The sequence below is a fragment of the Bos grunniens genome, chromosome 19 (genome assembly GCF_055505025.1).
Source record: "Bos grunniens cultivar Pamir isolate PY7600 chromosome 19, Bosgru_T2T1.0, whole genome shotgun sequence".
Taxonomy (NCBI): Eukaryota; Metazoa; Chordata; class Mammalia; order Artiodactyla; family Bovidae; genus Bos; species Bos grunniens.
Genome location: NC_141183.1, coordinates 24,630,708 through 24,700,828, shown reverse-complemented (window position 1 = coordinate 24,700,828; position 70,121 = coordinate 24,630,708). Strand labels below are relative to the sequence as shown.

The 70,121-nt window shown below is 46.9% G+C and overlaps 2 protein-coding genes, 1 long non-coding RNA gene and 1 pseudogene across 15 annotated transcripts; 2 read left to right on the top strand and 2 right to left on the bottom strand.

Annotated features, from left to right (window-relative positions):
• Positions 1-1,477: 1,477 nt before the first annotated feature.
• Positions 1,478-19,143, bottom strand: TBKBP1 (TBK1 binding protein 1). 6 transcript variants are annotated; one of them, XM_086358006.1, is made up of 11 exons: positions 19,006-19,135; positions 17,511-17,641; positions 16,864-17,123; positions 16,359-16,481; positions 16,017-16,121; positions 14,815-14,995; positions 13,643-13,818; positions 13,387-13,448; positions 4,953-5,071; positions 4,032-4,777; positions 1,478-3,026 (listed from the first exon to the last, which is right to left on the bottom strand). In XM_086358006.1, the coding sequence occupies exons 3-11, from the start codon at positions 17,086-17,088 to the stop codon at positions 2,898-2,900; spliced, it is 1,866 nt and encodes a 621-aa protein (XP_086214132.1). In that variant the 5' UTR covers positions 17,089-17,123; positions 17,511-17,641; positions 19,006-19,135; the 3' UTR covers positions 1,478-2,897. The 6 variants fall into 6 exon arrangements, with proteins under 6 accessions (XP_086214132.1, XP_086214131.1, XP_086214133.1 ...); XM_086358005.1 differs by lacking the exon at positions 17,511-17,641 and having other exon boundaries at positions 19,006-19,143; XM_086358007.1 differs by lacking the exon at positions 17,511-17,641 and having other exon boundaries at positions 13,643-13,815; positions 19,006-19,143.
• A 6,844-nt stretch (positions 19,144-25,987) lies between these two features.
• KPNB1 (karyopherin subunit beta 1) lies at positions 25,988-49,589 on the bottom strand. Its single transcript, XM_086358003.1, has 22 exons — positions 49,227-49,589; positions 49,065-49,123; positions 46,814-46,996; positions 44,357-44,557; positions 43,154-43,306; positions 41,470-41,529; positions 40,820-40,909; positions 40,360-40,470; positions 39,270-39,371; positions 37,515-37,739; positions 36,434-36,625; positions 35,533-35,663; positions 34,839-34,986; positions 34,438-34,509; positions 33,105-33,249; positions 31,795-31,877; positions 31,203-31,310; positions 30,693-30,836; positions 30,476-30,581; positions 29,806-29,920; positions 29,145-29,306; positions 25,988-28,209 (listed from the first exon to the last, which is right to left on the bottom strand). Coding segments are annotated over exons 1-22 (2,631 nt in total). The 5' UTR covers positions 49,267-49,589; the 3' UTR covers positions 25,988-28,208.
• A 198-nt stretch (positions 49,590-49,787) lies between these two features.
• LOC147351767 (uncharacterized) lies at positions 49,788-60,619 on the top strand. 8 transcript variants are annotated; one of them, XR_015147672.1, is made up of 4 exons: positions 50,137-50,440; positions 57,308-57,361; positions 59,317-59,417; positions 60,209-60,619. It is a non-coding gene; the product is annotated as an uncharacterized LOC147351767 (long non-coding RNA). The 8 variants fall into 8 exon arrangements; XR_015147667.1 differs by lacking the exons at positions 50,137-50,440; positions 59,317-59,417 and adding an exon at positions 49,788-49,942; XR_015147673.1 differs by lacking the exons at positions 57,308-57,361; positions 59,317-59,417; positions 60,209-60,619 and adding exons at positions 53,066-53,209; positions 53,964-54,235 and having other exon boundaries at positions 50,012-50,440.
• Positions 60,620-64,794: 4,175 nt separating this feature from the next.
• LOC147351766 (large ribosomal subunit protein uL11 pseudogene) lies at positions 64,795-65,613 on the top strand (annotated as a pseudogene).
• The last annotated feature ends 4,508 nt before the right edge of the window (positions 65,614-70,121 follow it).

Genomic DNA, 70,121 nt, shown 5'->3' with positions numbered 1-70,121 from the left:
CGCAGCCCAGATCCCATTGGGAAGAGAAGTATGAGTGTTGGCAGGGCTCCCCAGCCCCTAGTCCTCTCCTTTGGGCAGCCATTAAGTTAAAGGCTGCACGTCTAGAGGAACTGGGCTGGGGAAACACTAGCTTTTTCTTCCTTCCTCCCCTTCCCTTCCAGCCTCAAGCAGCTTCCCGTCCTGCATCTGAGCCCTTTCCCACGTCCCTAGAGATGGAGGAGACATGTTGCTGGAATCCGCACCTGACGTTGCCATACTCACCCCCCGCCCCGTGACAGGAGTGTCCAGGTTGTGGGTAGCTGGGTTTCCTCACCCCTTCAGACATATGCCCAAGGACCAGGTGAGGTTACACAAGCCATGCCCCCACACAGCTCATTTCCAGGTCATCCTTTGCCCTTCTTTTCAATGGCTGGCATTTCTCTTTGCTTTGTGTCTTTTTACCACCCCTAATTTTCTCGTGTCCTTCTAGCAAATGCTTCCAGGGATCCAAACAAAACCCAGATACCTGGGTGCTGCCTTCATCCATGGCAGAAAGAAAACCTCTTCCATGAAGTGGGAGAAATCAGGGGAACTCATGTGCCAGAGATTCCAGAACCCTCTCTCACAGGGCTTGTAAGAAGCCATGTCCCATGGGGATGTCTGTTCTTGCCTTCCCTGGCAGTCAGGACTTGGCTGCAGATGAAATCAGGGTTGGATAAGCTTTTAGCAGCTATAGTTGTCAACTGCAACAGAGGAGCAGGGAAGTCTCCCTGTGGGGGCTGCACATTGGCACGGAACGGGGAGGGATGTAAACCCCAGGTCTGGAGCTGGACCTTGGGTCTTCAGTGAGCAATGGCTCCTGCCTTTTGCTTTCAAGTGAATCCTTGGCCAAAAAGTGTCACATGGAAATGAAAGGCACCAAGATTTGATGAGTAAGTAGCTCAGGCCCTTTCCGCAGACAAGAGGGCACGGCCCAAGCTGGGGCAGAAGTCACGGGTTCACGACCTGGCTCTGACCTCCCAGGCTATGGTACTTTTCAAGGCAGCCGCTGAGCCGCTCCCCGCTCTCTGACCCACAAGGACATGGAACCCAAATAAATGTTCCTTCCTTTTTGAGGCTCCAGTCTGGTTCCTGGCATGAGAAATCATTTGATGAAAAAGAAAAAAACAGTGCTACGGGTAAACGAATCCTCAGGCTACAGAACCTCTACCTGCCAGACCTGCTGGGAGGGAAAATTCACGAGTCCCTGACACCTGCTCAGGGCTGGTCACGAAGACGCCCTCTGCTGCTCCCCATCTGTTCCAAATAAAGTCCACATCACAAGTCACCTGTAGCCACTCGCATGCCTGCGTCTCCAGAACCACCTGGGAACATGAGGGCCCTAAGCATCCCCTACTTGCCCTCCTGTGGTTGTGGTTACTTGAGACAGTTTCCAAGACCTTCCGCCTATAAGGGTTCGTTCTCTCCCTCCCCCAGCCACAGAGAGCACAGACCAAGAGCAGATGGAACAGGTAAGTTTTATTTGGACTTTCAACTTGTTCAGAGAGCTCAGGGGCCCCACCTCCCCTTTCCAGTCCCCCTTCCCTGTTTCCCCTCCCTAGGGGGACACTCAAGGTACAATGCCATGTGTCCCTGGAGTCCTCGACCCCTTGCCCGCCCCGACACACCCCCACCCTCCCCTGCACTGAGGAGGAGGGGAGGGGTGTGAGGAGTTGGGGGACCTGGAAGCGTTGGATCAGAATGGTACATGCACTGACAGCAGCACCCACTGCCCCCGCCCGGGCTGAGGCCTGGGAGAGGCTTGCAGTGGAGGAGAGTGGATTCATCGTGGGGCAGCAGGCTCTTGCCTGGGAAGCTCCCCACCTCAGCCCTGGGGACCCCCTGGCCTCCTGCTTACCCGTCCTTCTGAGGGTACGACTCTGAGGTAGATTTCACAGAGGGAATGTGGGTCGCTGGGGTGTGGGAAGGGGGTTAGCTCTTTTGAAGTTGATCTCCACAGCACCCTGGGCCCATCCTCAGGTTCTGGCCTGGGAGGCTGGGCTGATGACATCCACCCAGCTATCAGAGGCTGAGTCACACCTGGGCTCCAGGGCACCTGTGGTGTCGGGGCTTGAGTGGGGTCAGGTTGGGGGGACGCATCTGCCTTAACAACCTGCGCCTTGATGCTGGGGGCTCCAGAAGAAGGGCATGGGCCTGGGAGGCAGACACAGATGGTTCACCGGCCTGAGGGTCATGGTGCCTCAGGGCAGACTCTTGGGGCCAGATGCTCCGAGTCCTTTAGGGTCCTCCCTCTCCTCTCCCACCCTCCCTATTCCCCAGGGTGGGCTGAGGGGGAAAACAGGGCTGGCCTGCAGGGAACGGCAAGAAACAAGATGCCTCCTTCCCCCATTGGGGGGGCCCATGCCACGAGCTCCAACCTGGCCAGGGGATGGAGGAACCGGCATCAGTGTGCAGGGCAGGCTCTGGGACCCCACAGGGAGGCACTCCCGGGACAGAGCACAGCCTGAGAAAGGTGGCCATCTGGGTAGGGGCTGGGGGAGCTTCTGGAGTCTTCTGATACCCTCCTCTCTCCCAGGCCCAAGCACTAGACACCTTCTTGGATTCAACTGTTTGAGAACAGAAAGGCAGAAGGAGAGGCTGGGTAGGATACGCCCCTCCCCATCCCAGCCCTTCCCACCTCCCCAGCAGTAGCCAGGGAGCTGGGGAGAGCCTTGGCTGACCTCCCAGGAAGAGTCAGGGCTGAGTGGTGCCTGGACCAGGGAAGACGGCACACACATTGACTCAGTAGCTAGTGGAGGTATCTGGGGGTCGCAAGGGGCAGGGGCCCCCCACGAGATTCATGCAGCATTCAAAGTGAGTGAGTGTTTGGGGGTGATGGGAGAAGGAGGAGAAACTGCCAGTGGGTGGGGGGAGGCACCCTAGATCTTGCTGTTCTCCAGGTGGGAGTCAATGTGTTTGATGAGGGCATCATCTGGGTACCCGACTGGGAAACCCAGCTGGCAGAGGGGGCAGCTGAGAATATCGGAGCCCACTGTCTCCATCAGCAGCTGTGGGGAGAGAAAGGAGTTGTTTATGGTCCACATCCATCCTTCACAGTCCCCACTTTCCAGCTTGCCCTTTCCTAGGACTCAAGACAGGGAGCGCTGTGGCATGAGAAGGCGTCTGGGCACTTCTCCTACATCACCCCCTTCCTCCCCCTCCCTAACCACTTTCCACCAGTTAAGCACCCACTCTCCCAATCCTGGGCATGGTGTCCCCAGGTGGTGCTGAACAGGGAGGTAGGTATGCTCAGCCTGCCAGGATATCTGCAGCAATGAGGGGAGCCAAGACCCAGACATGCCCTCAGAATTACTCGGACACAGCTCCCTGGTAACTCAGAGCAACGGATAACCCTAACAATGTACAGCCCCGAAATAATTTTGTCTGACTCTGGAATGTATTTTGGTCCTTCCAGGTGGCAAGGGTTGGCTCTGACATCCAGGAAACTCACTATTTCTGTGAAACGATACAGCCCTGAGAAACGGTTGTCTTCTAGACAGACAGAAAAGGGCAGGGGCTCTGAGGCCTGATAAACAGAACTGAATGAGCAGGGCTGTCCCTGTCGGGACCCAAGACCAGTGTCAGCATGGCCTCCACCACCAATTAATAGATGTTTACTATTGGGCCAGGCACTGTGCAGAGTGCTTTGGGTTCACCGCCTCCCTCTTGAGAATTCTCTAATGGAATCAGATAATAAGTCATTGTCCTCATTTTCCAGATGAGAAAACTGAGGGCCGAAGAAGATAAAGAAGCTGCCCGAGGTCCCAAAGCTATTAAGTGTTGAAGTCCAGAATCAAAGCAAGGACTGTTGCTCTAAAGACTGGATCTTTAACCATGAAACTGAACAAGTTTTAGAGTGTGGTCCCAATTCAAGCCAAGAAAACGCCACTGGAGAGAGAGGGGGACGCGCCGTCCGGGGGAGGAGCGTGGAGTCAAAGGAAGGTAGCCCCGCCCATCATTCGGTGCGAAGCCGAGGGCGGGGCTCCCGGGTCGACTGGCCAGAGTGCACTTACGTTAATGGACGGCCAGGACTGCGCGTGCTCGGCGTGGGCATAGGCGGTGGCGGCCGGTGACTCGGGGACCGGGAAGCCCGCGCAGAACGAGGCGCAGCGGATGGCGCCAGCCTCCGGGCTGGGCGGACTGGCGGGCACGGCCCACTCCTCCTCCTCCGACGGCTGCTTCTCGAAGCGCAGGCGGATGCCCTCGAAGGCGCGCCGCGGACTGAGGGGCCGGCCGGGGCCGTAGAGCTCGCCGCCGTAGGCCCGCGGCTTGGGCAGCGTGGCCGCCTCGGCTTGCAGCCAGGGCGGGGAGGCGCCCGCGTAGCCCGCGCCCTCCGCCATCTCTGAGTAGCTGCGCCGGCCCTGGAAGCCAGCCTTCACGTGGTGGCTGGGCGGCTTGGCGTAGGCTCGCTCGGCCAGCGTCCTCTCCCCGGGCGGCGGGGGCGGCGGAGGCCGGGGCTGCGGGGCCGGGCAGGTGGGGGGCCCGGGGGAGCGGCGCTGCGGGCTGGGGGACTGACACGGCGGCGGCACCGGCGAGCGCCGCTGCGGGACGGGCGACGGACAGGAGGGCGAGGCCGGAGAGCGGCGCTGCTGGGGCGAGGGGCAGGGGGGCCCAGGGGACCGGCGCTGGGGGACAGGGGACTGGCACGGGGGGCACGGGGGGCACGGGGGGCATGGGGGCGCCGCGCGGGCCGGCGGGGAGTGCGAGGGGCACTGGGGGGCCGGGGAGTGGCGCTGCGACAGCGGCGAGTGCCTCTGGCCTAGAAGAGAAGCGGAACACGTCAGGTGACAGGGGTGAGGATAGAGGACGTCAGGACTGGGGAGCCCAGGCCTTGCCAGCCACCAGTGCCCACCCACTCTCCTCCCGAGTGGAACAGGCCGGGGCACCGGGGAAGGAAGTGGAGGGCGGCCACTGCTGCCCTCTGGTCCTCTCACCGCCACTCCGGGCCTGCTCCTGCAGCAGCGTCCTCAGAATCCTCCCCTGCAGCGAACTCAGCTCCCGAAGCCGGCCCAGCTCCTCTGTCAGCTCCGTGTAAGCCAGCGCCAAATTCACCCTGAAGGACACCCAGTCACCCGGGTCAAGGCTTGACCACAGCCTGCCCTGACCCTGAGGTCAGAGGGCAGAGAGTGGGTAAGAGGAGAAGGGAAGTGGGTTTACTGTCACAGCTGTGGAGGAAGAACGGCCTCTGCCCTGGCATCTGGCCCTCCCCTCCCAGACCCTCCTACCCCCACTGCAGAAATTCTCTTGGGCATTAAGGGCCACCTCAAAGGGGAACCTCTTCCAGGGGGTTCCCTACACCTTACCTGGGGCTAGGGCAGTGGTTCCCAAGACAATGGGTGGGGGCTGGAGCGCTCAGTGATTTCAAGGGCTCCCTGAATCTGTGTATTCACTGAGCACTGTCTGTGGCCTGAACACATCTCATACAGGTATGTGTGAATGTGTTTCTAATCTGTGCAGAAACTGTGGTGACAAAACACAGATTCATCCAAAAGCTGCACTGAATTTATAGTAGCTTTTGTTGCTATGAGTTTTCTCAAAGTACTCATACTAATAGTGAAGTACAATCTGCGTATGGGGGCGGGGGCCAGAGGAGTTCTCACCTTTGGAAGATTAGAGACCGCTGTTGCACAGCCTATGAAGAGCCCCATTCTGTAAGTGAAGACATGGCCTCCTGGCTTGGCAGAGGTGCCGACTGATACACTTGAACCCAAGTACGCCTAGGTCCACTGCTTTGCTCCTTTCAGCCTTGCACCTCCCAGGACCACCAGGGAGCCCTTTACCTGGAGATCTCTGTGAACAGCTATTGTGCCCAGCACACCTCCAGGGGGCACCACTCACGTTAAGCACCTAACAAGTTGCCTTCTTCTGGAACTTCACTTGGAGTTCCTCAGACACAGAGATTATCATCACTGTGTTCGTATTCCCAGCATCTTGTCCAGGATCTGGTACCCGGTAGCTGTTCAGTAAGTCAATATTGAATTGAGCCTCTTTTATCATTTTTCTTTCTTGTTCCCTTTTTTTTTTTCCTCTTTTTTGCCAGGCCATGCAGCATACAAGATCTTAGTTCCCTGGCCAAGAATTGAACCTGTGCCTCTTACTGTGGAAGTGTGGAATCTTAACCACTGGACCACCAGGGAAGTCCCGCTTCCCTTTTTTCCCTCCCACTTCCTGCTCAGGCCTCCGGGGCACCCACCCTCATGGAGCTGGAACAGACTCAGCAAAGACTTCAACCACTTCCTTTTCTCTCCCTTTCTCTTTGGGTCCCTTTGACCCAGAATTGCTGAATGAAAGTTACCATTCTCAGCACTGCCCCTCCTCTCTCTCCCACCCTAGCCTGCACACCTCCAGGGAGCCCATCCTGACATCACAGGAGACTGTGCCATGGCCTTGGGTCACCGCCTTCATCTCTGATCTGGGCCTGGACAGAGCCTGGGAGGCAGGGGATATTGTTTCCCCAGATCTTGCCCCCTCACCCAATCCAGAAGGGACTCTGAACTTTGTGGAAGTTGGAGCTGGAGGGGAAATGGCAGAGAGAAGCTTGGCCACTCCAGAGGGATTTTGTCTCGGGGAGGCGGGGGGCGGGGGGGTTGCCCCAGTAGCTGGGAAGCAAGGAGAGGGCCGTGCTCTCATCTCATGGTAACGGGACATGTAAGAGAGGATACATGTGAATGGGAGGGAGCAAAGGGAGGTGTGAGACCAGTGTGATGAGTGAGGAACAGGGTGAGTGAGTGAGTGAGTGGGTGTGTGTGAGTGTGTGTGTGTGTGTCTGACCAACCCCGGAGAAGAGGACGGGAAGTCGTGAGGTTAGGGCTTCAGAGGGCAGGAAAAGCCGAGGTGCAGCGGATAGATGGTGACTGAACTCCCTCGCTCTCGCCTTGTTCTCTTACTAATCCTGGGGCAGAGCTGGGTGGAGGGGGAGCCCTCCCACAACAAAGCTATTTTTAACTCATCTGGGCCAAAGCCAAATTACTGCAAACAGGCTGGGATTCTGGGGAACAACCCCATTTCTTAGGGAGGGAGAGTGCCCTCTACCAGTCTGATGGTGGACAGGAACAGAGGGAAGGAGTCCTTTGGGGAGCCTTTGCCAAGGTGCTGCAGCCTCTGTCCCATCTTATCTCAGCCCTTGGGTGTCCTATGTCCCCCACCCTCCTCCTCTAGCACAGGTCTATGGGAAGGAATGGTATCACCTTCATCAGACTGAAAGGTCCAGTCTATGGCCCATAGTAAATTGGGGACTTCCCAGTGGAAGGCTCCCCACTTCAAACCAAGGGGATCTGAGGGTAAGAGCTGCATCTCTTCCCTCAGACTGGGGGCCTTCCAGACAATCATGCTAACCCCCCAGTGGTGAGGGCAGGAGGGGGCTCTGGGTAGGGCACAGATGGAACATCCCCTCTGACCGAGCAGCCAGTTTCTCTCCCCATCTGCTTTCACTGCGTATCTCAGGTGACAGATACAGGTCGTCGCCTTCACACCCTGCCTCAGAGATCTCACCTGCCACACTCAGTTGCCAGGCCCCATCTCTCCTCTTCCTGCCTTCCTCCCCTTGTCAGGAGCTACCCCAGTTTCCAGCCCCGAGTTCCTGGCACCCTCCTCGCAGCAAAATAGACAAGGCAGCAGGAAAAGGAAGGGAGAAGGCTCTAGCCCAGGACGCCCAGCCCCTCCTCCAGCTCTGCCCCCGCCCCTGCCCCGCTGCCCCGTGTCCTGCAGGAGCTCCAGGCAGCCCTCGAAACTGCCTCTGAGACCCTGGGCAAGGTTAGGGGGACCAGACCTGATGCTCCAAGGCGCTGTGAGACCTTCTTCCTGCATTGGGTGACTACCTACCTCAAGATTCGCAGGCCCGGGCTGCTAAGTACGCTAACGACCCGAATGACTCACGTTAGAAAACACTGCCAATTCAGTGGAAAAAAAATCTCAACTTCACAACACAACCAACAGTTGCATGCGTGCACCTGAATATACATTCCGCTTCCTGGCCCACACCTGAGTGCTATTTTCCACCATCACGGCTGTTTGGGAAGGCTGGGTCAGGTGAACAGCAGCAGATGCCTGCATCTGGGTGCTTCCTCATTGCTTAAATTATGGAGGAGAAGTTCCGTCTGAGTCTCTCAGAACTTGGGAAGCATCCAGAAAAGAATCATAATCTGTATGAGCCCTTATCAGAGGCCAGGCATTGTGCTAAGAACTTAATCTTCAGGACAACCCTGCAGTGTTGGCCGGCTTGTTACCTCCATGTTACAGATGAGAAAACCGAAGCTTACAGAGGTTAAGTCAGTTGACCAAAGTCATAAAGCCTAGTAATAGTGGAGTTGCTGGAATGGGAGCTCTGGTCTCCAGGACGCTGAAGTCGAGGCTACTGACTACTCAGCTATCAACTGCCTTCCAAAAGGATCAGGGAAGGGGGAAAGGATAGGTGGGAAGGCAGCAGAAGGCTAAGAGGAGGAGAAAGAGGCTGGGGACGTCCAAAGTGGCCTGGGATCCCTGAGCATCACCAGCCCTGCCCGGGGAGGGGAGAGCAAGGTGCTCGTCACGTGTGGAAGTGGAAGAACAGAGTTTATATTAAGAGGCCAGCTGAAGGTCACAGAGCAGCAGTGGCACAAAGCAGAGACTCAAACAGGCTCTTGGCACCTCAGCCTGCTGAGCTGGCACCTTTGGAGAAGCCAGAGTGCAAATGGCAGTGCTGGCAGGCAAGAGGGCTCCGAGCCCCTGTACACGATTCCACCCTCTGTTGGCTTATCCTTTCATTCTTTCTTTCCACAAATAATTCAGGGAGTTCAAAAACTCATGTGGAAACAATCATCTTCACTGTTATTGATAAAGCAACAGAGATGAGAAAGGTTAGAGACCTAAGCATCTGCCTCTGTAGAAGGCCTCTTTCTGCCCCAAACCAGCTGGGAGACACACGGGCTTCTGAGTGCAGTGTCTTCCTGGTTCACTGGGTGCCCTGTGATGCGCTGGAGCCTCCAGGAGGATGCAGATGTGGCAGGGTCAAGATTCAGGCTAGCACTGGGTCATGGGATTAGAACTAGGGATGGGCTCGAGGTCAGGATTAAGGCTGGAGTCAGGGTCTGATAAGATCATCTTCCGTCAGGACTAGAGACTGAGTTGGGGTCAGGATGAGGGATAGGGGTTACAGACAGGGATGGGATCAGGATCAGAGGTGGTCATGTGGTCAGAATCCCTGACTGACATAATCAGGAGGAAAACAGAAATTCAGCATTCCCAGCTCCTCCATCCTTGCCCACAGCTGCCCCCGCTGCCCCCCAGCCACCTCACCCTTGCGGGGGCATTTAAGGACCAAACTTTCCACTACCCACAGGCACACCCAGCACTAGTCTTCCCGCCTGGCCTGACCCTCAGGGAGGGGACCACAGGCACCGGGCCGTGGAGCGGACTTGAGGTTGCGGGCTGGGGGGAGGAGGAAGTCGCTTGCAACAACCCAGCGATCTACCACTTCCTTTCAGGCGCCTTGAGCCCCTTCACTCTCCTCGACCAGCTATGACTTGCGGTCCACAGAGCCCGGCTCTTCATGGCAGCCCCTGCCACGCTTCCAGCTCAGCCAGATCTTTGTGTCTAGAAAGCCTCCCCAGACGCAGCTAATGGAGCAGTTTCACAGCAGGGTTGGAATCAGAGTCCTCCTCCAGGCTGGGGGCCCACAGATCCCAGTTTGCCCAGGGCTGTCCTGGTTGACAGGAGTCACCTGGCAGAATTATTAATAGGCCCTCCTTTCACTTTCAAAAGTGATCAGTCAACAAATCGGGCTGCTCCTCGTGTAAGGACCTCCGACCTGTACAAGAATTTGAACCATAAAAATACCACAGAAGTGCTATTACCCCATCGTTTCAGGACCTGCTTGGTATTTGCACTTAGTTTCTCTGATTTGCTCAGGGGACAGCACTGTCACATGGTTTTTGGTGAGACTCAAATGAGATTTTACAGGTAAACTGCCTCGCACGGTGTCTGCTGGAATGAGGACTCGGGGAAACGCCTTGGAGATGGGAGGTGAAAAGGGGAAACCAGTTTTGATCCATTTAAGGAGATACCAGCTCAATGAGTTTGGTTTGAATGAGGGGAGGATGTGGTGTTCCTCATCGAGGGAGAGAGCGTGGGTAAGAGCTGCTCTCTGCCTCCCTGGCAGGGAGAGGGTCAGAGGTGGTTCAAAGCCCACCAACCCCTCAGACCACAGTTAGGTGGGCATGGTGGGCCCCCGACTTCAGAACCCCTCCCCACCCTTGGGGAGCCCCGAGGCTGCAAGTGCTCAGGGCTTCAGTCCTGTGGGCCGGGCGTCCGGGCTGAAGGAAATTTGAAAGAAAGGAAGTAGGGAGGGTGAGAAGCGTGAAGGGGGAGGCCCTGGGCCCGCTGGCTCTGGGGCATGAGACTGAGCTCAGGGTACACGGGGGTCTCCGACTTCCGTCCTGACCCCCCTACACTGCCCTTGACCTCTGTGCAGAGTTTCCATCCTCTCTCTCTGAGTTCACACTTCTCCCCTACCACTAACCGCAAGCCCACGCAGAGGCTTGTGGGCGGAGAGAGGGGTGGGGGGGGGTGGGCGGAAAAGCACCCAGGCTGCAAGCTTGAGCCCCCCATGTTGGGGAAAAAGGCCTGTAGTTTTCCCCCTCATCGCTCATACTGAACCCCCATCTTCTCACAGGTGCTCCCCTTGTGGATGAGCCCCCTCCTTCACTGGTCCTGCACCCCCTCACTGAGCCCCTTCTAGAAGCCCCCTCTCCACAGTCGCCCTTCCACCCTCAGTGCTAGCCACACCCCCAGGAAGGCCGCACTCAGGACCTGAGACCCTGAGTAGGCCAGAGGAGGGGCCATGGGTCTGCACTTCTCGCTTGGCTGGGACCCTTCTGGTCTCCGCTCCCATCTCTTCCTTCATTATTGCCTTTAGCCCGTGGTCACTGAAGGCGGGTCACCTTCAGTGGCCCTTCCCCTGGGCACTGACCACCAGACGCTGCGCTGACCAAATGGCCGGGAAATCTTGCCCCGAGGTCAGATTTGGAGGGTGGCGATCTGGTCTGGGTGCCCATTGTCAGAGGAACACTGACGATGGTCTTGTGAACCAGGGGTTGGGATAGGGGAGACTGGAAACCTTGGGGCTGGGCCTGCCTCCAGGCCTGGCCCCTCAGCACCGGGTGGCCTCACAGAGGGGAGCTAATAGAGGCAGCGGCAGTGCGGGGAAGGCTATGTGAACAGCCAGGACTCCCACGGTAAACGTGACGACCACCCTGGAGGCATCTACGCCAAGGAGGGGAGCACCTCTTGGGATACAATGAGTTCCCACGGAGGCGTGGGCTGGACTCAGGAACCTCGGTGGCCCTCTCTTCCACCTTCACACCTCCATCCAGATAACCCACCTCGGCTATCCTCTCCTGGAAGGCCCACATGTAAAATTCCCACGCACCTGAAGGGTCAGGCAGAAGTAGAAGGAGGGGCTGGCGCGGGGAAAGGAGCTCAGAGCACGTGACAGAGGCCTCCCCAGGTGGGAGGACAGGGGAGGGAGCACTCGGGAAGCAGCTTATTACTAAAAGGAGCTGAGCTTATAAGAAAATAAAACTACCGGGGGAGTGAGGACTTCCTCTGAGAATTAACTCTTGCCAAGCTGGGGCTGTCCAGAGATGCTTGGCCTGAAAGGAACTGTCAAGCTGGGCAGGCAGGGCCTGGCTGGCTCCAGGGGCAGACGTCCGGGAGGCCGTGAGGCAGAGTCCAAACCATGGAGACCCGGGGGAGGAGCTGGAGGTCACCTCTGGTAGGACCAGCCCGGAGCAGAGCCCAGCTCCCTCTGGCTAAGGGACAGGGTGAGCATAGGTGCCCTGTAGGGGGGAGGAACAGGGGCTGTTCTGGCCAGGATGAGTGGCATGGATGGCACGACCTCCAGAGGCATCTGTGGGAGGGAGTCTCTCTTTCCCACTCACTTGGCCCCTGGGGACGTGCCACCTCTTCTCGGCCTCCCCCACATCACCTTCCTCTCACATCCCTCAGCAGTGATGGACCGCTGAGCCTGTGAGGGAAACCTGGGGCCAGCGAGGTGAAATCAGCAGAGCTGAGCCACTCAGCATCCCAGGAGGGGTCCCTGAGATCCGAAGCCTGGAGTTCAGACTCCAGCCAAAAAAAAAATCCTCTCTCTGGGTTCAACCTATTGAGGGAGGCTTCTCTACTGGTCTTCTGGGAGGGAGGTGGATTCAGTGAGCCATAAAGGGAGCTACAGTGTGACTTTAGGGGCAAGCTAGGATTCTAGAACACGTGTGTGTATGTGTGTTTTCCGGGTCTGGGCATACAGGCTAGGACAGGCTCTGAGCGCCAGCCACAAGCTAGGGTGGACCCTCTCTGCAGAGGCCCCTAACAGTGAGGAGTCCCACCCATTAGTCCCACAAACTAGGTTCTCACTCCCCAGCTATCACAGCTCCACCCAGGTCCTCACCCCAGGGTGCAGGGGGAGGTGAGCGTACCCCTGACTGACCAGAAGCAGGGAGGAAGGTGAGGAGGCCCAGGGGGTCCCAGAGCCGGGTGTGTGTGTGCTGGAGGGTCGGCTCCTGCCCTCTCCAGGCCTCAGTCTTCCCCACCAATGAAAGGAGGGAGTCTGCATCATACTCCTCATCTTGTAGGGGGAAGGCTTAGGCGGAAGGAGGTTTGTGCTCTATTTCTCAGAAAGTGGGAGAGGAGGAGTTCGGGTGCGGATGTGAGAGGCACCAGGCTCACTGCTGCCAGGCTGCGTGCACCCTCTCCCTGGCTGCCCAGTGCTGCCCCAGAGGCCCCGCTACTCGGCGCCCTGCTGACACAGCGCCCTTCCCACCTACTGCTGCTTCTCTTTAATGGCAGGATCCCCAAGGATCACCCCAGCCTAATATGTTCTAATTCCTGAGTTGCTGCTGCAGGAACTCAAGGAAGTCTGTCCTCTCCTAAGTCTTAGCTTTATCTCTCCTGAGGTAGGAAACAAGATACCACAATCCTGAAAGAGACCATCATCTCCTTCCTCCTCGTCAGGGAGGAGCTGGTTAACCCAACTGGCTGGGCCTTGTTACTGGGATAGCAAATGAGTCCCAGAGAGACCAAAACTCACCAGAGGACACAACACAGCAGCAAAGCTGCCGAGAAAGTCTCTCTCAACCCGACACCTCGACAAGACACAGGCCTGGTGCCAGAGAAAGCAAAGGGAACCTCCTAGAACCTGAGCATGCCAGAACCTCGCCTCCTTCCCTGTGAAAGACGCAGAGCCACACAAGCAACCCAAAACACAGCCCTGACTGCTTGGAAGAGAGGTTCCCCCAAACAATGTGGAGGGGGAGGAGTGAACCAAAGAGGGAACCTGGAAAATGCCACCCCCTGGGTTGCAGAGGTTAAGAGGAAGAGGATTACAAAGCGACTTACTGATCATCCCCAACTCTTTTCACCCACGCCATGTCCCGCTCCGACTGGTTGGAGGCTAGATCCTAAGGGAAAGATGGAGCAGTCAGACCCCAACCTCACTGGCCTGGACCTCCCTTCTTTACCATTCCCAGGGCGGGTCTGTACTCAGTGAGGAAACCCCAGATCTCTGTAAGAGTTCTTTCCAGCAGCTCCCAGCACTCCACAGAGCTCCACAGGTGCCAGAGCAGGGGCCTGGGGTTGGTGCCCCCGCTTTTACCTGGGCCCGGGTCTCCTGCAGCTGCTTCAGCTCCCCCTGCAGCCGCTCACACTCGGCCTGGAGCTGCTCCTCCCGAAGCTGAGCCCCTCGGGCCTCTCCCTGGGCAGCCTCCAGAGCCTCTTCCAGCCGCCGCCGCTCCAGCTCACTCATACTCGGCGTGGCGCCTGGCCAGCCTGCTGCAGAGGAAAGGACAATGTCACGCTGGAACCAGCTGCTGGGTACCCTCCACCCACTCCCAGATTAACACAAAGTGAAACAGGTGAAAACTGCAGCATGAGGGTTCCAAGAGAGACAGCCAGACGGCAGCCACCCCAGGATGACAGATAAACCTCTACTGAGAGCAGAGGGCAACGATGGGCTGAGTTGCATTTTCTAACCTTCCTGGAGGTCAGGGGAGAGACAAAATGGGCTTTGGAAGAGTTTCCCTGGTCGGACTCTCGTCCGCAAGCATCCTTAGGGGCCTCTCCTAATCGCAACCGAAGACAAGCAGGGGGACTCTGGGTGGGGCCGCCCTCTGCTGGCATATATAGGAGTTGCAGGAGGAGGCTGTGAATGAAGGATTTAAGGGCGAGATGTCAGTTGGGAGAAGCTGGAGTAATAACGTGAGGTGAGGGCACAGTTGGTTAAGGAGGGATGAGGTGATTATGGGAGAAATTTAAGACAGTATAAGTTGAGCGCCGAAGAACTGATGCTTTTGAACTGTGGCGTTGGAGAAGATTCTTGAGAGAGTCCCTTGGACTCCAAGGAGCTCAAACCAGTCAATTTTAAAGGAAATCAGTCCTGAATATTCACTGGAAGGACTGATGCTGAAGCTGAAGCTCTAATACTTTGGCCACCTGATGCAAGAACGATTCATTGGAAAAGCCCCTCATGCTAGGAAAGACTGAAGGCAGGAGAAGAAGGGGACAACAAGAGGATGAGATGGTTGGATGGCATCACCAACTCGAAGGACATGAGTCTGAGCAAGCTCTGGGAGACGGTGAAGGACAGGGAAGCCTGGCATACTGTAGTCCATGGGGTCACAAAGAGTCGGACACAACTGAGTAACTGAACTGAATTGAATGCGGCGTTGACTAACAATCTGAAACCCTGGAGGTGTCCAATAGGGTTGAAATGGGGGGCTGGCTGAGGGGACTTTGGAGTATGGAAATCAGGGGTCACTGAGAGCTCACCGTGACTCAAGCTGGATCCCCCTCTCAGTGCCAAGTAGTGAAGGTCCAGATCAGCACAGGGCGGGGCAGGGGCGGGCGGGGGGCTCAGGCTGGGAAAGTCTACATCCCGGAGGCCTTGCTGCTGCCGCAGCTGCTGCTCCAAACCACAGATCTGCCGCAGGTGAGTCTCCACCAGGGCCCGCTATAGCGGGAGAAAAGAGGGTGAGGGTCTGCACGAGGCCAGGGCACCCCAATGGGCTCCCTAAACCCAGGACTTCCCCACGTCTGGGTATCCATCACCCCTCTAAACTGAGCGGAGGCCCCAGGTCACATATCCCAACTCCACTCTCCAAGTGGCCATGAGTACAAGGTCCCTCCCATCAACTGCAATGCAGATGTTTCTGCCCCTTGCAAGGTCACAGTTAATGCCTCTTCCCTGTCTCTAACACAGAGAAACACTTCTAAAAACACTCAGCCCCCTGTCTGTACACTGCCACCCCCTCAAGAGCATAAAAGCTTCCATGTGTATATGTGACGTAACTACTCTGGGCTTTGTGTACCTCATCTGTAATATGGGGCTAACCACACCTACCTCTGAGGTCAGTTTGTTACAAGGATTAAAATCAGTAAATATACCTGAAGAGATAAGAATTATGCCTGGCACACAGGTAAGTGCCATGTAAATACGGTTAAGTCAAAGCATTTTTACATGAATGTCCCATAACAGCTCAGCAAGGTTGTTATTATTTGCCCCACTTCTCAGAGGCAGGACAGAGGCTAAGTGACTTGACCCAGGTCATAGCTAGGAGTCAGTAAGAGACCACGTCTCCTGATTGACACCTGCCCACTTGCTCACCTGCATGGCCATACTGTGACGTAGAATCACACACAGGCCAAGGCCCATCCCAGCAGTCACAAACACCTCCAGTCCCCTCTGCCCTCACCCATACAGCCTTCCAGCACAGTGCTATAGGCAGAGGGTCAACCCAGCATGAGACCCAAACATACACACAGACTCACAGTGTTCTACAGGGCTACTCACATAGTCATCTTCTGTCACTGCATAGTCAGGATGTACACAGAGCTGCTCACAACTTGCATGACACCCACAACCCCACTCACCAGACGTGGACACTCACAGACAGACATGAACACGCGGAGTGCATACCACAAGCACACAGCCAAGGTCACACCCTCAAGCACCCAGGCTCCTTGGACCTCACCATCTCCCCCAGCTCCGTCTCCAGGTCACTCTTCTCTACGCAGAGCTTCTCGTAAGCCTGGATCATCTCCCCAAGCTGTTCTTCCTGCTCCTTGTTTTTCTGCAACTGGATGAGGCACAGAGAGGGTAGAGGGCAGCCAGAGTCAGGCCTACCTTGACTTGAGGGCAGAGCAGCACCCTGTGCCTCCCACCCCCACTGCCAGCACCCAGTGGAGGGGCAGGCGGACTTGAAGCTGGTACTGTGGAGGACCATGGCCATCTATGATCAAAGAGACGGAAGGCCAGAGGCTGGGGTTGGGGATTATCAGAGGTGGATTGGAACAAAGACTGGGGGAGGGCTCACCTCATGCTGGAACTGGTTGAGCCGTTGCTGCAGGCTGACTTTCTCCACCTCCAGCAGGGAACCATCCTTGATTTCATATAGAGAGAAACCGTGCTCCTCCCCAAAGTCACTGATCAGTGGGTACTGCAAATGAGGTAGGCCCTCAGAAGAGCTTCAGCCTAGCTGTGTCCCCATCCCATAACCTGACTCAGAGTTCTAGCCTCTCCCTCCCAGTTCCAGTGGGATCTGTTCATCCTAATTCCCATGGCCCAGGAAGCGGTTCCCACCAACCAGATCTTTTTTAGATCTAAGGTCTAGTGCTCCTAAGAGGATCCCTCCCGATCCCTTCCTGATTGGTGCTGGGCTCTCCGGAGTCCCCATCCATCTAGAGCAGCCACAACCCTCACGAGGGATCCTCGAGTGCCCAAGACCCCTCTTTCAGATCCCTGGAGTCTCTGCTGGATCTCCAGCAGCCCCCTCCCCTGCCACACATACAGTCAGACCCCCATCACACCCAGGTTCTGACCTTAATCTCGTAGACTTTGAGGCGGCGGCGGAGGGTGGCATTCTCCCTCTCCAGGCCCCCCAGCCTCTCCTTGATGTCTCCGTAGGCTGTGATCAGGGCAAAGTGGGAGGCAGAGCACATGTCCTCTCCCAGCGAGGGGTCTCCAGGGGCATCCAGCCACACCTCACTGGGCCCCAGGGCCTCCTGGGTCAGGATGCTGATGTCATCCTCAAACATGGACTCCATGGCAAGGGCCTGGGCCACAGCCCGCCCTGGGCCTCCTGGGAGAGCAGGAGCAACGGTGGGGAGGGGGCCCAGAGCTTGTCCCAACACCCCTTGTCCTGGCCTGAGGAGCTCTATGGCCAGCTGAGATGCAGCCTGGTCCTGCCCCTGTGTCTCACAGCTCCCTCCCAGACCCATCTTCTCTTCTCTGCTGCCCTGGGGAAGGGGCTGGGACCAGAAGCAAGTAAGACTTGCGGGGGACAGAGGGAGCGGTGACAAATAGGGACAAGTAAGCGAAGCCAGAAGCAGAGAAGGACTCTTTCTGGAACTCAGGGAGACCTGTGGACAGGAGAGCGCTGCCTTCCCAGCACAGGGGGCCCAGATGAGGCCTGCCTTGACTTGCTCCTCAGCCCCCTCCCCACCCCAGGCCTCACTTCCCCAAATACCTCTCTGACAAGCTCCTCATGCCAGGCCTCAGGCACCCCTGGCTCCTCCCTAAGGAAGGCCCGGTGCTTCTGGGAGGGTCAGCCCCACCACTGTCAGCACATCCTCTGCTGGGCCCCCGCCCAACTTCCTCCTGTAGGATCCCAGAGTTCAGGAAAAGGAAGCGCCTCCCCAACTCACACTGGGTTTGTGGCAACCCTCCAGGCCCTCCTCACCCCTGACCAGGGACCCACAGGAAGTCCTCGGCTGTGTCTGAGGGAACACAGAGGGGAAAGGGGCTCTGGGAGAGGCCTCGGGGCTCAGGTGAAGAGGGCAGACAAAGAACTCCTAAGCCCAGCCTGTGTGCCTGCACACAGGGAAGTGGGGAGCCCTGGGAGGGGACAGGAATGACTCAGGGCTCCCGAAAGAGTAGGCGAGGGGGGGCGTGTGTACTTCTCCTGGCCCTGTTTATGAATGTGTGTCTGTGGCTGGCATGTGTGGGGGGAGTGTGTGTGTCTGTGAATGAGTGTAGGTGTGTCATAGTCAATGAGCGCCTTAAGCGGGGATGCAGGCGGGGGTCGGATGTTGGGAGAAGTGACCGGGAGGCCGTGAGTGTTTGTGTGTGCACGCGTGCGTGAGCGTGTGTGAAGGGTGGGCACGTTCGGGGCCGTGTGTCACGTGAGGCACTATGGGAATGTCCGAGGTGTGCGCGCGCGCCGGAGCATGTGTGCGCGTAAGACAGGGGGCTCCCGAGGTGTGAATTGAGGCAGTGGGGTCCGCGACCTCCCAAAACCGGGCAGCAAAAGCCTTGGATGGAGAGGGCTCGGGCCCAGGCCCCAACACCGCCCCCCATTAAGTGCCAGGGAAACGCGTGTGACCGGGTCTGAGTAAGAAGTGTGTGCGCGTGTTTGTAGGGCTGGCCCCACCTTTAACCCTCTCCTCTCCAAGCCTATCCCCTCTCCCCCAGCTCCGCTCACCAGCGCTCACCACACCCCCGACCCCCGGCCGGCCACCTCGAGCCCAACCCCACGAGCTGGGGCTCTGCCGCCTGGGGGATCGCGACCCGCGTTTGCTTCCTCTGCATTCTCTCCCTTCGGCCCAGCGGCCCCGCGCGAGCGCGACGACAGGCGGATGAGGAAGGGGTGCCTCCTCGGCCCGGGCCCCTTCTGCGGCCCCTTTAAGAGCCGCCCTTTAAACCCCTTTTGCTCGGCCGACAGAAATTGTCGCCCCTCCCCTCTCAGAGGCCGAGACCAGGCAGCCCCCTCCCCCACTGCCGCCGAGCCCCGGGCCCCTAGTCCACCTCCCGGGGCCGGGGAAGGGGCTTCGGAAGCGGTGCGGCCTGAGAAGCGGCAGAGGAGGGGGGAAAAAGAGAATGCGAACGGCCGACGCCGGACCCTTCCCCTCCCTGCTACCCTGGACCAGCTGCGGGCCAACCTCCTCTCCAGCCCACCCCGCGACCCCCGGGGGCCGACCCTAGGCGCCGCTCCCCTCCCCCCGCCCAGCCCTGCCGGGACTCACAGCTGCTGCCGGTTCCTGCTGGTAATCGCAGCTTACCCCCTCCGCCTGCTCCCTCCCCAGACGGGCACCGGTGCCCCCACCCCCCTGGCACCGCGCTCCGCTCTCGCCCTGTCGCCGCCGCCGGGTCTCTCCCCACCCCCCACCCCTCCCCCCAGCCCCCCCTCCCTCGCTCCCGCCCCGCTCCTCCTCCGCCGCCGCCGCCGCCGCCGCCTCCTCCTCCTCCTCCTCCTCCTCCTCCTCCCCGGCTGCTCCGGGTTTCTCTGGCTGGGAAGGCGCCACGGACCCCGCCGCGGCCACCACCACGTGGCGAGGGGCGGCCGGCCCCCGCCGTGCGGCCCAGCCTGGCTGCGCGCCCGGCGCCCACCGGCTCCCTGCCGCGCGGCCCGCGCTCCGCGCCCCCTCCCCGACGCCTCCCCACGCAGTGTGGCGTGGCGGGTGTGTGGGGGCGTCTGCGGACAGCGTAGGGACTCGGGTGGTGCGTTGGGATTTGCTTTGAGGATGTATATTTTATGGGAAAGTGAGATTCTTTATTGGATTGTTTTGGTCTTTGCTCTTTTGAGAAGGAAAACATTAGACCTACTCTTCATTGCTCTTCGGGGAGGGGGCATTGTTCTGATAATAAATACAGTAACCGTAGGGTTCAGTCAGATTAGAGTTAAATCAGTAACTTTGGAAATGAGAATGAACTGAAGAGAGACAAGTTTATTAGGAAGGAGAACAGCTTCCCTCTCTCACACACAACCCCCTCCCCCAACACACAGAGGCACCCACAGGCCAGCGAAATGAACAAACAGATTTCACCCTTTCCACAAAGAGTACTTGAGCACCTGCCAAACTGCTGGGCAGGAGTCACAAGTTTTTGTCCCTTCCCCACTGTGTGACCTTAGGCAAGTTACTTAACCCCTCTGAATTAAATTGTCGATAATTCCTGACCTGGACAACTGTAGAAGAGGAATGGGGATAGGAACTAAAGGTGATCTGTGACTTGTCTCCTCTCGAGTGTTAAAATCTTTTTGGTTATTCCCTGATGGATTAAAAAACGTGGGCAGAGGCATGATCAGCCTGGCTGCAGTACGGAATGATCTGGGAAATTCTGGAGGACTCTGGCTAACTCCTGACAAGCCAACCCTGGAAGCAGGGTATAGGGTAAGTCAGGGGCTTTGGATGGGTTCAGTATTTAGCTTGAAGCCTCACATCTGGAGAGAAGGTTCAGGCTGCTGGGAACCTGAGCCTACGTTTTTGGCTACTGGAGGAAGAGGTGGTGAATGTGGAAAGGACAGGAAAAAAGGTTTCTTGCTTGCTGTGAGCTTTGAGAAGCAGCAGCAGCAGCTCCCATTTTGCCCCACTGTAGGGAGAAGAGTGGACTGAAGGGTGAACTCCTCCCAGAAGAGCCAGCAGAGGCTCTGTACTCCTTCCTTTCAAAGAAAGGGATTCTGACTGGCTTTCTACCTCCTTTTGCTGCTGTTTTCCCTTCCAGTCTCTCCTGCTAGGCTTTTACAGTCCAGAACACTGGCTCTTTTCTGAGCCATGTGCGACAATCTACCTGCCCTTTAGATATGAAGGCTACCCAGCTGGGACCCCACTAATCCAGACTGTACAGGTTCTCTTCCAAAACTCTTAGAAGACCAGGCAAAAGACTGGAGGCTGGGCTTAAATGTAGTCGGTTGCCTGAGGTCTTAATGACCATGCACTGGGCCATTAGCTGGACCTGAAACTGACTGGCAGACCTCTCACTGGAAAGGGTAATGGGCCCAGGTATAGTCTAAGCACACACTCTACAGGATTAGTTGTCAGCTCCTGATGCTTCTGAGCTGGTCAAGGTTCAGCCCTGAGTCACGTGGCAGGGCCAGCCCAGTGATTTATCTGGGATTCTAAGCAGTTGGTAGCAAAAGCCCAACAGATATTATGCCTGGTTCAGGTGCCCCCAAAATACCTCCTTGGAATCTAGACCTAATTTCATAGCATCCCCCCATTTCTGGCTCTGTTGTTTGTATTGGACAGACATTGAGAACAGGAACTGCATTTTATCCGTCCTTATCCCCAGCTGCCCTGATAGTACCTGCTCACTGTACACTTATTCAAGGATTTCTTGAACACCTGTTGTCTCTCCTACCCTCATGGAACTTATGTTCTAGTAGAGGAGTCAGATGGGAAAAAAAATTTAATAAATGAAACAATTATAAATTGTGATAAAGAGTAAGAAGACACAAGGGGCAACAATAAAGAATAATTTTTTGGGGGGTGGGAATCTGCTTTAGATAAAGTAGTCAGAGAAGGTCCTCTGATGAGGTAATGTTTAAGCTAAACTTTAAAGGGTAGGAAGGAGTGTTCCTGGTTGAATAAGTGGGTGAAGTTGTGTGACTTTGGATGTTACCTCTCTCACCTGAGAAAACTGGTGATTGGTCTGAATCCCTTCTAAGAACCCATATTATCAGGGTTCATCATGATAGAGACAGAAAAAGGTAAAACCCAAGGTCCTGGGGAAAGTGGGGGGTGAGAGGAAAGGCGGGAATGTGGTGGATGGCTGAGTTACTGATGGGAGAGACAGAAGCAGGGCCCAAGTCACCCCAACATGTTTTCTCCTTGGAAATCAGGGTGGGGACTGTCTCCCACTCCCAGGACTCTTGCTCTGGAGAAACACTATTTTTCCTGTCTCATTCTTCCCTGAAATGGAGGCGGTGGTGTTAGCAGCTGGCAAAAAGATTGAATCAAAATAAAATGCAGATGACTCAAATAGAATCAGGCAGGCAGAAAAATTGATTAGACACATGTGACAATGCTGGATTCGGTTGCCACCTTAGCCCTCCCGTTCTAGACCCTAGATTAGGGTTTGCTCCAGAACCATCCTGGGATTCCAACTGTAGCTGATAGTCTTCCATCATATCAGGGGTTTGTTTGCACAGTGGTGCCAAGACTCATTCCTTCACCGGATCCCCGTTTCTGTGGAGGTAACATACATCCTCCAATCAAATCTGCAAGGTTTGGGTGCAAAGTTTATAACTATTTTGTGCTTCATATTTTTCACAACTATGTGCATTTCTGCTGTCTCCCAATTAAAAATTAGTCTATAGGCATACCTTGTTTTATTGTACTTCATTTTATTGCACTTCCCAGATACTGTTTTTCACAAATTGGAAGTCTGTGGCAACCCTGCATCGATCAAGTGTATTGGCACCAATTTTCCCACAGCGTTATTTTTAAATGAAGGTACGTACATTCTTTTTCAGACATATTGCTGTTGCACACTTAATTGACTACAGTATAATGTAACTTTTATGCACAGGGAAACCAAAAAATTGGTATGACTTCGTTTATCAAGATGATCGTCTCTTTATCAGGACGGTCTATTAACAGAATCCACAATACCGTTGAGGGAGGTATACCTCTACTGAATTTTTGAATACTATGTGCTGTCCAGCAGACGTGAGCTCCATGGGAAGGAGGTTTTATTTGCTTCATTCACCACTGTATCCCTGGAGCCTGGCACATAATTCAGTGATAGTTATTGATCAGTTAATTAATGCATGTTGAGATCCTGTGCTTAGAACTTTCTATTTTCCTTCATTGGGATCCCTATTTTGCAGACGAGGAGTCTCCCGATCAGAAAAGAAGAATTTGCACAAGGTTATACTCTAAGGACTTAGAATATTTCGAAGGGCAGGGCTCAGAAAGTAGGAGGCATTGCTCATTGGAATGAAGAGCTAATTCACAGGAAGCCATTTCTTAATTCTTTTCTTCAGGATGGTGACAGGCTGCCCCTCTGCATCCAGAGCTCAGGCCCGGCTCCAAAGCTGAGACGTACTTTGCTTTCAAACAAGAAGGTATGTTCCATACCAAGAGTTAAGCTCAGGAACTTACGGCCTAGGAGCACTTGGGAGAGGGAACAGCTCAGGCCTCCTACCCAGGCTGCACTGCCCATGATTGGCTGATGGCACAGGGGTAATTCAGAGGTGGAATGCACTTTCGGGCCACCATGCACCAATATCCACCCTGCTCCCCAGCCCTGGTTCCCCAAAGCTTCTATCTCAGAGGGCAAGTGAAACAGAGAAGTACAGGGAGAAGGTTCAAACTCCAGCTGGGAGTAAAGTTGGCTTTAGGAAGTATGTCACACACCTCCTGCCTCCATCCTTGAGCTGAGGTTGACAGTTGACAAATGGTTCACAGTGGACCTCAGAATCAAGGCAAAATGACTTCATCGTTTAATTCCGAAACCCCTTCATCCATGTCTCTCCCTGCTTGTTACCTGTAAGCTTGCTGGGAGCAGTGGCTCATCTGCTTATTCTTGAGCCGCGCACAGCAGTCTGCAACAGTCCAGCGGGACAAGCGCAGCATGGGGAGTCAGCACTGCTTCGCTTACCAGTCTTTGGGCAAGGTTCTTGCCCCTTCTGCACTTCTTTTCTCCTCTGTGAACTGGGACTAAAATGGTGTCTTTGTTATAGGGTTGATGAGGGCTACTTGTATTAGTTTATTTAAGATGCTTATTACAAGCCTGGCATCTTGTTAAGTGCGTAAAATGAACACTGTATGACTAACTATTGACTAATCCTGCTCCCATTTCTCTAACCCAAGGTTGAGAGGCTAGCCTGAAGTCATCCAGCAAATGAGGGTAAGAGCCAGAAGCCCAAGCCTCTGCCCTTCAAAGGCTAAGTGATGCCATTTCAGAGACTCCCTCAGTCATTAGTTCAACAAATATTTATAAAGGTCTACTATACTTCAGACACTGCCCTAGGCTGAGGAAAACAGTCAAGGTCACCAGATTTGGGAGCCTTCATTATAGTTGGCAAATCTGGCAATAAATAAGCAACAGATGTACCTTTACACAGTGCTGTGAAGGAAACGGATGGCCTATCTTAAATACATACAGTATGGGTCCTTGTTTTATATCACTAAGATGGACAGGATCGTCTAGGACAAATCAGAGAAAAGCTTGCCTTTTGGCATCTGACTGGCCAGGGTTTGAACTCTAGCTCCATTGTGACCTTGGTCTGATAAATTACCCTTTCTGCCCCTCAAGCCTGTATATTCTCCCATACAGCATTCTGCTAAGGTTGTGAGAATTAAGGTATAATAAAACATAAAATCTCAGCGTTTACAATTTTTCACACCAGAGAGGTCAGGCTGGAATCCTTGACGAGGCCAGGTGCAACTAACCTTGTACTTTTATGTCCTTTCTCAGTGTTAGTTGAGAAGGGAGTTCAATAGGAATGGGGAATTATCTGGAGGACTGTTGGGAAGATCCTTCAGGGACGCAGCTCCTCCTCATTATATAATGAACAGATACCATTCTTTGCTCCAAGTATACTTTCAATGGAGAAATGTTCTTGCCATCACTCAAAATTTAATGCAGTCTAGTAAGAATTACAAGTTACCCTCTAAAACCCAGTAATCTCCAAAGTTGGGTACAGAAAAAAAATATTAGAACTCCTACTTATATTTATTTTTCATATGATTGCTTTTTAATGTTTTTGTGTCTTATGATCACACAATGTACAGGTACAGTAGCACAGGCATATCATCTATCAACACATAGGGTGTGCATGGTCAAAACTTTCTTACTGACGGGTGTGCGGTCAGAAATGGTGAAAGGCCACGTGGAGGCTAAGGTAGGAAACGAAGGTCAGCCCTCATTTTACTCGCCCAACATAAAGTAAGAAAGTGCACTTTTCCATAAAGTAGCCTGCAGGCATCTCACTGCACTAATAAACCGCAGGGTGAAAGAAAGGACCGTTTCTTAATCTCAAGTTAGTGTTCTTTCCTCTGTAAGTTTCGGGTCTAGGGGGGCAGAGGTGGGGAAAGAGTGTAAGCAGAAATTAAGTACACGCTGCAAACTAAAAAATCCAACTTTTGGATAAGCCATTAGACAGACCAGATCATTAGCCTGAAAAGTATGCACAAGACAGGACAGGCTCCAGCAGTTTCAGATTTCTCTGGACAGGAAACCTCCTCCACGTAGTTCTTTCTCACTGCCTCATTTGTAGCAAACTGTTCCTCACTCATTTCCCACTGTACTACAGTAGAGCTTGTCCTTAGATGTGGCCTTCCTCTCCCCAACTCACACATCTATCACCATACATACCAGCTTCTTTCAAACAGCTCATTTCACCTCCAAAAAGGTGACACCATCTAGAACCAAAAATGAAGCAGCAAAATGTTGAAAATAAAAATAAAGCGGACTTTATTTAGAAGATAAAGGTGGTGGTATCAGTTTTGGTTAATGAAGTTGGGCTCAAGTGTTTTAACAGGTCTTTTACTGCCATCACAGACTGGCATGCCAAGGGCATTCTGAATGCCAATTACAGATTGAAGTTGTCTAAAAATCCAAGATGCTATCAAAAGCTGATGGAGTTTGAATTTTTCTTCAACTTGGACCAACACACTTTTATATAAGAGTGACTAGATTACTTGGTTCTGAAAATGAAACTACTACACTGAGCAATTCCCCTCCTCCACAAGTCCCTAAGGCAATGTTGCAGTTGCCTCTGACAGCCAAAATCTCAACATTTCAACAGAAGGGAGCTGGGAGGAACTGGGGAAATGAAAAGCAAAATTAATAAATGTAATTGTAATTGATACAGGCAGCTGCCACTTGTGGCAAACCAAAGCCTAGTCTGATGCCATTTTCTTCACATTTCACTGACATCTTACCAGACAGTAATGACATTCTTGAAGGAATGTGCCAAGACTAGAGTGGGGAAGGCCCAGACAGTGAGTGGACAGAATGCATTTTGCATCCAGTTGCCTTAGGTGTTACAGTTGATTAAGGACAAATACCCAGTGGGAAGACCTACTAGCCAAAGGTAACTAGAAAAGAGGAGGATAATAAATGCATAACCAGTGCAAAGAAAACTGCGAGGCACCAAGACCACAAACCAACCAGCCCACTTTCCTCCTCTCCATCACTGAACGGATCTGGGAGAAAGCATTAGTAACAGCACTTGTCAACTGCTTCCCTGGAACAAAACATGACAAAACACACGGAAGGTTTTGTTTTCGTTATGGTTCTCGGTGTACTTTATTCTCCTGCTGTCTAGCTAAGCAGCCCACACAGGACAGAAATGGGTAGCACTGAGGAATGATCAGATTTTTTTTCTCCCCAATATTCCTGCCCCCTCCCTAAGCCCTGACCAACCCTTATCAGGAATGGTTAGTAGATCATCCTTTCCCTCAAGGAACAACTAAAATTTAAACAAGGCATTAGAAGGCCAGGTCTCTTCATAGGGCTTAGGAGCTGGTGTGAGCTTTTTATTCACAATGGAGCATCTTTCCTTCAGACACCTGGATTTTTTTTTTTTTTGTACACTGGTTCATAGATCGGCACTTGACTTTGAACCTGGCACCAAAAGGCACAATATCTGATACCCTGTACAAGAGCTATTAGAGATGCTGCCATATGGATGGGCTAAACTGAGCCAATCCCACTTATGAATGGAAGGCCTGAACAGGGAGTTGGCAGAGAGAAAAAAATGTAAGCCCGTATTTTTTGCTAGAATGGAAGTAAAAGTGGGAAGTTAAGGTCTTATTTTTTAATCCTCCAAATACCAGGAAGCAATTTAAAATCTTCCTTGGTGCTTTTGAAAGCAGCATATTCAAAACGCCAGCAAAAACTCCTAATAATTGCAAAACCAAAAGGGGATCAAAGCTCACCGACATCCCTCCTTATTGCTGAAAGAGGCTAAAACCAAAATTCAAGGTGCCCTGTTCCTTTGTAAAAGGGAAAAAAATTGTCTGATTTATCATTATCATAGCACATCACACTTTAAACAAAAATATTAAAGCGTGTGACCAGGGTAATGTTTTGACACCATTTTATTAATCTTCAACTTCAGTGGAAAAATATAACCTTTTCAAGTGCCATTTTCATCACAAGAGTTCTAATGTATATATGTGTGTGTGTATATATACACACACACATATGTATTCTTTTGATCACTTGGTTTTGATGTGCAGCAAGAGACCAATACCTCATTATAATCAATCAAATAAATGAGAACAGAAGGCCAAGCAGTTTCCAAATGGTTATTTTATCAGATTGTTTATAAACATTAAATTTATCCTTGTTTGCAATCCAAAATAGTTACCTGAAGTTTGCTGTTTGTATGTGTTTTGTTTTTAGTCTGTTTTCTAAACTCTTTGGCACAATTTTCTGGGGGCGTTCAGACTACCACAATACACGTCAGGAGGGAACTTTTCTTTTGTGCTGCCAATTCTGAGTATTTAAATTTTGGTTTGTTTGGGTTGTGGCTTTCTTTTGAAGTCTGCATTCTTTATTTGTAACAATGTATTTTTATTTTTTCTATATCCTCTAACTCCAGAGTTTGTTTTTTCTCCCCCCACCCCCCCCCCACTTCTACATTCACAGTTGAACCATATTATTAGGAAAGGCGCCTTGATGAAAAGATCAGGATGGGAGCTCTGACCATTCGTCAGTGTTTTCCCTAAAATTAAAAAAAAAGAAAAAGAAAAAAACCCAAAAAACAAAACCTAAAGAGCGTCTTTCCTTTTTTTTTCTTCTCTTACATCTCTTGTGCTGCATCAGTAGACCGAACTTCAGTTAGTTTTATGAAATGCAACATCTAACCCCTTTTTTTTTTCTGGGAAAAGGAAACTGCAATGACTTGAAGTTGAGAATGTGGATACCGCCTCATTCACACACACTCATTCTCAGACTGTAAAGAATCCCGCACCCTCCTTTTAGCCGGCACGCATACAGTACCAGTACCGTGTGGCAAAGGTACACCAAAGGTGGGCTTGAGGCTCAGGCTCCATCTTTCTCATCAGTAGCAAAGGCCAGGCTGCCTTTTACAACAAAGCACCACAGCTGAACCCAGTCCCTCCTCCTCTCCCAAACTAGTCATTCCACTCGGCACCGGCCAAAAGACAGAAAAGCTAGTTCTAGCCTCTCCTGGGAAGAGAGCTTCCTTTTTTATAAGCAAGTAAATCCACTGTTTTTCTCTTTTCCAAGATGGCCGACGTTATGGTTTTCTAGGAAGTCAGTGCTTACTTAGCTCACTAACAGCACTGCTGTTGGTGGCTGCAGCTGCTGCTGTGGCAGGATTTTCAATATGGTGTGTTTTCAAGCCTCACTCACTCATTCTCTCATTTCCCAAACATTCAGCATCCGTGCACACTCCTCACTTCCGGGTTTTTCAAAAGATTGGAGATTTCCAGTGGGGGTCTCAGGTTATCATCCCAATGGTAACAGATCTAAAAACAGATGGAAAAAAGGTCAATTTTTGAGATTGCATATAGCCAATAGAGCCAAACATCTCACTGATTCCTACAGTTAAGTGCTCAAAGACCTGAAGTGAATGTCAACTTTTCAAGCACTGATTATATTTTTATTAGTTCCCTAATATGCCATCTACCTGCTTTCATTAGCACTTACAAAGGGTGGGAAACTATAAAGATAAAACTCAAAATGGCCAATTTTACTGAGATATGTGTGTGTGTGCTAAGTCACTTCAGTCGTGTCTGACTCTGTGACCCCATGGACTGTAGCCCACCAGGCTACTCTGTCCATGGAATTCTCCAGGCAAGAATACTGGAGTGGGTTGCCATGCCCTCCTCCAGGGGGTCTTCCCAACTTAGGGATCGAACCCATATCCTTAGCGTCTCCTGCATGCAGGTGGGTTCTTTACCACTAGTGCCACCCGGGAAGCCCTGAGATCTGCGATGTAAGATAACTGAGTATCTGAGGGAAAAACAAAGCTATATTTCAAAGCAGAGGTCAGACAACTCCAACTTTGGATATCTTTTGTAAAAGAAAGCCATGTCTAAAAGCACTTCAGTAAAGAAAGAAAAGAACATGAGGAAAGAAATAGCAGAAAAAAAAAAGATTTACGGGAAAAGGCTATTATCGATGACTTTATTAAGGTTCCAAAATGATTTGGGGACTTCACTGAATTCTAGTCATATAAATTCTGTCCTTTATCACCAAATACTTGGCTCAAAGAAAGATGGGCTGCCTGACCCTTCCACTAGTTCAAGGCTGAGGAACAAAGTCCTGGCTCAGAAGCACTTATATGGGAAATAATACAAAACAAAACACCAAAAGATAGTCCTTGTCAGGAAAGCCTAAAGAAAATGTACCTCCTCCCCAAGAAAGCACAAGAAAGAGGGCAGTGGAAACAAGCTCTTACCAAGCTTGGTTCTTCAGTTTCCTCAGTTCTTTTGTTGCCCATGTAGCAAGGGTTTTCGCTTTGTTAGTCTTCGATCTCCGTCCTTCAGTTAACAGTTCATGGATCATTGGCCTAGCTTCTACTAATTTCAGTACATCCTTCCCAAATGCTGTACACAAGTCCCTGTGCAAAATAAACACACCTAAAAATGAGCTCTTGGCCCGACAACAAGATCATGTTTAGAACCATCCAAAACTAGCTATAGGTTTCTTGGTATTTACCTACTTTTTAAAGCCAGAAGAAATTTTCAACATAAGTAAGTCTAATACCTGCCCTCAACAGATTACAAAAATGAGATGTAAAAAAAGAATAGAATGACCTTACCCAAGGTTCCACAGCTAATTCATGGTAAAATCAGAACTAGACTCCAAGTCTTTGAGCTCCTCAAAACCAATGTTCTGTCTTCTAATGATGCCTCAGAAACCCTCAGTAGAGGAGGCCAAACAGAGGTAATTTGTTGACCAACATCAGAATATGAGATGGACATAGATCTGATGTTGCTTCTATACTTCTTTGAGAGCTCACTTCTTAGAGTTTGGTGGGAGAAATTATTCTTTTTAACATGTCTTCTCATTTTCTGTGAGAAATTCTATTCAGCTATCAGAAGCAGGGTATAACCTACCCTATCAGTCCAGCAGCACAAGCTACTACTCCGTCTGTATGATCCTCATCTCCAGCAATGTGGTCAATGAAAGACAGAATAAATTCTACTCGGGGCTGTACCAGCATCACATCCGCTATAAAAGAAAGAGAAGGTCTAATGAGGTTGCCCTCCACCTGGCAGGCATACACCCTGTTTCAAAATTCCCAAATACCCTACCCCCATCATGGAGGCTTTGGTCCAGAGAACTAGTCGTACACAGTTACACCAAACTATTTTTCCTCATTCTTCAAGTCAACAGACGAGGTAGATACTCCTTAACAAACACAAGTATGTATACATATATGTAGAAGGACAAGTGGAATCTTTCCTTTAAGCCTATGATATCAGAAGTGTGAGGTACAACATTTCCCCAGTCAATAACAAAAAACATCAGGTGACAGAGGAAATCTAATCCCCCAATCCTTCAATTCAGATGACTGGATGGGGGGAGGGGCAGCATGCTGAGGAAGCAGTGGTCAGAACTAAAAGTCTATAACCTCCCCCAAAGCTACTCTCTTCATTAGAGCACTGTTCCTCCTCCCCTTCTTTTAAGCAGTAAGTGCTAGTTTACAAGTAAGCCATGCAATGAACACACAGTCCATCTGGCTAACTGCACACTAGACTAAGTCAACTGGAATGTATACTCAACGGTGTACGTTCTCCTGGTCTCCCTTCAATCCCTGGACAATTCCGGTATAGGCTTCCAAGCAGCCTTCCCGTAGCTCATTCAGATAATCCACCATGTCATAGTCTGACTGCAAGAGAAAAAGAACAGAATCACTGTATTTGATGGTCTTTGGTTGTACATTTGTCAAAAGTCCCGCTCCTCCAATCAGGGCTGGATTTAGAGATACCTTTAAGCTTACCTTGTCCACTTGGGCCTGGGAGGCCTGCTGAAGAGTATTCAAAACAACCTCTAGGTATTTTTTAAACTCTCCACCAATAGCAAGGGCAATATCACCAAACACTGACAGAATCTGTGGCTTCACAGACCTGTGGACATTTTCATTCTGACAAGGAGGAAAAAAAAACAGTTCTGTCCAAAGACTCAAAGAGCTTTTTTTTAACAATAAGCAACTAATATATTGGGTATAGACCTGTAAGTGACATACACAAAAATCAGCAGTGGTCATCTCTAGATAGAGGGAGAGATTATAATATTTACTTTTCCTTTGCACTTAACAGGTTCCCACCTGCGCCTCTCAGGTTCCATACATTGAGCATGCATTCCTTTATTTCCTTAGGTTAAAATCATCTTGTGAAAATGAACAACTCCCTTCATAAGCCCACAGCCAACATTCTGGAACATACCAAACTCTCTGTCACAGATCTTGATGTTTAATCATCTTTCTAAGATTGTGTGTATAGACACTCACCCCCAAGTTCTCCAGTAAGAGCTGCATCACCTCATCACAGAAAGGTAAGATGTTGGATTGCAGGGCACGGCATAAGTCTCCCACTAAGCCCACAGCCGCCAAACAAACCTGCGAAGAATCAAGTCGATCATCTCTGAAACAGAAAAGGCTGCCTGCAGGGGTAAGGCATGATTTTTACCTAGTTACTGATCCTTTACCACATGAACCTAGAGTCAAAGAAGGAAAGACCCTTCTTCCCTGAGCTTAGTTCATTTTAACAACCAATATGGCAGAAAGAGAACTAGGGTTATTTAAACTACCATTAAGAAAGGACAAAAAAGACAATATTCACCAGAGATGGTGGTGGCAGAGACAGGTGGTTTATTGAAAACAAACCCTTTCTGAGGGTGCTAGTCTGGTATGTCTAATATCCAGTTTCTTACTGCCTACTTTTAGTTCAGACACTTATGGCAACAAAGTAGCTCAACCCTGATACATGGGATGACACATGGGGAAGCGCCACCTGGGTTACAGGATCCAGATTTCTGCACTGTAATGCCTACTAGGTATAAATGAAGACATAAACATATTATTTTTGAAAAGCACAGCTTACCTGGTACTCAGCGTAATTTTTCAATCCAATGCCCAAGAAGGGTTTAAAGGCCTCCATGTACTTTAGGAATTCACCACCCAACACTGTAAAAAAACCCAATCTATTAGCACCACAGGATCACAGAAGTGAGCAAAAATAACCATCTTAGCGCTCCCAAAATGTACGCACTCCAGTCAAAAGGCTGGGTAAAATGCAAGTTAAATAGCAATTTTATCATAAAGACATTATTGCTATCTTGGACAAGCCAAATTCATTACTGCTGGAGATAATGCCAAATCTCCAGAGTGAGATTTCACTCTGGCTGAACTACAAAGTGGTATGGCTCTCAAGGAATGTCAAGGTTAATTATGAATTGGCTGAGTTAGTGATACTGACTTCCACTTCTTCATCTGATTGTAACATGAACTCTTTGGAAGCCAGTTTGTTTTTTTGGCCTCACCATGTGGCTTGTGGGATTTCAGTTCCCTGACCAAGGATTGAACATGGGCCACGGCAGTGAAAGCACCAAATCCTAACCACTAGGCCACGAGGGGTTCCCAGAAGCCAGCTTAATAAAACAGGATCTTTAAGCAATTCTATCAAGGACTTATGTAACAAGCCAGTCAGAAAAGCTGTCTGGGTTTCATATTCAATTCAGCTACTCTGGGAACAAAAATTAACTTCTGCACCCTGCCAGGGTGGTCACAAGGGGCCAGACGGACTGGACATAGGCTCCTTATGCTAGAAATGAGTCTGCCTTAATAATACACCTTATAGACCACCACTGAAGATGCACTCCTGGTTTCTGAAGTCAGATATGGTTTCCCCAAAGCAATTCTGAATAGTTAAGATATGTAACAATCAGAAAATCAATTAATTCCTAGAACTCAGTGTTTCACTCCATTCCATACTAGGCACCATATTGTCTCAACCTAGATCCAAAGCATTAAAACCCAAACCAGAAGGTACCAAGTGCCAGAAAAGAAAACATAAACCTTTGCTCCTCCATCCTTTACAGGCATCAAGGCTCAATAAAGCAAGTGAAGTTTCAGGGGGAAAAGGAACCCGAGGAACATGAGGTAGATAACAGTTCCCTCTACCCACCAAAGAGCTGCCAGCCTGACTTGCAAATTGGCTCCCATTCACTTCAGGGAGAGTGGCAAGGCAGTTATACACAAATTTATACTTATGTTCAATCCAACTTTGAACTGACTCGATACCACGTAAGTGAAAAGACAGGACTATGCTTTTTGCAGTCAAAAATTCTTCACGGCTACTGAAACTCTCTTGCATTCTAAAGAAATTTTCTTGCCTGATTGTGGCTCACTGACCTTCCACCAATGTGCTAACTGCCATTAGGGCATCCTCTTGCACTCCCCCAGACCCAGCTGTGCTTTGGAACATCCTTAACAGGGAGGCCATGACCACATCAGAGATCTGCAAAGCATCTTGATGTTGCACCTTCCGGAGAACATTCTGTAAAATGAATAAAAGTTCAGAATCTGTTGATTCCAAACCCTCCAAACAGCACACCATACTGTGTCTTTTTTTTTTTTTTAATCAGTTAAGTCTCTAGAACTTTTTTGGGGAGAAAAGCTGTTTTTGCTCTGAAGTTTTGAAAGTGCAAATCAACTGCAAGAAAACATACATCTAAATAACTCATCTATTTCCCAATTCAGAACAAACACAGAGGATCTTCCATCACGTGATAAATCTGCCTCCATATTTAGCTGTATTGAAATGGCAGTTAAATTATTTCAGCTTTGAAGGACATGTCATATGCAAATTGCTACTCATAAAACAATAAAGCAACCCTTTCTATGGCCTAACCCATTTACAGATTGTGGTCAACAAAGTCTTGATAAAGCCAATCTGATTTTTCCCAATTCAACATTCCTCAAACCTCCCTCCTTACCCTTTGTTTCAACTAATGTCACTGGATCAGGAAAGACCTGTTAACAGTCATGTTTTAAAAAATTAAGTCTGGCGTAAGGAGACTTAAGGAGAAGGGAGTCATAGGTAAGATGATCTAGTTAGCATCACTCAATTCTATAACCTAGTACCTGCCCTAAGCACTAGACAAGTTCCAAGGTTTCCCTATTCTTAGGTAAAAAAGGGAGTAACTCTTCAGCCATGCCATCACACTGGAGTAACATTTTCCCAGTCTCTCCTCAGAAAAAAAAGTCTAGTGTGATTATCAGTAAATTATACATTTATAATCTGTATAGTACAATTATAATACAGTTTCCAATAGCAGTTGCTTCAAAAGATGATGGCAAAAACACAAGGCTCTGTTTTTAGCTCAGTGAACCATAGCTGGGAACCAAATCTGACCAGGCTACTTGAACAACCTGATGAAAACCAAAACGAAAGGCTGTTAATACAAAAAACTTCATGTTTGGGAGAACCATCACAAATGGGAGGAGTTTCCTTTCCTACATTGTACAAAAGGTAAATTGCATTGTATTGTACAAAAGGCAAATTTTACGGACAGACAAGAAAAGGAAAATGGGAAACTCTCCTAATCGGACGAATGTCTTTTGAGAAGCGCCTCTGACCATCACCACCCACAACATCATCTTCAGAGTTCTGTGTGTGCGTGAACTTGTCATCCTGAGACACAATCTTTCCCTGGTGCTATGAAGTGATAAGGCACCATCATACCTGAAGAGTTGCGCAGAGTAAAGACTGAAGGTCATTGAACTGGATCCTATCCGATGTGCTCTGGATATGTGACTACAAAGAAAAGAAGATCGTGTTCTGAATAAACACCTTCTAAAAGGCTCTAAACGCCCTCCCAAAAATGTTTCCATTTTTGGTGGATAAATAATCTCTACTAGTTCTAATGGAAAGTAAATAAAAAACTTATGTATATATATGGTGTAACACATATATGAATAAACTGTAGCAAGCAATGCAATTGGAAGTTGCAACATTTTTTGTATGAGCCTTATGTCTTTCTAACAACGTATATACTTAAACACTGAAAACAAGAGAACAGTCTTGAAAATAGAGCTATGTGTAAAGTACCACACCCTTCCCATCAGGAAGGTGTTCAGTCTCACCTCCATCTGGAGCACCTGTTGCAGTCGTTCCATGATGACCAGAGTAGTTTTCTGAACCGCAGGGTAACAATCCTTGGCACTGTTTTTCACAATTTCCATTAGCGATTCATATGCAGAACTCCTCAGGTTGTTCTGGTGTCCATCAGGTCTATAAGGAACACAGCAAAAAACCCTCAAAGTCTTAACTGAGAAAGGACAGAGAGTCATTCTTATGTAGACATTATCTCACTGAAAATAACCCCAAAACCAATATGGCTGCACACCTGATCTGATTTTGGCAAACAATACAGCCTGGAACCAAAATTTCAATCTCTGAGCCAATGATTATGTTCAATACAGTTTCCAGACCTGATAATTAGAATGGCCCTTTTAGGAAGGGGCTAAAATTATATGAAAAATAGTCAAAAATGTTGAAGAACCCATGTGGACAATAGAGTAGTTTGCACAAAAAGCTATGAAAAAGATATCTTGGGAATTCCCTGGTGGACCAGTGGTTAGGACTCCACGCTCTCACTGCCAAGGGCTCAGGTTCAATCCCTGGTTGGGGAACTAAAATCCCATAAGCCAGGCAGTGAAGCACCAGGATTCTTTTCATTTCTCCTATCGCAATGTTTTTATATTAGACAGCCCACAAAAAGAGTGTTAAAGGAGTTGGATGCAAAAACACCACTCATTTCTGTATAGTATCAGTTACCTGTCTGTGGTCTCTAAGAGCTTCTGAACTATGAGTTCAAAAGAAGAAGATAAGCAATAGGTAGCTGGTTCTTCCTGATCATCAGCTACATCTGCAGCTTCATAAGCAGCTTCAGCCAGACTGGAGAAAGCCTTAAACCCAGACAGAGTAAATATTAAATTAGTCCCGAAAAGAACCCCATTCCAGGATCACCTCATTTTCCCTTAATACCCTGGGCAGTGTTACTTTTCAACTGATTTAAGAATAAATCAATGGCAGTGAATCTTTAATTCTTCCTGTCAAGGTCATCTCAAGACAACATCTGTAAGTATCCTTAAAATTAAATAAATGTATCTATATTTATATTTTATTTCTCCTGCCCACAGGAGAAACATTCTCTAAACAGTACAGTATTCTCACCTACCATGAATGCCTGTCACTTCATTTCTTCTCTTTCCACTCACAGAAAGCCTTTCAACCCCACTCCTTCCTTATTTGAACTTCCTCCCCCAAATCCCAAAGTTCCCTAGCGAATTATACTCAGCCTATACTGACTCAGCACTTGGGCCGCCTACCTTCCTTCCCTCATGCCCCCTTCTCAGCAATGGTACTTTTCGTAGCCAGCAACTCTCTACCTTAAAATTTCTTGTCCCCAAGCCACTGAAGAAAAGAAAGAAAACCAAGTCCAGAGAGTTTTCCCACTGGGTTAGCATGACTGTTCTAAACCAGTCACCATGAGTCAACAGCTCCCTCTGGGTCATGCAGCTTACATCTCCCCCACATTTTAATTGATGAAATTAGGAAGGAGATGCTATTCAAAAGAGCCTTCTAGTGAGGTAGATCCATTTCTCTCCCACACCTCCTACTTCCTTGCCAATGGCTTAGTCAAGCTCCTTATCTCAACAGGAAGAAAATGCCTCACCCAGCACACATTTGAAGCCACTCTGGGTTCAGCACTGAGGCCCTCAATCAGACACTGCAGCAGGGGAGTCAAGTAGACATCATTGATGGCGGCTTCAGGGAGCAGTTCACAGATTCTGCCCACTGTCCATGCGGTTGTATCTCGAACAACCACACTGGGGTCTTTCATTAATTCTATTAAGGTGGGCATAGCCTGTAAACATAACAGTTATTGGCAAAGCAAAACAAATATAGCCTGTAAACATAACAGTTATTGGCAAAGCAAAACAAAGATTGAAATTCATGCTGACCAACACCTCAGAAGAGGAAATACTGATGGATGGGTTTTAACTCAGTTATCAAAACAGTTTTGTCATTTTATAAGATATGCTTGTCAAATATTCAACAATATAACAAAAACTGGAAACACAGAAAGTCCCTCTCTCTTCATCAAATCTCAGTACAGTTTTATTAAGACTTTGGTATGAATACGTTCTGCCATCTTTACTGAATTATTCAGGCAGAGATCCCAGGATGCAGCTGAAATGGCATTTAGCTATTCCTGAAAGGTTGCGTTCTATATACTAAACAACTAAAATGCACTCTTGTGTCACTTGCTGTAGCAAAATAAATAACAAAACTTTCATTAAGATTTTTCATTACATGTCATTTTGTCCTGAGGACTGAATACTCACATCATCAAAAACCATGGAAAATTATTTGTGTTATAATATTTAGTGAAGAAAAAAGAAACCAACAAAAAACAAGTTGTAAAAGCATTCATACAGTTAAGACCTCCATTCTAGTACACACACATAGAAAAAACCTTCAAGGATAAATACAAGGCATTAATAATGTTATCCTTGGGCAAGAGAATTAAAGGTAACCTTTTTGGGGGCCTTTTCTCCATTTTTCAAGTCATATGGTTTTTGTAATAAAAGTTAAGTAAGAAATACATTTTATGCCTCACTGACAGCAAATAGCTATCTAGAAGTGACTTTTGTGGAAGACTATTTACAGCTTTGTTCTTAAAGACAAATCTTCAAGTAAAAGGTTAAACAATAAATGTCCCATTTTCCACCCCTACGCTCCCTCAGCTTCACCTGTATAACTAGTGGTTTGAGTTGATTGGGCTCTGGTCCTTCCAAGATGCAGCCAAAAGCCATCACTGCTGCATCCCGGTACCGCCAGTCAGGGTTCTTGATGTGTTCTTTGATGAAGGGAAGGACATGTGGGACAATGTCATCTTCACAGCAGGTGGCCAGAAGCATGAGGCACACCCCTGCGGCTTTGCAGGGGTTCCAGTCGTCATCGTCGTCATTTTCATCCTGGTGAAAGAATGTGGCGGTAGTTCAGTTCTTGATCAAAGAAGCTCATCAACTCAAAAGGTCCTCTGATTATAGTACTCCCAATTATCATTACAGCTTAAGCTTTGGGGAAGTAAATAAAATAGAAAACCTTCCTATCTTTATCTCCTCCACAAAAACTCGTCAACACAACCTCTGTTAAACAAGATGCAGACAGAGGGAAGGTTATTTCTCACGACTATACAACAAGACGAACAAATTCCCACTACATGGAATACAGATGCAATTTCAAATACATCGAGTAAAAGGCAGAACAGAAGAAAGCTAAATGACTAGTAATATAAAGCTCAAAATCAGTCAAGACCTATGGAGATAAAGGTGAGGGAAGAGGAAGAAGGCATTGGTAGGCAGAGCCTTCTGGTATGCCAGTAATTGTTATATTTCAAAAATTAAAAAAAGATTACATTTGAAAAAAAAAAAAAAAGATTACATTTGGATCTCCCTTGAAACTGGAAATCAAGGTGTTTTTTATTGTGGCCATTCACACCAGAGTAATTTAAGACAATTATACTTATCCAGTGTCGGAAAATTACATACCTAAAGAATGGTTTGTTCCCAAATGAGAAGCACAGCAAAAATATATAAAAGCAAAAATACTAAGATCAAAAGATAAAAATATCAACTGTAAAACTGAAAGATGAGATGAAACTTTAAGGGCACACCCTGTCCATTTCAAAGAAATATATCTCTACTTATCTTTTGAGACTGCTATATTAAGAGTCATGAAATTCCCTAAAAACAAATTATATTCCTGTATACACAGAAATTTTGCAGTGCTCAGTTACAGCATTATTTCCTCAGAGCACTGCCAGCTCTTTGGTACAGTTCACATGTACCAGAACAGGTGAAGTGACAGAATCTTTCTAAACACCATACCAAAACAAAAGGAACACCATAAAGCCAAAAAGGAACACCAGAAACTAAGAACACTTCTTAGAAGGTAACTTCTCAGGGCGTCCCTGGTGGCCCAGTGGTTAAGAACCTACCTTGTAATGCAGGGGACACCCTTCAATCCCTGGTCCGGGGAGATCCCACGGGCTGTGGGGCAACCTAGCCCATGCGCTACAACAAGGGCAGCACCCTAGAGCCCACGTGCCCTAGAGCCTGTGCTCCGCAACAAGGGAAGGCACTGCAGTGAGAAGCCAGCTCACCAAAACTAGAGAGTAGCCGCACTCTCCACAACTAGAGAAAGCCTGCGCGCAGCAACAAAGACCCAGCAGAGCCAAAAATAAATAGTTTTTTAAAAAACAGATACTTTCTCTATTTACTCATTAAACCCACATTCTTCATGAAGTCTTGTTACTTTTATCTGGTCAAACTACTCAGAGCCTAAAGGACCTTAGAGATCCAGTTCAGCTCTTTGAAGTCATGGATAACAGAACATCAAGTTGTTTCAGAATTGTGGAGCTCCTTCATGCCAACTGTTCCACAGCAAACCAACCACTACCACGGCTTCACAGTTCACTTGACTAGATTTGGAGGGTAACTCACCTGTTTAGTTAGTGTCTGTGTGAGGATTGGAACCAGGTACTGTAGTGCTCCCTTGGCATAAAATTTGCTGGTGTGCTCAGGGGGCCGTCCTTGTTCTGCTGCCTGAAGAGAAACATAGCAAATTCGGATGGCAGCAAACAAACGATGAAGGTGTACCATATAAAGGCACACAGCGAGAGCTGCCCACGGGTCTGCACAGAGACACAGGGCCACGGAGACTGCCCTGGCGGTCCAGTGGTTAAGGCTCCACGCTTCCACTGTAGGTGGCATGGGTTCCATCCCTGGTTAGGGAAGATCCTGCATGCCTTGAGGTGCGCTCCATCCCCCCGCCAAGACATGTGAAGCACATGGTAACATGCAGTGTGAGTGGTCTTTGGAGGCATTCATTTTGTCTAGCTACTTCAGTGAGATTCTTTTAGGCCATACATAGAATGGACTTTAAAGGATCAAGGCAATCTTAAGAATTACATTCTTTTCGGATTCATTTCAATATTTGGCAAAACTAATACAATATTGTAAAGTTTAAAAATAAAATAAAATAAAATAAATAAATTCAAAAAAAAATAAAAAGAATTATTCTTTTTTCACTAATTGACCTTTGGATAAAGAGATGCACTAAGCTCCCATAAGGAGGCCAAAAGTAAGACGGTGCTTTCTGAAGGACATAAAGACAATTAACGTTGGAAACAAAGCCAGAATTTTAATTTGCAAGTGCAGAACTAACCCCTTTCTCCATATCTAATTTCTTCACCAGAGTTGGTAAGCTATCAATTATACATCCCATCCTTGCATTAGGACTTCCAAAAGAAAATAATTCAGCATCAGATAGCATCTGGTTAAAATATGACTGCCTGCTGCCCCCTTGTGTTCACAGGACTAATATTTACAACAAATCCCAACTGGTAAAAATAGATGCCTCATGGCTTTGGCTAGTGAAAAAAAACAAACCCAAAATCTCTACAAATGGAGATACCTTCTAACCCCAGTCAGAATAAAGCTCTCCCAGAGGAGAAAAGTAACATCCACCAAAAAGATAAGTCCCAAAACCCAGTCAGAATAACAGCTCCCACCACATCAACCCTCAGCTCACCTCTGAAGCTTCAATGGCCAAATCCATTTCCTCATCGCAGACGTTGGACCAGAATTCTATCCCTTGTAGGGCCACCTCATCAATGTCACTTTTCATTGCTTCAATTGTGATCTTAAGAGAGAAAACAAGATACCCCAGGTTCCAAATAAGTGCTGGTTCAAGTTCGACCCCTCCTACAACCACAGATATTCAAGTTTCAAAAATGTAGATTTATGAAAGCTAGGTCTGAAATGAAAGGCAGGAAGAAGAAACAGAGTTTTAAAATACACTCTTTTTATGAGTACAAAGTTAGCACAAGTTTTCTTGGCACACTGCTGATGAACTCAAATCTAATACTCAAGGAATTTCCTTGATTTCACAACATTAAATAAAAAATTACAGAACCAACAGAACAGCATCTAAGAATAAGGGGCTTTTGCAATTAGCTATATGGTCAACTGCATAAAACAGAAGTACTTACTGCAAAAAGAGCAGGACCCATATATGTCTCCATGTATTGATAATATAAGGACATTATCTTCACCAGATTCTGTAAGGCAGCCACTCGTACCTGTGCAAACATCAAATTAAACCGTTTACTTCTTAGTTTAATAACAATGCAATCTGACAAAGGTAAATGAGTAACTGCTTCACTTAAGTGGGTCAATAATCTATAGGGTCAACTGATGCATATTTGGGTAATATCTTCCTCTCCTTCTTTTTTACTTTAAAGGTGTCTGTGGAACCCTTGGCAGGACTACTCACTATTGCCCTCAGACTGGATGTTACTTCCACCTGCTTCAAGGGTCAAGGTTTAGGTTCCTGAAGTAGAAAAGCTGTTTCAAAGGCTATAACAGAAAACGGGCCCTTGAACCCTACAGCAATTAAGTAGCAAGGCTGATCACAAACCATTTCTCCCTTAAATCTTTTTTAAGAGGATGGCAACTTCCATCATGTTAGCTTTCCAAAGACTATTCTTCCCTCTTCTCCAACATATTGAATAAAAATTCTTTTATTAATAAAAGTATTAGTCAAACGCTATTTCTGAAGTCACCAGATTCCAATATTTCAAACTACTATGCTAGAGTGAGCATTTCCTAGGAAAGATAGAAGACATGACCTCACACTTACCCTCGTATCTGGACACTGTGTGGCTTCACAGACTACCTGCATAATAAAGTGCCTTTCGGACTGCAGAAGAACAAAAATAAAGAGAATTAGAAGTTTGCAGGTTTTCCTGGACACAGCAATGGGACTATGAGGACTCTAGTGTTTGTCCTGGTGTCTACTATTTGACCTGCCCTCTAAGGAGGTCCCTAATCGTTTAATCCCTCAAATGATCTTCACTAAAACAAGACTTGAAGAAGGAAGCAGATAAGAAAATGTAGGTCACAGGATTTAAATAAAGATGGTTAAAACAAAAAAAAATCATACATCAGGAAAATTCCTTTCCTTGCATTTAAAAGAGAATTCTTAATTTAAACAAACCCAGATCAAATATGGTAAAATATAGAAGACTAATGAATTTTGTTTGCTACCATCCTCTTTTGATATCTACAAGGAAAAACCCAGTTTTCCAAGCAATTAGAACTGCAGTTTGCTTTGGTTTCTTAGACATCCCAACTTTGTCCAATCTAAGGCCCCCCCAAAAAACCAGAAAGCCCAACTAAAGAGTTAAGAAATATACATAATGCTTTCAGACCATATCATCCAGCAATTCCACTTCTGGATAATATATCCAAAAGAACAGAAAACAACTTCTCAAAGACATATTTGTATACCCATACATATGGCAGCACTATTCACAATAACCAGAAGGCAGAAGGAAGCAAACCAAATGCCCATCAACAAACAAATACAATGGAATATTATTCAGTTTTAAAAAGGATATTCTGACACATGCTGTAATAGGAATGAGCCCAAGACATAATGCTAAATGAAATGAGCCAGTCACAAAGACAAATCAAATCCTGTATGACTCTGCTAATATAAATTATCTATAGTAAACAGACTCATAGGAACAGAAAAGTAGAAAAGTTGGTTGCCTGTGACTGGAAAGGGGAAAACAGGGAATTAACACGTTTCAGTTTTGAAAGATGAAAAAAGTTCTGGAGATTGGCTGCAAAACAACGTGCACACACTGAACACTACTGAGCTATACATTTAAAAACAGTTAAGATGGTCAACTTAATTTTATTGTACATTTTAACACAACTAAAAATAAATAATAGAGGGAAATCAGTTCAGTTCAGTCGCTCAGTTGTGTCCGACTCTTTGCGACCCCAAGAATCGCAGCACGCCAGGCTTCCCTGCCCATCACCAACTCCCGGAGTTCACTCAAACTCACATCCATCGAGTTGGTGATGCCATCCAGCCATCTCATCCTCTGTCGTCCCCTTCTCCTCCTGCCCCCAATCCCTCCCAGCATCAGAGTCTTTTCCAATGAGTCAGCTCTTCAAAATAGAATTTATATATTAATTTCCAAAAGCACCTTCCTATGGAAGTACGAAACAGCCTAATTTCCATAATTAAAAAAAAGAACAAACCCCAAGCATACTCACACTTTGGACTACAAAAGGGAAAACCTAAGCCTAGAAACATTTTAGATCACATTATTCCCAAAAGCCAAAGAGAAATGGCAAACACCTACTCCATGGCCATGTTTCACAAAACACAAATCTTAACTAGACTAGAAATAAATACTTCTAAACAAGATAGTACTTTCTGAATCATAACCTTAAAACAACACAAAACTTTCATTTAATTCCCCTGCCTCATCCTCTGAACCTATACTTTTTAATCAAAAGACACTTACCTCTTTGTCAAAGTTTGCTTTGGTGAACTCCAGTGAGTTCAGGAGTGCATTAGTAGCTGCTAGCTTCACATTATTACTAGGCTCTTCTTTCCTCATCCCCTGGATTATGGCAGTCAGAATCTCATTGGATTTATCCTGTAGCTGCTCTGGGTCCTGAAACAAGCAGAAGTGCAGTGAATATAATAATTGAGCTCATGACTAATCAGCAGTCCTTCTATTCAAGAGAGTATCATGAGACTTTCTCTGATTTTTCCCCAAACATTTCCATTTAAGGACAAACTACCTACAAAATATCCCAGGGTTTGATAGTCCAAACTTGAACTGGAACAAGTTAAACTCATCAACTTCATCTCCTGACTTCTTAGCATAATGACTCTGGGCATGAGGCAATGCTGGCTCCCCCCGCCCACCGTTCTGTGCACGTGGAGATGGCAGTGTGGTGTTTCTTCCAGGCCATCTGTACCAACTGAAGTAAAGCTTCAGAACATGAGGACCAAGGATCAACACCTGGGCACATCTACGGAGTCAGGTGCTGTGGACTCCTTTGCTTCATCAGATCTGTATATCAAAACTGATACCAATGGAGAAGGAAATGGCAACCCACTTCAGTATTCCTGCCTGGAGAATCCTACGGACAGAGGAGCCTGGCGGGCTACAGCCCATGGGATCGCAAGAGTCGGACACGACTTAGCATCTAAACCAAATAAAATCTGAAGAAATAGAAAAAAAAACAAAAAACAAAAAAAACCCGATACCAGAAGTGGTAATCTCAGCAGCAAGAGTCCTAGAAGTGCTGCATTTAACATACTGTGTCATGGCTCCAGTGGTTAAACCAGTAACAGCAAAAGCTGGCAAACTGTTTCTGTAAAATAGTCATCGAAAAAGTAACACGGCATCCCTGCTACATTGAGGATGTTCAGAAAGGGATTAGGTCAAGGAGAGGAAGCAGATTCTATGCCTTTCCAAACAGGGATTTTCATCTTGAATTTGTGACCCTTAAAAGTCTCTTTCCTTTAGGGCATGATTAGCAATATGAGGATAAATTAACTATCCAAATATAGAAGTCTAACAAATAGCCCTACTTTCAAAACACATTGCAGTAGCTTGTTTTTTTTTTTTTCATGATGATAAAGAATAATTCTAATACCATGCATGTTACAACTAGAGGGAATCAGCAGTACATAAGTTAGATACAGTACTTACTATATCTTGGCAAATGTAACCAATAGCTTCCAATGTCGACTCTTTCATGTGCTCTGTGCTGTTGGGGTTTGTGACATTGGCCACCAGCTGAGGAATGAGTTCTGGCCACTGGTTCACTGGGATCTCTGCACAAGCAATACCAGCCACACACTGCGAGGCAGAACTAGGCCGGTACGTTTCTGTGCCCAAAGTCTGCAAAACCTGTGCGGGGGCACACACACACAAAGACAGAAGATATCAATTCGTAATACTATTGAAAACATTGTGCCTACCAGCACACATCTTCTATCAGTCTCTGAACTATCTTTAATATAGCAAAGCAGGAAAAGGCATACATAGCATAGGCCAACTGCTGGGAATGAAGCTGGCCTCAACACCAAGAGCAGCAGCATCAGCATTGCCCCAGAGCCTAGAAATGAAACCAACCACCCCCTATTTCCAAATAGAATCTCCAAAGCCAGAGACCTCACCTCAATTTTCAACACAAGGTAAGAAAGTAGCAAAGGCACAAGTATAGACAAAGAATGAAGCCACAATGACCCAGAGTTAATCATTACCATGATCAGCTAATTCAGTCAATGAACTCACTAAGACTCACCAGTCCACTCAAAAAGGCAAACAGTTAACTGTTCCTGGCATGAACACAGGACAAAGAGTAGCTGCCAGACATTCAGGCCAGCTCTGCTGACTGGGTCAGGTCACTTAGTATCCTGCTTTGTAGCTAATAATAATGAACTCCCTCCTATCTTTCCCCCTTACATGGTATATCATCAGCTCAGAAACAGTCTGACTGATTGTAAATGAAGGTTTTGCTCTCTAGGCCTACCAGAGCTAGACTGGACTTTAACAAAATCTGTGTGTCAAAGACATGGGTAGGGAGCAGGAATGAGATGAACTGTCCAAAAGGGCAGGGGGTGAACAGGTATTAATCCAAGTCAGACTAAGAAATCATTAGGTGCCTTCACATTGTATTGCACCAGCTCCTAGTACATATGGAACGCATACTGAATCCCAGTCTCTGTGTTTATCTTTTCTCCTTTAAGTTGCTTCCAAAAGACCATTATTAATATTACCTCAGGTGATTTAAAAACTAAATGTCTAACTCTTGAGTACTAAAAGTTATTTAACCAAGGGTAACCCTAATGGTAATACTCAATTATCAGAAATAAGAGGAGTAAGAAATTAGCTCTCAACTCTGTCCAAGACCCAGATTTCAAAAAAAGAAATAACCACCAGCACTGAGAGTATTACCAGACGTGCTATGAAAAGGAAAAAAAGCCCTAAATAACTGCTATTACCTTTCATGCACAAAAGCTCAATAATGCTGATAGAAATTCTTACTCAAAATTTAAAAAAAATTCTGGGGTTAAGATTGATGTGCCCCACCCCCAATTACAGTTCTGATCATGTCTTCTCCCATTTACTACTGTGTAATTTGAGGAGAATGAGAAATTGAATAGTAAATATCAAGATTTCCAGTCATTAATGGGATGAACTTCATTGATATCAAATTACTGAGAAGAAGATTAAAATGTTATTGTATAAGCAAACTCAAGTGGATAGAAATAGCTATACATATTCCAAAGAAGATTCAAAATAAGTTGGCTTTTGTAACCCAGTTTTTTGTCATCAGTTCCTCCATGCAAGACTGGAGAAAGAGGTACATAATTAGAAACAAGTTACTGCTGCAAAGGGCACTAATTTACCTAATGCTGACACCCAGAACCAGGAAACAGAAAATATGATATGCAGAACCATGACCAGCACAAGTACAGACGCAGGAATCCTCCCAATGGCTTCCCATCAAATAGCAGGGCCCATCTGACTGCACAGATTCTTGACTTACTACTCTTTGCACCTTATTCATGTAAGACAGGCCACTAAAGATCTAATTTTTAAAAAGCATATATATACATATATTCTGATACTCTGCTGTGGCAAGAATTATGGATTTCTAATTCAACAAAAAACTCAAAAGAACCCCATAATGCACAGACAGCAACAAGGGACATTCAATTTTCCTTAAAAAAAACAAAACAAAACACCCATTTGCTAACTCTTTTAAACACTGACAAAAAGCCAGATACTTCTAAAAGTTTCTCATAATTTGCTAAATAGATAAAAACAAGATTAAAGTCATAACCTTATTTCATAAACTCTTTGGGCTTGAAAGGCCCAAGAGATCATTTAATTCCCTTCCTGACCACACAGTGCCATGCCTAACCCACCAAACATTGAGAATTATCTACAGTAGATGTTCAAGAAAAGCTCCATGCTAGTTAACTAAGGAAGAATCATTTGGAAAAAGACTGTATGAGAAAGACTTAAATACAACTTTCATCTTCAAATTTAAGTCCCCCAATCAATTATTACACTGTCAGCCCTATCCCAAGTAGATGACAAAAGAACCCACATTCCCTAGGCTAATATGACCAAAGGGAGATGAAAGTTACTTACATAATTCTTGACTTCCCGTCGAGCATTAGCATCAATAGCTAGCCACCTCTGCTGATATTGTGCCTTAATATCTGGATCTTTAGATGTCAAAGAGTTCTTGATTTGTAGACCAGCTGCAACTCTGGCAACTTGACTGTTTCCTGGATTTGCCAGCACTCTGGACAGTTCCACAAGGAAAGTGGGCTGTTAAGAGATGTGAATAAAATACCTCTTAGGAATTTCACCAACTGAGAATAGCACCAAAAAAACTGGGGAAAACCTAAAAATTTTAGGACATAACATAATGTCTCAGAAAAATGCCAAAATATTTACTTCAAGATTCCTAAAAAAACATTACTTGGTACATAAGGAAGTCATCCATCTTCTCACACAGACTCAGCACTTAACAAGGAGTTACAGCTTAGTGCCCAAATCTTCACATTAGATCCCCCAGAATTAAAACAAGTTTGACAAACTGGTAGTCAGAGGATTCTTCTACATGCCTAGAATAGTATCTGGTACCTCAGTAAATTATACTTATTAACTTAATATGTTATGATAGGGTAGAAAGTAAAGTTGTTTAATTTAGATTTTAAAAAACCTTAGCCCAAAAAGAATGGTATTCAAGGGTAGCTTTTGATCCCATGAAAGCATGCATAAGAGAGGGAAGTACTTCTAAATCTAAAACAGACTTAGGAGGCTTATCTTTAGTTTTAAGTGCTTCAGCAAGAGGATAACAATGTAAAACATATATATAAGGAAAAAGCAATAACAAATATTTAAAAATAGGGGGCAACTGAAAGGATAAAAATGTCAAAGGAAAATGACTTTATGGTTACCACACTAAAGGTTCCTATTCATTTTGGTCTTGAGTTGTTTAAACACAGTGGATTTTTAAATCCACTCAACCTTTTGTACTGCAGAGGTCCCCAAAACTACTCCTTTGGTTTAAGTATCTTAATACACATTACTCTTCCCCACAAAAAGCTTTCTCCAATGGAAAAGTTAACAGGAAAACCCAAAAGCAGACAGTTTCTTACCACTAACAAGTTCCTTAATCACAGTGGAAGATAATTCTTAAAACTTTCATTAATTAAAGAATGTTAGAAACGTTGGGAACAAGACAAAATAAATGTTAGAAATAAGAAAAGGCTTCTTGCAAATTTAGCAAAACCAGAAAACAGAAATATATATACCAAAGGTTTCATACTAGTGGATAAAAATCTTTTCTATGCAAAGTTAAGGATAAAAAGATGAGCAACAAAAACTAGCATACACAAGGGGGGGGGAACCCACAAAACACAAAAAAGCCTCGCTTGTATAAAATATAAATACTCCTTGTCACTGTTTTTGCTTGTGTTATTTTACATAGATAACACAAAAGAACACATCTGGTTACAGTGTTATTTACCTTAAACCATGTCTAGTATCACTGAGCCTTTTCTCTGCTCCCCATCCCCCCAGCAGGAGGGAATACACTGGCACACAGGCTGTTTCAACCAATCCATCTAACAATTCTTATAGAGAGGTCCAGTCTCTAGTGGGCTTAACATTCATTTTTCCCTGTACCCCTTAAATTCGAAAATATGATAAACGAGGAACTTTCCTCTGTGATTTCCTCTGGAAACAGGCCCGATCTCAAGGATGGGCCTCAGCCTGTTATCTGGGTGCAGATTTAGTCTCTACTGATTGAGGGGAAGGGGGGACCTGGGAGAGGAATAACCAGTCAAGAAAGGGAGAAACATTGCCGGAATGGGTTAAGAGGCATTCAGGTGCAGGCCTGGCCATGAACATAGATCAAGGGAGACTGGAAAGGTAGAGCTCTGCAAGTACGTAGAAAATCATAGGGGCCAAGGGACAGGAAGGAGAGAGCCGGTCCTGATCCGAACAGGGCGGGCAGCGGGGCTCGGAGCTTCCACATGGCCCCTAGGCCCGGCTCCCCCACCCCCACCCTTGCTGAACACGCAGCGCGGCGCAACCTAACTTCCCCTCCCTCCCTTTTTCTCCCTCCTGCTGCACCGCCGCCCTCAGGCCGCGCGCCGATTGGGCGGCAGTCACCCCGGCGCGCCGCGCCATTGGCTAGATGCCGGGGCCCGGGGCGGGACACACCCACCGGCTTCCCGATGGCGGGGTTAGGTTGGACCGGGGGGGGGGGGGGAGGGGGACGGGATGGGGCGGGGTGGGTTCCCGAGGCCTGGGCCTCCGGGAGGGCGGGAAGGCCCGCACGCAGGGGATGGGGAGACGGGATGGGGGACCGTGGGGTGGCACGCACCAGGTTCTCCACGGCCGCACGCTCCAGGAACTTCTGCGCCGCTTCCAGTTCCAGCCGATCTGGGGGGAAAGAAAGTGGGAAAAGGGCCAGGGTCAGAGGGGCCAGGGTTTCCCCTCCCCCCACCCAATCACCTCAGCCCGACCCCCGGCCCCCGCGTCCTACCAGGAGACACGGTCTTCTCGAGGATGGTGATCAGCTCCATGGCGAAGGTGGTGGCGGCAGCGACTCCTCCTAAGACGACGGCCCGGCCTCTCGGGCGGCGGCTCTTAACTGGGGATGGGGGTTGGGGGTCGGGTGGGAAGGGAGGGTGGGGTGGGGGGCGGGGGTCACCACAAGCCCATTCACCGGCTCCCTCTTGGTAGTCGCTCCAGCTCCCCTTCCTTCCTCCTTTCCTTCCTCCCTCTTCCTAATTTGCTGCTGGCGGCGGCGGCAGCTGCTCCTCTGACGGCGGGGGAGGGACCCCGGGGGCAGCTCAGAGCGCGGCTGGTGCTCGGGTGGCGGAGGGAGAAAGAAGGGAAGGGAGGCGGTAAGTGAACGGCGGCTCGCAGGGAGGGAGAGAGAGGGAGGGAGGAAGGCGGAGGGATATTCGGCCGGACCTCTCCGCGGCGGCACCGCGCTCCATGCCGATTGGTTGCCGCCGTGGCCACGCGGAATCCCCAATTGGCCAGGCGGTCAGCGTTGAAGGGCCGCCCTGCGCCCATTTGCCCGCTGGTTTCAAGGCCCGGGGTTGGCTGGGCGGGCAGCAGAATGGGGCGCGCGGATTGGCCGAGAGGAGGGACATTGGGGTGAGGCCGGCTAGAGCCGGCCACTGATTGGATTGGCCTGCTAAAGGCCTTGAGCTCGGGCCGGCTGGCCGCTGGGAGGAGGATGGACCGAAGGTAAGACTCCGGACCCGCGTGATTGGCTGGGATACTAGACGTTGATAGGATAAGGCACCCGACAAAACTGGGGAGAGGAGTTAGGGGTCGGGGCCGCGGAAAGGCGGGAGTCGACCCACCGCTTTAGAAGCCTGGCGCGGGGCACGACGGGACGCCCCCGGAAAGAGGCGGAGCCGTGTCCAGGCTGCGGTTGAGAAAGCGGCGTCACTCGGAGGGGCGTGTTGAGGGTTTCGCGGGCTCGAGCGGGGGAGGGGGGACCGTTAAAGCCCTGCACCGCGCCCACAGGAAGCTGCTTTAATGGCTAGGCCTACTTGGTACCAGGCTCTCTGCTGGGAAGGACCTTGAAGACCGTGCGGTTCAACTTGCAATTTGCTGATGTGGAAACTGAAGCCCAGAGAGGGTATGCAACCTGTCCAAGGTTACTCAGCCGATTAGTCGCCTGATTGGGACTGGATTCGAGCACGAACTGTCCTTATCCTTACAGGCCACTCCAAGGAGGTGAATGCTAATACCGTCCCTTTAGACCTACTTCTAGATTGAGGCCTGTGCTGTTACAAGGTCAAGCTTAACGTGGGTTAGATATTGGGATTCCTCCTAGATCCGCATCCATAGCTATCAGGTACTTGAAGGAATAGAAATGTTTCATCCTGCGAAGGTGCTCCTATTGTAAAGTTCTGGTTCCGTGAACCAGAAAGAATGTGTGTACAGGCATAAAGTTCTTAGCCTTTTTTAGTTACAGCCCTGAAAGAAACTAATGAAAACTTTTCCCTAGCAAAATGCACATAAAGAAAAGGTGCGTACAGTTTCTTGACTTCCTTTACATTGGTGTTGAGGCTCTGGGTGAAGAATTTCCTGAATTGTTACATTTGCACCGTTTTGGCCTAGGGTTAATTGGATGTAGCTAGCTTATAGAGCTCTTTACCATATAACTTGAGCCTGTGGGATAATTTCCCCTACTGTAGCCATACTAGGAAAACCTAAGAGCAACACCGTCCTTGCTGAGAAGTTCCAGCCAAGAGTTAGGACGTTTCCTGCTAGCCTAGCGGTTAGAATTAAATGCTTTCACTGCCACGGCCTGGGTTCAATCCTGGTCGGGAGAACTGGACACTCCACAGGCGGTGTAGGGCAGCCAAAAAAGAATCAGGAAAATTAGCTAGCTACCTTTAACCCTTAAGAATGAAGAAGAGGTCTTTCTCTGCCAGAAATAACACATTTCTGCAACTGGAAGTATGGGGACACCTCCCTTACCCATCCTGTGACTAGTTAATTTCTGATGATTTAGCAGTCCTGATCTCAGCCTTTTGCTTCATCAATCAGCTGATGCAGAACTGCCCTGTGGGTGTAACTTTATTAGGAATCAGTGAAGGTTAAGTGAGATGACATCTGTGAAAACCTTTGAGTTGTCTTTGTGAGGATTACCCATGTTACAAATGATCCACAGTTCTGTTCCGCCGACTTTTTCCTGGCCTTTTACCAGTTTGCCCCTCTGCTCAGCATCAGTCATGATTCATGATACTACCAGTGAGGGCAAACGGATTTTCAGGTAGCTGGAATAAAATGCCAAGAAGATAAATGTTTTGTAGCAAAGTTCCAGTCAAACATAAGACCCTTAACATAACCAGCTGATTTTTTTGTTGAACTAAGATAGGTGCTATGTAGTCCCTGTCAAAAGCACTCAGCACTATCATGCATTCAGCAGATTTACTGAGGCACTTAGCACTCATTTACTGCCTGAGTTCATGAACCACCTCTGCCACTTCTTAGCTTGTGTGATTTACTTTGCTTATATGTAAAATGGGGCTAATAATTGTACCTGCTTCATAGAGCTTTTGGGAGGTCTTAGTGGGTTGGTAAGTCCTAGGATCACTGCCAGCATAATATATGTTATATATACATTAGCTATTGTTTATTTAGTGTGTATTTTGTAGTAAGCAAGTGGTTCTTGGTCCTTGGCCTGTTAGGAAAGGCCTATTAGTTTAATCAGTTAATCTCATAAATAAATGTAAAGTTGTGAAAGTGAGAGATAATCAAAGAATGACCCAGCCAGGAGGCTCAAGGAAAGAAAGTTCACCTGAGAAAGGGAAGAGAGTTACTCAGATGAAGAAGGGAGGAACTCTGTGTGCAAACACCCTGTAGTGGGAGGGAGCTTGGGGATTATAAGGAGCTGCAAGAAGGCCAGTATGCCCAAAATATCGGAACAGGGGATGGCGACAAAGCTAGTGTGCAGAGTAGGGGAAGACCATCTGAGACCCTTGAATGCCATGCAGATGCTTTTGTCTATATCCTAAGACCAAAGGCAGCTACTCAAAGGTTTTAAAAAGGTTGGTGATTGTAATGTAGAAGAGCAGATGCAAGGAAACCAATTAGAATGCCATTGTAATAATCCTGATACAAGATGTTACTTGTAAAATGGAGAAGGGTGGAAATAATAGTGGAAATAGAAATGGTACTGAACTTGGAAACTGATTGAAGATTTCTGGGTGGTGATGCCACATGCAGTGTTAATCAAGTAGGAGGAATTGGCGGCAGTGTGGTTTAGTAGAATGTGGAGAGGTCCACAGGCGCTTCAGGTTATACCTCTTGAGCTCTGAATGGAGTACATGGGTTTTAATAGGCTATTCTCTATAACTTTTTGAATATCAGGAATATTCATATCCAATAAACAAATTCTGAAATGAAAGAGAGAAACTGGATTTCAGTCTTACTCTTCCACTTCCTGCTGTCTAATTTTGAGCAAGTTACTTAATTCCTTAGACCTGTGAAATGGGAGACTGGCACACCACTGGCTGGACTGAGCATGAATGGGAGCTGTGGAGTGCTCGGTGCAAGTATCTCATCCTGGAATATGTTCACCAACATGTGTTAAACAAGTGAATTGGTGAATGGATGGGATCAGATGGCACTCCAGGCTCAGTCTCCCCACTAACCCATAGAGCTTATATGTGAGGCGACTGGCTGCGAAGGGAGAAGCTGTCAGACTGTGACCTGATGCCTTTTCCTCCTAAGCAAAGCTGGCTGACCTCAGAGGGGCACATGCATCATATCCTTTCGGCCCTTGAGAAGTGACGGTCTAGCTTTGTTAAAGGCACTTTATAACATGTTACACTTCATCCTCTCTTCCAGCGTTCTCCACACTAGCACCCATGTGTACCGTTGGACTGATCGAGGCAGCTGTATCTCTTCGTCCTTCAGAAGTGCTCTCTGTCCTAGGCCTGTGCCTGCTTGGCGTTCCCTCCTCATCTCTCCCAGTCCTCAAGTCACGCACAAGTTTGTGTCTTTGACCATTCATTCCAATACATGAATTTCTTAGATGTACCCCGCACCTCCCAGGTTATTTCAGGTGTGACATGGGGATGTGATGTCCATAAGAAATGTGCAAACCAGATGTGGTCGTGGAGCTAAAATATCAGAGGAGGAGGAGAATTTTTTTCTGGCTTATGAGAATACTTAGTAGACAAAGGGTCTTTGAGCTGAACCTTGAAGGATTGGAGAACTTCATAAATAGATTGCAATGAAGCCTTCTCTAAGATAGTGCACATTTATATCTTCCCTTATTAACTGTGATCTTGGAAATGCTTATTTGATGCCTCTGTGTCTCAGTTTTCTCATCTGTAAAATGGGGATAATAGTTTTAGCCAGGGTTGGCTTATGGGTGTGAGACCTGTACAGTCACACGTGTGCCTAGAAATGTTGGCCCCTCACTATGGTTTAATGCTCCCCTGTCACCATGTTGAAATTCTTAATAATTTTTTAACGAGGGACCCTGCAGATTGTGTCCTGATCTTGCTTTATAGGATTATTGCAAAGTCCTAAGAAGTTTAATACTTGTGAATTTCTTAGAACAGTGAGGGCCTGGCATATGATGAGGTTTCAGTAAGCGCTAGCTGTTACTGTTACTATTATCCTCTGAACTCTTGTAACAATATACCTCACAGTGTACCTTATAATTTTTTAGCATATAAATAACCAACAGAGGGCTTCCCTGGTGGTCCAGTGGCTAAGAATCTGCCTTGCAATGCAGGGGACACTGGTTTGATCCCTGGTTCAGGAGGATCCCATGTGCTGAGGGGCAGCTAAGCCTGTGTGCCACAACTACCAAGCCTAGGCTCTGGAGTGCTCCAGCCACAACTGCTGAAGCCCATGTGCATAGAACCCGTGCTTCTCAACAGACAACAAGAGAAGCTGTCGCATCGAGAAACTTGCACACTGCAACTGGAGAATAGCCCCCCGCTCACCACAATTTGAGAAAAGCCTGTGCATGCCAGTGAAGACCTAGCACAGCCGTAAATAAAAGTAAATATTTTTAAAAGTAAATAATCAGCAGGGATTTGGGGGGGGGGCAGGCGGGGGTGGGGGGGAGCGAAATCTTCCCTGATCTGGGATCAAACCTGTGCCCTCTGCAGCAGAACTGTGGAGTCTTCACTACTGGACCACCAGGGGACTCCAACCACCAACAGATACTTTCCAGTGCCTGTTCTATAACGGTACTGGATGGGTCACAGAGATGAATAGGACAGTATTTCCTCCACTAGTTGATGGAATAAGGCATGTATGTTAAGCATACCTAGTTAGTAATAAGTAATATGTCATATGATGAGTATAGAAATTTTTAAAAATAGATTTTTGGGTTCCACCTTCAGAGAATCTTATTAGTAGCTCTGGTATGGGACTTAAGAATCAGTTCCCCAGGTGATATTTTTTGGGGGGGGAGCGTAAGGGGAACTGTGTTGGGTCGTCCTTGTGGCATGCAGGCTTTTCTGTAATTGTGGCATTTGGGGGCTTTTCTCTAGATAACAGCATGCAGGCTTATCACCCGCAGCATGTGGATCTTGGTTCCCCACTCAAGATCAAACCTGTGTCCCCTCCCTACATTAGAAGGTGGATTCTTAACCATTGGACCATCAGGGAAGACCCTTCCCAGATGCTTTTAATGAATAGTCAAGTTTTGAAGCATGGGCACTAACGCCAAGGAGGTGATGGTGGAGTAGAGGCAGAAAGCTTGGCACTGGAGTTGGTCAGGCTGGGGTTCACCTTCTACCGTCTACTAGTTTTGTTACTTTGCGTAGTTACTTAGCTTCTCAGTTTCCTCATTTGTATACATTAAAAACATTACTTTAAAGATGAAGTTTTAGGGACTTCCTTGGTGATTCAGTGGCTAAGACTGAGCACTGGGAGCTCAGAGTCTAGTGCACGGAGCTATTAATAGATTCCACAAGTTCATATGCGGAAACTAAAGATCCTGCATGCCCGGTGCAGCCAAATAAATATTTTTAAATAAGTAAAGTTTAAATTTTAAAATGGTTGAAAAATCTGAGCATATAGTGGACACTTAATTATGTGCTTTTTCCTTTAGAAGTGGGGAGATGGTATCCCAGGAAGAAGCAGTCACAGAGGACTTCCTGGAGGAGAGGATAATCCACCTCCATAAAAGCAGTATGGTTTTGATGGGGAGAAAGTGTGATTACACACTTTAGCAATAGCCAAGATATTAGGTGAATATTAGAGGAATGCTAAGTCACAAAATAATTGATGGGATTTACTGACTGATTAAATAGGAGAGAGAATGCAAGGCGAATCCTCAGTCTTCAGCCTTAAGTATTTTTGAGAGTAGTCACTTTAAAAACAAGATCCTATATGGGAGCCAAGTTGGCGCAGGAAGGTGGGGTAGAGGATGGCGGAGGGGTCATGTATCCAGTTTCAGAAATATTTAGTCTTTAAGGTCATAAGGGGACAACCAAGGGAAACTACATTCTCTCTCTTTCTTTCTGTCTCTGTCTCTGTCTCTATCGCGCGCACACACACACCTGGGCCCGTGGTATTGGAAGCACAAAGTCCTAACCTCTGGGCCGCCAGGTGATTCCCAGAGACTGTATATTCTTGATTGGGATCTGGGAGAAAGGCTGGAGCTTGGGAAATAAGTTAGAAATCAATAGATCAGAAACAATCATCGAGCTCCCAAGAATAAGTTATGTCTTGGAGGACATAGGAAACAAAAGCAATAAAGAGATCTGGGGACTGGAAATGGTGTTAAAAACTAGTGGGCACTAAATGTGAGAGGGAGAAGAGAAGGAACAGCAGAAGTAGAAAAAGAATGGGGAGGGGAGTGTCCTTAGCTGTGGTGATCTGAATGTCTTCTCTAAAGGATGTCCAGATGCTATCCCTGGAGCCCAGGAAAATGCTACTTTACCTGGTAGGAGGTACTTTGCAGCTGTGGTTAATTGTGGGAACTGGATTGTCTCAGTGGACCCACTGTAATCACAATCCTTAGAAGAAGGAGATAGGAGGATGAGTGTCAGAAAAGGAGATGTGATGGCAGAGGTAAAGGCCTGAGTGATGTGGGGCCGTGAGCCAGGGAATGTCAGCAGCCTCTGAAAGCTGGAGGAAGCAAGGAACAGATTCTCCCTAGAGCTTCCCAAAAGAAAACAGTTCTTTTTTAAAAAGTCTTTATTGAATGTGTTACAGTATTGCTTTTATTTTACCTTTTGGCTTTTTGACTGCCAGGGTTGAGGGATCTGAGCTCCCCCACCCCCTGCACTGGCAGGTGAAATGTTAATCACTCGAGCACCAGCAGCCCCAGGAACACAAATCTGCTGACTCACTGAACCTTCTTTCAGCACTGGAAAAGAATGAATTTGTGTTGCTGTAAGCCGCTAAGTTTGTAATTTGTTACAGCAGTGATAGGAACCTAATGCAGGGGCTAACGGAAGACAACCTGAATTCCCAGCAGTGACGGAGTGGTTAAATAAGTTACAGTACATTACTGTGGTGGACTATTGTAACTGTAGTTAGCCATGAAAAAGTATGCCATTAAAGATCATCTAATAATATGGGCAATGTTCATAATAGATTGCTAAGTACAGAAAGCAAGTAAAAATATTGTAGCTATTTATGTGAAAAATTCAAGAGGTACACTTCAGAGTTAACACATTTTTTGCACTGAACGTAGGCATGGTATACCTCAGTAAAAAAAGTTCTGCAAGTATTATATAGATGTCCTGTTTTGTTCCAAGAAGAGAAGTGTATTAAACCTGTATTAAACCAGTGTATCTGAATAGGAAAAAGACTGAGACTGTATAAACCATATGTTAATAATGGCTAACTCTGGTTGGCAGATTACAGATGATTTTTATATTCATTTTTTATTTCTGTGAATTCCAGTTTTTCTTCAGTGAACAGGTATTATTTTTGTGATGAAAAATTAGTTTTTAAAAATCAAGGAAAATGGGTAGGGGGAAAGTCTGAAGAAAGATTTGTATGCTCAAGGGCAAGGGCCCTGGAACGCCTGGCACAACCAGGCCACTATCAACAATTTTCTGCAAAATAGGTGATTTAAAAAAAAAATTGTATCCCTTCCACCCCCAACAGAAAGGGATTCAATCCTGGGGACGAAGAAGGAAGAACAAAGGCAGGAATATAGAGGTAAAAGCTTCCTGGATCCTGAGCCGGGGCCTCCGAGAGATGGTGGGACGTAGAGCAGACTGTCTCCAGGAAGTAGAGCCTTGCCCTTGCCCTCTCCTGTGCTGACCAGAGAGTGAGCCTGGAGACAGACCACACACCCTCAGCTGCTTTCTCCTTTCATTTTCAGTCCTCCATTATTTCCTTCCTGTTTTTTTTATAACTATTTCTGTATGACTGTGCTGGGACTTTCTCTAGTTGCAGTGAGCAGAGGCTACTCCTCATTGCGGTGCACGGGCTTCTTATGGTGGTAGCTTCCCTTGTTGCAGAGTATGGGCTCTGGGTGATGGGTTTCAGTAGTTGCGGTTCCCAGGCTCCAGAGCATGGGCTCAATAGTTGTGGCGCACAGGCTTAGTTGCCCGGCAGCCTGTGGGATCTTCCCAGGCCAGGGGTCTCCTGCATTGGCAGGCAGTTCTTTACCGCTGAGCCACTAGGGGAGACTCCTTTGTTCTTTTCTTAGTTATCAAAATAATACATGCTTCTCAATGGAGAAATTTGAAAAGGCATGAAGAGTTAAGCAGAAATCACCTGTAATCCCAAATTATAATACCAGTGAAATATTGGCGTATTTCTCAACATAGTTCAGTTTTAAATGAAAATCAAAGTATTACTATGTAACATTTTTGTAAACCCTGCTCCTCCCCCCAAAAAAGTACTTCTGAGAATTTTTAATTGCTTGATATCATTGTCAAATTGTGTTAAAAAGTAGTATATGAACTAAACATATTTGAACTGACTCGAATTGGGTTTTCATGCTTGGAATGCAGATGGAGGGGTAAGTAAAGGCTTTTAATGTTGACTTAAGCTTTTTACAAATGTACCAATAAAATAAGGTAAAAATTGAAAATCACTCAGTATGCCCAGTGAATCACAAACCCTGAGGCTCACTGAGGCTGCTCCTGGCCAGGTGTTACAGGGAATCCTGTGTTCTGGGCCAGCACCCTTCTAATGTTCTGTTCTTTTTTTCTTTATTTGGTTGAGTACATACTCAATTTTGATTATATGCTTCATTGTTTTAAGAAAAGGCGAACTGTCTTGTGTGTCTCCTTTATTCTTACAGGTTTCTGATACCAGATGTGTGGGAGTCTCCCTGCCCCCGCCCACCCCCCCCAGCAATTCTCTGACAATGAGGGTCAATTTAACTCAGTTCTGACGCTGTCTACCTGGAGATAGAGTCAGCTCCCTCAGGTTAAGGGTGCGCTACTTCCCAGGTGGCGCAGTGATAAAGAATCTGCCTGTCACTACAGGAGACGCAGGAGACATGGGTTCAATTGCCTGGTCAGGAAAATCCCCTGGAGTAGGAATGGCAATCTACTCCAGTATTCATGGGCAGAGTGGGAAATTCTGCGGACAGAGGAGCCTGGCGGGCTGCAGTCCATGGGGTCACAAGGAGTCAAGACACGACTGAGCACAGCACAGCAACTCACGAGATCACCTCCTACTTCAAATGTTGATCATAAGTAGTAGGCCCCCAGGTTACCCACAACTTCTGACTTGGCTACAAATCTGAGACTTCCATGACCCCTCCTTGGGATCTCTAAATTTGCTGGAGAGACTCACAGAACTCAGGGCAACACTTAAATTTACCAGTGCATTAAAGGATATGATAAAGGATACAGATGGGGCTTCCCTAGTGGTTCACAGGTTCAATCCCTGATCCTGGAAGATCCCACATGCCGCAGAAGACCCTACATCCTACATCCCACCTAAGCCCCTGCACCACAACTGTTGAGCCTGTGATCTAGAGTGGGGGAACCACAACTCTGTTGCAAACCTGTGGTCTGCAACACGAGAAGCCACTGAAATGAGAAGCCCTGGCAACCACACCTAGAGTAGCCCTCACTCTCTGCAAACTAGAGAAAAGCCCATGCAACAACAAAGACCCAGCACAGCAAAACTAAATAAAATTATTTTTTTAGGAACTTCCCTGGTGGTCCAGTGGCTAAGACTCCATGCTTCCAATGCAGGGCCCAGGTTCTACCCTGCGTCAGGGAACTAGATCCCCATGCCGCAGCTGAAGGTAGTACACGCCACGACTAAGACCCAGTGCAGCGAAATGAATTAAAAAAAAATTTTTTTAAAGGATACAGATTAAGAGATCCATACATAGGGGGAGGTCTGGGAGGGTCTGAACACAGGAGCTGTTAGAGTGTATTCACTTCTCTGGAAGCTCCCAAACCCCTTACTATTAGGATTTTTATAGGGGCTTCCTCATGTAGACCGCGCTTCGCTGATAGCTCAGTTGGTAAAGAATCCACCTGCAATCCAGGAGACCCTGATTCAATTCCTGGGTCAGGAAGATCCGCTGGAGAAGGGATAGTCTACCCATTCCAGTATTCTGGCCTGGAGAGTTCCATGAACTGTATAGTCCGTGGAATCACAGAGAGTCGTACACAACTGAGCAACTTTCACGTAGACATGATCAACTGTTAACTCCATTTCCATCCCCTCTCCCCTATTTAGAGAAGTTGAAGGTAAGAGGCAGGGCTGAAAATTCCGAGCTTCTAATTATGTTTTGGTCTTTCTGGTGACCAGTCACCATCCAGGAGCCCATCCAGAACAAAAAATGTTCCCAATGTAAGCACTTTACATTTACAAGGGTTTTCAGGATCCCTGCGTCAGGGGTGGAGTATAGTATCTTTTGTCCTCTATTAGACTATAACTAAAGGTTTATCAGCCTTGGAGCCATTAATATTTTGGGCCAAATAATTCTCTGTTGTGGGGGTGCGGTCTTGTGCACTGCAGGATCTTTTAGCTAACTTAGAGTATTGCACCCCCGTCCCCATCTCTGACCATCAGATATCTCTCCAGGGCTTCCCCGGTAACTCAGTGGTAAAGAATCCACCTGTCAGTACAGGAGACATGGGTTTGATCCTGGTCCTGGAGGATCCCACATGCCACGGGACGGACAACTGGGTGCATGAGCCACATTTACTGAGCCAGCACTGTAGAGCCCGTGAGCAGCAACTACTGAACCCCAGTTCCACAACAAGAGAAAACCACGATAATGAGAAGCCCAAGCACCGCAACCAGAGAGTAGCCCCCACTTGCCGCAACTGGAGAAGACGCAGCAACGAAGACTCAGCACAACCATAAATAAATAAAATCTTGAAATGTCTGCAGACCTTGCTAATTGTCCCCTGGTAGCAAAAATTGCTCTCCTACCCCCGCAGTTGTGAACCACTGCTCCTTGACATCTAATAAATGCCTGTATTCCATATAGTTTATCGTCCAAACAGTATCATTGCCTCATGAGGGTAATAGCTAATCTTTATATAAAGCCTTTGCTCTTTGTAGTATTCTAAGATCATTACATGTATTAACTCATTTAATCTTCAGAACAACCCTGTGAGGTAGGAACTGTTATTCCCTTTTTACAGTCAAGAAAGCAAGACTCAAAAGTAGTTTGGTTAATTGCTCAAGGTCACCCACCTGCAAAGTAACATCTGGGATTTGCCTACCCAGGCAGTGCAGCTGCAGATTCTGGACTCAAACCATTTTGCTATCTACTGCTTTTAAATACAAAAGAAACTAACTTAAAAAAAAGCCAAGCGTTCTGCCTGCAGAATTTGCATAGGCGAACACAAGCTAAAAATAAAATTCCTATTTTGCCTTTTTCACTAAACATAGCAAAGCATTTGCCATGTTGCTAAAATCTGATAAATTATTTGAATGGCTGCATCATATTCTGTCAGGAAGATAGACAATAACGTGACCAGTCCTTTCTTATTGGGCATTGTGGTCTTTGCTGATACTTCATTTGAAACATTATAGTCAATTTTTAAAGTATAACTTGCAAGCAATAAAGTGCATCCGTTTTAAGGGTATGGCTTGAAAAGTTTTGACAAATGTTGGAACCAGCACAAGATACAGGACATTTTCATCACCTTTGTTCCTCTCTCTAGTGGTGTGATGAAGCTGACTGGTACCCTAGTACCAGATCAGGAGAACCAATTTTATGTGCATCTCTTCTCAGGTCTACATTTAGTGATATCACATTCAGATCAAATCAGTCGCTCAGTCGTGTCCGACTCTTTGCGACCCCATGAATTGCAGCATGCCAGCCCTCCCTGTCCATCACCGTCTCCCGGAGTGCACTGAGACTCAGGTCCATCGAGTCAGTGATGCCATCCAGCCATCTCGTCCTCTGTTGTCCCCTTCTCCTCCTGCCCCCAATCCCTCCCAGCATCAGAGTCTTTTCCAATGAGTCAACTCTTCGCATAAGGTGGCCAAAGTACTGGAGTTTCAGCTTTAGCATCATTCCTTCCAAAGAAATCCCAGGGCTGATCTTCAGAATGGACTGGTTGGATCTCCTTGCAGTCCAAGGAATTCTCAAGAGTCTTCTCCAACACCACAGTTCAAAAGCATCAATTCTTCGGCACTCAGCCTTCTTCACATTCCAACTCTATATAGTTTCAGTCTTTTCATTTTTAAAAAAGCTAGGAACTTTTAAAAATCAGCCTTCTTCACAATCCAACTCTCACATCCATACGTGACCACAGGAAGAACCATAGCCTTGACTAGACGAACCTTTGTTGGCAAAGTAATGTCTCTGCTTTTGAATATGCTATCTAGGTTGGTGATAACTTTCCTTCCAAGGAGTAAGCGTCTTTTAATTTCATGGCTGCAGTCACCATCTGCAGTGATTTTGGAGCCCAGAAAAATAAAGTCTGACGCTGTTTCCACTGTTTCCCCATCTATTTCCCATGAAGTGGTGGCACCGGATGCCATGATCTTCGTTTTCTGAATGTTGAGCTTTAAGCCAACTTTTTCACTCTCCACTTTGACTTTCATCAAAAGGCTTTTGAGTTCCACTTTTGAGCTACTAATGATATCACATTAGTAGCTCAAAAGTGGCCATGATGGGAATATTTACACCACAGAAATTGGTAGAGTGCCACAAATCAGGGCTTTAACATTTTTTTTTTAGAACCAGTTTACCTGGTTCTAAATTGTGCCTCTTTGCAGTCAACTCTCCCATCTTCAACCACAGTCTGCTTTCTGGCATCTTCTGCATTTTTATAGACTTCTTTAAATGAAATCGTGCAGCACGTACTCCTGTGCCTACCTTCTTTTGCTCAACTTTTTTCTTATTTTGGGGATTCATCAGCATTGTGGCACATAGCAACAGTTCATTCCTTTCTATTGTGTTCCATTATATGGATATAGAACTTGGCCAGAAACTTTGTTGTGGTTTCCGCAAGAAACAGCAGGTTAGACAGGGTAACACAGGCTTAGGATTGGCTAGTTTAATGATTGCAGTGGACCTTAGGGCATAGGAACTGGCTTTAGTTGTCTGGTATCTGGCCCTGGGGTGACTAGAACAAAGGAATAGTGACTTTAATTGTGAGCTTGATGAATTAGGTGGTTTGGAGTAAGGGTTTTGGATTGGCAGAATGACTTACTATCTGAGAATTGGTTAGCATTCAGAGGGGCAGTCTGTCCTAGGCTGGAAAGGCCCCAAGATGTCAAAGCATCAGTAAATACAGAAAAAATGTAAAACCATGATTAATACACCTTGAAAGGTGTATTATCTGAACTCAGGGATGCTAAGCACAGCTGAAACACAACTGCATAGCGTATAGTGAAACCTGGCCCCTTTGCCACACTTGGCCCTAAGATTCTCCTAACCAGATTAATACTCTTCAGTCAGTATATTGGATCCTTTGGGAAAACTGATCATCTCATGAAGAAATACCTGCAGATATTGTATTAGTCTCCTGTTGTTCAGTCACTCAGTCATGTCTGACTCTGTGATCCCGTGGACTGCAGCACTCCAGGCTTCCCTGTCCACCATCTCCTGGAGTTTGCTCAAACTCATGTCCATTGAGTCAGTGATGCCATCCAACCACCTCATCCTCTGTCGTCCCCTTCTCCTTCTGCCTTCAATCTTCAGTGCTCAACCTTCTAGCTCTCACATCCATACACGGCTACAGGAAAAATCATAGCTCTGACTATACGGCCTTTGTAGGCAAAGTAATGTCTCTCCTTGTTAATACACTGTCTAGGTTTGTCCTGCTTTCCTTCCAAGGAGCATGCATCTTTTAATTTCATGACTGCAGTCACCATCCACAGTGATTTTGGAACCCAAGAAAATAAAGTCTGTCACTGTTCCTATTGTTTCCCCATCTATTTGCCATGAAGTGATGGAACTAGATGCCATGATCTTAGTTTTTTGAATGCTGAATTTTAAGCCAGCTTTTTCACTCCTGTTTCACCTTCATTAGGAGGCTCTCTAATTCCTCTTCACTTTCTGCCTTTAGGCTGGTGTCATCTGCATATCTGAGGTTACTGATAATTTTCTCCCAGAAATCTTGATTCCAGCTTGTGCTTTAGTCTCCTAAGGGTGCTATAACAAAATCTTGGTAGCTTAAAACCAAAGAAATTTATTCTCTCTCAGTTCTGGAAGTCAGAAGTCCAAAATCAATCAAGTCTGAAAACGTGCCAGGGTCATGTTCCCTCCAGAGGCTCTAGGGAGCGTTTCTTTCGTTGCCTCTTCCAGATTTTGGTGGCTCTAGGCATTCCTTGGGTGGCGGCAGCATCACTCCAGTCTGCCTCCATCTTTGCCTAACTTTCTCCTCTCTCTCTCTTCTGGGTGTCTCCTATAGACACTTGTTACTGGGTTTAGGGCCCACCCAGAGTATCCAAGGTGGTCTTAAAATCCTTAATTGCAAAGACTCTTTTTTTCCAAATGAAGTCACATTCACAGAGTATGGGGATTAGGATGTGGATATGTCTTTTGGGGAACCACTGTTCAGCCACTGTAAGAGCTGAGAGTCCAAAGTGAAAGTCAGCTCACTGCAGTAAGGTCCAGCAACTGAGAAGCCCTGTCTCATGAACACAGTGTCCAGAAAGTTTTAGTGCCTCAGATGAAAATGGGAATGGATGTCAAGGATCACCAGATAGTTGAAGAAAGTCTCTAACATGAAAGACAAAGACCAAACAAATAAGAACAAAGGAACTTGGAGAATATAGAAACAGCACAGAGACCACAACAAAACAAAATATAACTTAAAAGATGATAAATGTTCTCAGATATGGAGATGTTGTTACATCCATGAAATAAAAACATGGGTAGTAAAAAATTAGGAAAAAAATTAGGGAATAAAACACCTTAAAAATTTGATAACCAATAACTGCAATCAAGGAGTTACAGGACTTTCATGGTGGTCCAATGGCTAAGACTGTGCTCCCAGTGTAGGGGGCCCAGGTTCAACTTCTAGTCAGGGAACTGGATCCCACATGCAATAGTTGAGATCCCACCTGCTGCAACTAAGACCTGGGGCTAATAAATACTAAAAAAAAAACACCCCAAACCCACAAAGGGTTAAAAGATAAAATTGAGAAGATACCCTTTAAAAAAAAAATCTGAGTGAAACAACTGACAAAGGATTAATCTCCAAAATATATAAGCAGGTCATGCAACTCAATACCAGAAAAACAAATAACCCAATCAAAAAGTGGATAGAAGACCTAAACAGACATTTCTCCAAAGACATACAGATGGCTAATAAACACATGAAAAGATGCTCAACATCATTAGAGAAATGCAAATTAAAACTATAATTAGGTATCATGTCACATTGGTGATAATGGCCATGATCAAAAAACCTACAAACAATAACTTTCGGCTTTTGGCTCAGAGGAGGCAAAGGTGCAACTTTCTTTGGTCCTCCCGGATCCAGGTTCATCCGACACCAGCTGCCTCCACCATGTTATTTAAGTGCGACCCCAACGAGATCAAAGCTGTATACCTGAAGTGCACTGGTGGGGAAGTCGGTGCCCCCAAGATGGGTCCCCTGGGCCTGTCTCCAAAAAAGGTCGGTGATGACATCACCAAGGCAACTGGTGATTGGAAGGGTCTGAGGATTACAGTGAAACTGACCATTCAGACAGGCCCAGATTGAGGCGGTACCTTCTGTTTCTGCCCTGATCATCAAAGCCCTCAAGGAACCACCAAGAGACAGAAGGAAGCAGAAAAACATTAAGCACAGTGGAAACATCACTTTTGATGATATCATCAACATTGCCCAGCATATGCGGCATCAGTCTCTAGCTAGAGAACTTTCTGGAACCATTATAGAGATCCTGGGGACTGCCCAGTCTATGGACTGCAGTGTTGCTGGCCGCCACCTCATGACATCATAGATAACATCGATAGTGGTGCAGTGGAGTGTCCAGCTAGTTAAGAACGGCAAAGGAAAAAGAAAAATAAAGGATTATTTGACAACCAAAAAAAAAGTCTACAAACAATAAATGCTGGAGACTGTGGAGAAGAGGGACCCTTTTGCACTATTGGTGGGAATGCAAATTTATACAGTCACTAACTCGGATAGTAAAGCGTCTTCCTGCAATGCGGGAGACCTGGGTTCGATCCCTGGGTCAGGAAGATCCCCTGGAGAAGGAAACAGCAACCCAGTCCTGTATTCTTGCCTGGAAAATTCCATAGACTGAGGAGACTGGTAGGCTACAGTCCATGGGGTTGCAAAGAGTCAGACACGACTGAGTGATTTCACTTTCACAGAGAATAATATGGAGATTCTGTAAAAAAAAAAAAAAAAAAACTAGCAGTAAAAGTATATGATTCAGCAATCCCTCTACTGGGCATATACCCTGAGGAAACCACAAGTGAAAAAGACATATGTGCCTGGTGTTCATTGCAGTACTATTTACAATAGCTAGGACATGAAATAAATAAGTTAAATGAGCAGGGTGACAATATACAGCCTTGATGCACTTCTTTCCCAATTTAGAACCCGTCTGTTGTTCCATGTATGACTGAGTGACTGAACTGAACTGAAGACATAAAAGCAATCTAGATGTCCTTTGACAGATGAATGGATAAAGAAGTTGTGGTACATATACACAAGGAAATATTACTTAGCTAAAAAAGGAATGCATTTGAGTTGGTTCTGATGAAGTGGACAAACTTAGAGCCTATTATACAGAGTGCAGTAAGTCAGAGAAAAACATCATATATTAACATATTATATATGGAATCTAGAAAGATAGTACTGGTAAACCTTTTGCAGGGCAGCAGTGGAGACATGGAGAACAGAGCTGTAGATGTGGGGAAGAAGAGGCTGGGACGAATGGGGAGAGTAGCATGGGAACATATGCATTGTAAACATATGATTGTAACATATGTAAACATATCATTGTAAACATATGATATGTAAAGTAGATAGCTAGTGGGCATTGGATGACTCCGGGAGCTCAAACCAATGCTCGGTGACAACCTAGAGGAGTGGGATGAGGTGGGAGGGAAGTTCAAGAGGGAAGGGACATACATATACCTGTGGCTGATTCATATTGATGTATGGCAGAAACACAGTATTGTAAAGGACTTATCCTTATATTAAATAAAGACAAAAAAGCTGGGGAATTCCCTGGCAGTCCAGTAGTTAGGACACTTTCACTACCAAGGGCCCGAGTTTGATCCCTTGTTGGGGAACTAAGATCCTACAAGCTGCACAATGTGTCCAAAGGGGAAAAAAAAAAAAGCTGGAAAATGGGCATGAAAGGTTTTTTAAAACTGGAAATAACCCACAAGGGTTAACATTCATCTTAGGAGTTACAGAGAAATAGAGCAGATGTATGAAAAGTGGAGGGAAAGCAATCATCAAAGGGATAATTCAAGAAATCAAGTCAGGGGACTTTCCTAAGAGTCCAGTGGTTAAGAATCCACCTTCCAATGCAGAGGGCATGGGTTCCATCCCTGCTCGGGGAACAAAGATTCCACATGCCATGGGGTAACTAACCCTGAGTGCCTGCCACAACTACAGAGCCCATGTTTCCTGGAGCCTGTGTGCCACAACTGAGACCTGACACAGCTGAAAAAGGAAAATTAAAAGTCAAATCAGGACTGAATGAATTATATCTCCAGAATGAGAAGCCCACTGAGTGCCCAACATCAGTCAGTTCAGTCATTCAGCCATGTCTGACTCTGCGATCCCATGGACTGCACCCTGCCAGGCTTCCTTGTCCATTACTATCTCCCAGAGTTTGCTCAAACTCAAGTCCATTGAGCCAGTGATGCCATCCAACCATCTCATCCTCTGTTGCCCTCTTCTTCTCCTGCCCTCAATCTTTCCCAGCACCAGGGTCTTTTCCAATGAGTCGGCTCTTTGTATCAGGTAGCCAATGCATTGGAGCTTCAGCTTTAGCATCAATCCTTCCAGTGAATATTCAGGGTTGATTTCCTTTAGGATTGACTGGTTTGGTCTCTTTGCAGTCCAAAAGACTCTCAAGAGTCTTCTCCAGCACCACAGTTCGAAGGCATCAGTTCTTTGGCGCTCAGCCTTTTTTTATTGTCCAGCTCTCACATCTGTACATGACTACTGGAAAAATCATTGCTTTGAATATACGGACCTTTGTGAGCAAAGTGATGTCAACAGTGGATGGAAAAGAAATCAGATATTTCAGCTTGTTGAGTAAATAGAGAAAGGTTACTAAAACCTTCTGAGGGAAAAAGCATTCAAACAACAGTTTTCAGAATGGTACCATGCTTCCTGTCAGGCATTCTGGAAGACAGCAGAGGAATGCTTTCGAATTATTTATGACCTATAACTTTATGAATTAGTCAAATTGTTAATTCAGTAATGTAAGCATGTTTTTAGACATGCGAAATCTTAAAAAATTTTACTTCCTACCTATGTACCCCTTCTCAGGAAACGACTGGAGGATGTGGTATGCCAAAATGAGACAATAAATCAAGAAACAAGAAGACATGTGATCCTGGAAACAGGATATTCAACAGAGGTGAGAAGTGAAGAGAATTCTCACGATAATGATGAAATCCTAGGGTGACATAACCTGGCTGCAGGCCTTCCAGAGTAATCAGTCAGCACTGGGGCAGGAGGACAGAAGGCCCCAGAAGGGATGTCTCCAAGAAATTAGATGAAATTAACATAGAAAATATCTACACTTTTGGTGATGGTAGAAAAAATTCATTCTAGGGACCTGGAAATCTAAGTGTGCACCCCCCAATTTTTTTTTTTTTAATTAATGATTAACTCCAGGAAAAAAATATTTTAAAAAACTGAAAACCAAAGCTTAATCACAATAGACTGGCTTGGCTGTGGATAATATTTATGGAGACGTAATTGTGTCAACAGAGTATGGAGGCTGGTCTCCATCAACCCGCACACTTCAGGCTTTCTTCCTTGTAGATTGCAGTCCAGCCAGCAGGAGTGCTCTTTGTTCCAGCTGTCTGGGGCTTCTTTTGTTTAAATGGGAATCAAGTTGATTAAATGCAATTAATATCAGTACATTAATAAACTAATTAAAGAATTAAAATATCAGTTAAGTGCATCTAAGCAAAAGGCTATGGACGAAAGTATACATGCACACACATTTTTTTTTTCTTTTTACACTAAACACCTGGAAAAGATTATCTAGATTTAAACTTGTGCTCTAATTTGAGACTGTTGATTTACCCAAACAACAGGTCATAATGTATGTCCAACCTTCATCCCATTAATAGGGAATCAAGTTGTGTATATTTGAATCTATGTTAGACTGACCTGTGACACATGGTAAATTTTTTTCTAGTTCTGTTTTAATTTTTTCCACTAGACTGTGAGTAGTTTGAGGGCAGGCTCTTGTTCTCTCCTCTGTAAGGTTCTGGCACTTAATACAGACCTTGGGGTTTTTTTCCTTAACCTACGATTAAGTCACCACAGAGACCATGGTTTGAGTTGATGAGCACGTCTAATATTTGCAGAGCATTCAGTTGTTCACCCTGCACTGTCGCATCTGTCTGCCCCACACCGAGGCTGGTGTTTTTATTATTCTCTCTTCTCCCCTCTCATTTTTTGGAAGAGGACCTGAGTTCCAGAGAGTGCCTTCCCTAAGGTCACAGAAGTCAGTGTTGGACCCCCTAGCAGAACTCAGATCTCTAATGATGCATTAAAAAAACACTTAAAAAATATGGTTTAAATTATCATCAACCATTTTTAAGTGTATAGTTCAGTAGTGTTAAGTATAGTCACATGGTTGTGGGTTATGGCTCTCTAGAACTTACTCATCTTGCAAAACTGAAATTCTATATCCATTGAACAGCTGTCTACTTTCCCCTCACCCATCCCTGCCCCTGGCAACCCCCATTCTACTCTGTGTCTCTATGAATTTGGGCACTCTAGATACCTTCTGTAAGGGAGTCACACAGTGTGTGTCTCTTTGTGATTGGCTCATCTCACTTAGCATATGCCCTCGAGGTTCATCCATTTCCTCCCTTGAGGCCAAACAATATGTTGTATGTAGCACATTTTATTTATCCATTCATCCATCAGTGGACACCTGGGTGCTTCCATCTCTTAGCTATTGTAAGTAATGCTTCTATGAGCATGGGTGTATTTATATCTCTTTGAGATCTTGCTTTTAGTTCTTTTGGATATATATTGGAAGAGGGATTCCAGTAAGACATTTTTAAAATTCTTCATCTCATTACAAAAATGATTTGAGGACTTCCCTGGTGGTCCAGTGGTTAATCTACCTGCCAGTGCAGGGGACATGGGTTCAGTCTCTGGTCCAGGAAGATCCCACATGCCTTGGAGTAATTAAGCCTGTGGGCCACTACTACTGAGCCCAAGCTCTGGAGTCCATGCTCTGCAACAAGAGAAGCCCCTGCAGTGCCCACACACTGCAACTAGAGAAAGCCCACAGGCATCAGTGAAGACCTAGCCCAGTCAAAATTAAATACATAAGTGAGTGAACACATACA

What these genes read in the sequence shown, in the direction of transcription:
- TBKBP1 (XM_086358004.1), bottom strand. Translation starts at nt 17,262, where the DNA reads ATGGGTCTGGGAGGGAGCTGTGAGACACAGGGGCAGGACCAGGCTGCA. An exon ending in GGAGCAGGCCCGGAGTGGCG is followed by an intron (nt 4,778 to 4,952) that starts GTGAGAGGACCA and finishes CTTCTCTTCTAG; the next exon opens with GCCAGAGGCACTCGCCGCTG. An exon ending in AGTCCTGGCCGTCCATTAAC is followed by an intron (nt 3,027 to 4,031) that starts GTAAGTGCACTC and finishes CTCTCCCCACAG; the next exon opens with CTGCTGATGGAGACAGTGGG.
- KPNB1 (XM_086358003.1), bottom strand. Translation starts at nt 49,266, where the DNA reads ATGGAGCTGATCACCATCCTCGAGAAGACCGTGTCTCCTG. An exon ending in GACGGGAAGTCAAGAATTAT is followed by an intron (nt 44,558 to 46,813) that starts GTAAGTAACTTT and finishes GCCCCCGCACAG; the next exon opens with GTTTTGCAGACTTTGGGCAC. An exon ending in CTCTTAGAGACCACAGACAG is followed by an intron (nt 34,987 to 35,532) that starts GTAACTGATACT and finishes TGTTCCTTATAG; the next exon opens with ACCTGATGGACACCAGAACA.